This window comes from Rutilus rutilus (genome assembly GCF_951802725.1).
Source record: "Rutilus rutilus genome assembly, chromosome: 5".
Taxonomy (NCBI): Eukaryota; Metazoa; Chordata; class Actinopteri; order Cypriniformes; family Leuciscidae; genus Rutilus; species Rutilus rutilus.
In genome coordinates, this window is record NC_140213.1 from 31,071,286 (window position 1) to 31,142,337 (window position 71,052).

At 36.6% G+C, this 71,052-nt stretch overlaps 7 protein-coding genes across 9 annotated transcripts in view; 4 read left to right on the plus strand and 3 right to left on the minus strand.

Annotated features, from left to right (window-relative positions):
• Positions 1-5,523: 5,523 nt before the first annotated feature.
• zdhhc7 (zDHHC palmitoyltransferase 7) lies at positions 5,524-18,280 on the plus strand. Its single transcript, XM_084408575.1, has 8 exons — positions 5,524-5,700; positions 8,370-8,446; positions 12,330-12,626; positions 12,714-12,838; positions 14,617-14,713; positions 16,118-16,199; positions 16,371-16,501; positions 17,614-18,280. Exons 3-8 carry the CDS (start codon positions 12,336-12,338, stop codon positions 17,791-17,793), a joined length of 906 nt encoding a protein of 301 aa, XP_084264701.1. The 5' UTR covers positions 5,524-5,700; positions 8,370-8,446; positions 12,330-12,335; the 3' UTR covers positions 17,794-18,280.
• A 2,974-nt stretch (positions 18,281-21,254) lies between these two features.
• nip7 (NIP7 nucleolar pre-rRNA processing protein) lies at positions 21,255-25,460 on the minus strand. Its single transcript, XM_084408576.1, has 5 exons — positions 25,309-25,460; positions 24,779-24,865; positions 24,196-24,334; positions 22,152-22,292; positions 21,255-22,045 (listed from the first exon to the last, which is right to left on the minus strand). Exons 1-5 carry the CDS (start codon positions 25,362-25,364, stop codon positions 21,926-21,928), a joined length of 543 nt encoding a protein of 180 aa, XP_084264702.1. The 5' UTR covers positions 25,365-25,460; the 3' UTR covers positions 21,255-21,925.
• Positions 25,461-25,490: 30 nt separating this feature from the next.
• Positions 25,491-32,930, plus strand: cog8 (component of oligomeric golgi complex 8). The gene is made up of 5 exons (XM_084408573.1): positions 25,491-25,844; positions 26,656-26,863; positions 30,093-30,911; positions 31,448-31,616; positions 31,723-32,930. The coding sequence occupies exons 1-5, from the start codon at positions 25,516-25,518 to the stop codon at positions 32,121-32,123; spliced, it is 1,926 nt and encodes a 641-aa protein (XP_084264699.1). The 5' UTR covers positions 25,491-25,515; the 3' UTR covers positions 32,124-32,930.
• Positions 32,931-34,425: 1,495 nt separating this feature from the next.
• nob1 (NIN1 (RPN12) binding protein 1 homolog) lies at positions 34,426-42,848 on the minus strand. The gene is made up of 9 exons (XM_084408574.1): positions 42,721-42,848; positions 42,023-42,155; positions 41,766-41,899; positions 41,613-41,684; positions 39,355-39,495; positions 38,962-39,255; positions 35,213-35,310; positions 34,938-35,082; positions 34,426-34,778 (listed from the first exon to the last, which is right to left on the minus strand). Exons 1-9 carry the CDS (start codon positions 42,787-42,789, stop codon positions 34,512-34,514), a joined length of 1,353 nt encoding a protein of 450 aa, XP_084264700.1. The 5' UTR covers positions 42,790-42,848; the 3' UTR covers positions 34,426-34,511.
• On the plus strand, positions 42,835-60,388 carry wdr59 (WD repeat domain 59; the record flags this gene model as incomplete). 3 transcript variants are annotated; one of them, XM_084408570.1, is made up of 27 exons in its annotated part: positions 42,835-42,959; positions 43,561-43,610; positions 44,948-45,083; positions 45,227-45,312; positions 45,601-45,681; positions 45,760-45,797; positions 45,887-45,975; positions 46,613-46,729; positions 46,833-46,910; positions 48,385-48,541; positions 48,639-48,718; positions 48,797-48,929; positions 49,596-49,720; positions 49,837-50,001; positions 50,087-50,188; positions 50,290-50,434; positions 50,526-50,595; positions 50,727-50,880; positions 51,988-52,044; positions 53,046-53,179; positions 53,351-53,432; positions 54,269-54,381; positions 54,491-54,641; positions 54,876-54,954; positions 56,007-56,130; positions 57,049-57,191; positions 59,504-60,361. In XM_084408570.1, exons 1-27 carry the CDS (start codon positions 42,906-42,908, stop codon positions 59,737-59,739), a joined length of 2,979 nt encoding a protein of 992 aa, XP_084264696.1. In that variant the 5' UTR covers positions 42,835-42,905. The 3 variants fall into 3 exon arrangements, with proteins under 3 accessions (XP_084264696.1, XP_084264697.1, XP_084264698.1); XM_084408571.1 differs by lacking the exon at positions 51,988-52,044 and having other exon boundaries at positions 59,504-60,388; XM_084408572.1 differs by lacking the exons at positions 50,727-50,880; positions 51,988-52,044; positions 53,046-53,179; ... (5 more) ...; positions 57,049-57,191; positions 59,504-60,361 and having other exon boundaries at positions 50,526-50,599.
• A 2,565-nt stretch (positions 60,389-62,953) lies between these two features.
• arf5 (ADP-ribosylation factor 5) lies at positions 62,954-68,803 on the minus strand. Its single transcript, XM_084409399.1, has 6 exons — positions 68,518-68,803; positions 68,153-68,233; positions 67,193-67,302; positions 66,968-67,039; positions 64,179-64,304; positions 62,954-64,092 (listed from the first exon to the last, which is right to left on the minus strand). Exons 1-6 carry the CDS (start codon positions 68,582-68,584, stop codon positions 64,006-64,008), a joined length of 543 nt encoding a protein of 180 aa, XP_084265525.1. The 5' UTR covers positions 68,585-68,803; the 3' UTR covers positions 62,954-64,005.
• A 1,871-nt stretch (positions 68,804-70,674) lies between these two features.
• Positions 70,675-71,052, plus strand: part of LOC311291182 (transmembrane protein 116) — a 7,416-nt gene continuing 7,038 nt past the window's right edge. Inside the window, exon 1 of the mRNA XM_084410079.1 lies at positions 70,675-70,811. Coding sequence (XP_084266205.1) covers positions 70,773-70,811 — 39 coding nt within the window. The 5' untranslated portion in view covers positions 70,675-70,772. The remainder of the gene's footprint in view (positions 70,812-71,052) is intronic.

The following is a 71,052-nucleotide window of genomic DNA, read 5'->3' on the forward strand; positions in this document are numbered from 1 at the left end:
TGCGTTTTGAGAAGGCTGTGTCATGCGCGAGACGCGAGCGCAACAGTTGAACACGGCTAGTGCGTTCACACTGAAAAACAATGGAAAAGTAGTGGAATGGAAAAAACACATTCTGTATGAACAGCCCCTAATGCCAAAGAATGCTTTAATCAAGACATCTATATTTAATTATAAAACGGATAGTTCTGGTCCTTGATTCTGATTGGTTGAGCATTACATTAGTATTACTGCGCAACTGCAGTTTCTGATTCTTTGTTGCTGCATGTGTTGCTTGGCAACCTCTTTGGAACTACATTGCTTGGCGGAGGATTAAATGTGTTATAACGTTATATTTTTTGTTGCTGGTGTTTATTTTATGAATTAAATAAATATTGGAATGAATATTTTTATGTAGTAACCATTTTATAAAAGGCGCTCGGCTCCGCGTCATGCCCAACAATGCCCCTTAGCTGTTCTAAATTCACTGTAAATCACGGCTCTGCGGGGCTTATAGCTTTATTTTTTCACCAACCTCTGAGTGAACATGCATTAAATGAGTGTCAAATGAGTTCTGAGATGCTGGTCCTCAACAAGTGTCACGTCACTCACTCCATGCGAGATCGGCTTTTGCCTTTTGATATATTAATTTATTTTAGAGTCATAAAAATATATTCAACAACATATAAAAATTAAATAATCTTTAGAGTAATTTTATAAAGTTCTTAAAAAACATGTTGAAAAACAAAAAGTTATTTAAAGTCATGTCATCTTAAATGCCAATGTAGTGAAACAGCTGTCATCAGGGGGTGCTGCAGCACCCTCAGCAACCCTAGTTCCCGCGGCCATGGTCGTGTGTGTTCTCTCCAGCCACCTGCACGTTACAGAATAACGGACATTCAAACTGAGTATATTTATAAGAAAAAATGATGGACTCACCAGTGTTGCGTCTCCTACTCTTCGAGAGGAGCTATTTTAGCTGGATGCTCCGGAACAGCCACAGTGTTCGTCCCAGAACCAGAGCAGGCTACCATCAGAGCCATGGAGTCTATGTGCGCTGCTCAGTCCATCCCAGAGCCAGGAACGTACCTCTGCCTTATAGATCTGTGGTCTGCGAATCCAGTTTCCTCCCGAGTCTTTGCCTTCCACGCCGGTTCCGCCCGGTGATCTGGATCCTCCAGTGTTCCAGCCCAACTGTCTGGTCCAATTCCGCCGCTGATTATGTCCAGTCCCCTGGATCCGTTGGCACCGCTGGTGTTGTCCAGCTCCTCGGCTCTGCCCCCGCCGCTAGCTCCATATGTCTCGTCAGCTCCACCTCAGGCTTCCCGGCTGCACCTCAAGCCCCCAGGCCCATGTCTCCACCTCGGCCTGTCAGCCCGACGGCTCCGTCCCGGCTCTGTGCTCCCTTGACTCCACGGTGGTCACTCCCTCCACCGTCATCCCGGTCTGCCGAGCCCCCGTCTCCGCCTCAGTCCCGCAAGCCAGCAGCTCCACCTTGAACTAGGGCTGTAGTCAAGACCACCTTTGTCGAGTCCAAGACAAGTCCAAGACCAGGACTAGTCGAGTCCAAGTCAAGACCGAGTCCAAAGAGGTTCGAGTCCGAGTCAAGACCGAGTCCAGGACAGGAAAAAAAAAGTCTGCTAAAAAAATATAGGCTAGCCTATAGAAATTAAATCATTATGTAATAATGAAATAATGAATAATTTTAATTTTATTTAAAATAATTGACTAATTCAAAGAACAACAAAAAAATAATAATTATATAGGCCTAAAGGAGCACACACATTCGTTTCGACTGTCTGATCAGCCTTACATTCTGTTCCTGTCAATCATACACGCGATGTCAACCAATTAAACTGCATGAGGGAAGGCCGAGCCAACTCACAGACACACACACACACACACAAGAGATCGGGCGGATGACGTGACGAAAAATAATATTTTAATTAAATTCGGGCGGGTGACGGCTGAAGCAATCAAATGAAAAAAGTTTGCCACTAAGCAAACCTGCAAGTTATGAGCTGGGTTATTTTATTTCGATATTAGCTATATTTTAAAACAGCCAGTCATTGGAGCCTACCACTCGTGGAATAGGCAAAGAAAGAAAGGTAAGAAAAAAAGTCGGAAAACTTTGCCCATTAATTAGATGTGCAAGGCAAGCAGGCTAGTTTTCGGGGTGTTATGGACAATTAAAAATGTGAATATTCACGTTGCACTAGCGGTGGACTTTCAGCGAGTTTATTTAAACATTTATTTTTTAAAGAGCCGTTTGTGAGTCAAAAGAGCCGGCTCTTTTCAGTGAGCTGAGTGAAACGAGCCGGCTCACGAAAAAGAGCCGAAATGCCCATAGTTATTAGGTGGCCAGTGTTTCACTTTCCCTCCAATAATATTTTGTTTTAATATCACGGCGACGTATGTGTGATTACTGGGAACATAATAAAGACACCTGGACTCGGTCGAGACCAAAAGCCATATTTGGCAAGACCAGTGGCCGAGACCGAGACAAGTCCGAGTCCGAATACTAGCGAGTCCGAGACCATAGAAAAGCGGTCTCGAGTCCAAGACCGGACTCGAGTACTAGCCCTACCTTGAACTTCCAGGCCGTGGATGTCACCCTGGTCCGTCGGCCTCTCTGCTCCACCGGATAGTCCATGCACCCTAGTTCCGCCTCCATCAGTTGGTCTCTGGGTTCTGACTGAGCATTCTGCCAAAGCTCCACCCTGGCTCTTACCACCATGGCGTCTATCTCCACCGACTTCTTCTCTTCCCTGCCCATCACCAGATCCACACTTTCCTCCAGAGCTCCCTTCCTCCTCAGGTGGACTCGTTACGACGTGAGGACACACCTTCCGGAAGGGAGGAGCCACTGTAACAGTTTCATTCTGTTTTGGTTTTGCTTGATCTGTTTTAGTTTACCTGTGTTACTGATCATTAGATAATTAGTTCACACCAGTTCTGTTTCACCCTGATTACGTGAGCCCTGTTTTCTCAGTTCCTTTGTCTGTTATTGTCGATGTAATCTCCTGAGTGTTCTGTTTGACTTAAAGGATTAGCTCACTTTCAAAAAAAATGTTGCTGATAATTTACTTACCCCGATGTCATCCAAGATATCCATGTCTTTCTTTCTTCAAACGATCGGTCATTTAAAAAAAAAAAAAAAATTATATGTATATACTTTTTAACCACAAATTCCCGTCTTGTACCATCTCTGAGATGCGCCACATATTACGGCATCATGTTGGAAAGGTCACGAAAAAATTAATTAAAATAATAATAAATTAAAACAAAGATGTCGGACTGATGGAATTTTTCGCCCTTCCCTACCTTTTTGAACCGGAGTACACAGACAAGATAGATGACGTGATGCGTGACCTTTCCAATGTGATGACGCAATGCGTGGCACATCTCAGAGATGGTAGACGACAAGCATTTGTGGTCAAAAAGTATATATATATATATATATATTTATTTATTTTTAGAAAATGACCGATCGTTTCGCTAGATAAGACCCTTATTTCTCGACTGGGATCGTGTAGACTAGAGACTTTGAAGCTGCATTGAGACGGACATTTGAACCTTCAAACCGTTGGTTGCCATTGAAGTCCATTCTGTGTAGAAAAATCCTGGAATGTTTTCCTCAAAAACCTTCATTTCTTTTCGACTGAAGAAAGAAAGACATGGATATCTTGGATGACATCGTGGGTGAGTAAATCATCAGCAAAACATTTTTGAAAGTGAACTAATCCTTTAAAGACTCTTTTTCTTTTATTCCTTCGTTGTGTGTGTTCTCTCCAGCCACAGCTGCTCATTTTTTTATTCAAATTTTTTATATTAGTTATAATATATATTATAATAAGTATTAAATAATAATACTTACGTATTATGTAATTATGTATTATGACCTGGACATGTTCTGGTCAGGTTTCATAAGATTCATTTTATATCTATATAAATATGTGAGTGATATTGCTAATATATCATCATCATATCATGGTGTGTTTTAGTTGGAGCATGTCTGTTTACACATGTCTATGAGCTGGATGAGCTTTGCTCTGATTTGAAATGCACTGTGGATCATGTGTTAAGCTCAGCTGTTGCTCATACATACACTGCCCGGGCTGTCAAACACAGCTTGAGCAGAGATGCAGTCTGGGAAATGGAGAGAGCTCCAGTTTGCACGCTTCAGCCTTTAATCTGCTTTAGGGTTCTGCCAGTGCGTGGCCATTTATTTTGATTTATTTATTTAGTGTTCAGCAGACTGCTGGAATTGGTGCGACAGAGGACAACTGCTGGGCCACACAATTTAGGGGTGGAACAGGAAATCAGTAAAATGGTTTTAAATGAACTCTTCAGAGAAGAACACTAGTGATTAGCCAAATGAAGCTTCACTTAAAAGTCGCCTTTTTTAAATTGTGACTTATTAACCAAACAATTTTACTCTTAAATTATTTCATTTGTTTCAATGATTTGTCAAAACTTACGTTTGTCTCGTCGATCATAATGCTGCTTCTGCTGCCTCTGTGCCTTGATATCACAGTCTATGCTTGATATCTAACTTACTGCTGACGTCACTCACAGTGAACTCAAATTCGAACAAAATTTGAAGAATTTGAACAAAAAAATTACTCAAATTCGGCAAATAAATTTTAATAGTAGGTTGTTGCTTCTTGAAAAAAAGGTTCGAGAGTCTGAAAAGCTGCTAAATCTAGCAACAAATTTGCTAGCTTGACATGGGTTTATGAGATGGAGGTCTGTGTCGCCACCAGGTGGTGAATCAAGGCAAATCACCCATAGGTCTTCTTGAGAATTGGCACAAGTTTTAGAGTACTGAAAAATGAGGGGGGAAATTGTGAATACTGTGTCAGAAGTTTATTTTATTAAAAATGTGTATCCAAAAATTTTAACATGATTCAAATTTGTAAAAAAATTAAAATAAAGTATTTTTCATTTTGGGGGAACATAAACATTTTGTCACAGGACCCGACCAACTATATTTAACTTTAAATATTGCTGGCCTTGTGACCAATTGCTTTTGTTCCTATTGTGTCCCCTGTGTTCCTATCTCTCTCTCTCTCTCTCTCTCTCTCTCTCTCTCTCTCTGTGTGTGTGTGTGGGTGTTTACAACATGTACTGGGCTTTAAAAATAATTCAAACAATAATATACTGCTGCTCCCAAACCAATATTTTGAACAATTTGCTCTGTATCAAATGATATGTAATTCTGAAATAATAATTCACCTTTTTATAAATTGTTAAGCACTGGTAGACTATGGTACAAAATATAGTTCATGTAGTCGAAAATGTCTCCTTGTCTTCATTGAATCCACATTACAGAACATTTGGCTCTCTGCACACTTGTCCCCTTTGATGCCCTTCTCTTAAAAATGAATCCTTGAATTGCCACTGTGGCAGAAAGTGAGCAGAGAGCACCTGAGACCTCCCTGGAGGTCCTTATTAAATTAGGATCTTCCCTGATCTCCGCAGCTCTTCGGATCCGCCGGTAGGGGTCAGAAGTGAGGCGACGTGTGTTCGGGCCTGTCACTCATCAGACAGCAGAAGCAGCAGAAATGATCGCACTGAACCCCGGAAGTGTATTTGACCCTCATCCTCATTTCTCACCCATGAAACCCTTTAAACAATCTGATAAATGAAATGATCTATTTATATGTGCTCATCGCTCATCTGAGAATCACAGCTGGTGAATAAAATCTCATTTTGGAGGTGGTAAGTGAAAAAAAAAACGCTCTGTGTTTCGTTAAAGAAAATAAATCATGATGATGTTTGTGTGGCTGCGATTTATCAGTCGGGTTTAAATGATTTAATGAGACTGTCCGAAAAATTAAAGACTTATAAAGCTAATATATTAGTTATAATAAAAGCATGTGGAAAATATACAACTCAAACGACATATTAGATCAAGGGTGTGACGGGAGATTAGTCTGAAAGAGATTTGTTGTTAGGATTGTTGCTATACTGGTTTATAAATTAACAACACCAACCACAACTAAACGTACAGTATATGCACACTGAATTTGTCTTTTTATTATTGGCAGCTGTCCGACACTAATATCTGAAATCAAAACACATTTCCTCATAACAGGCCAGTGACACTTTCAGTTGTTTCTGTGTGAATAAGAGAGAGTTTGTACGCTTGTGTATATAATATAATGTATATATATATGTATGTGTATATATTTAAATTATTAATAAATATACAGTATATTTATTAATAATTTAATGTGAAGTGCATATCTAAGTGCATATTTGTATTGTTGCAGCTGACTGAGGGAAAATGGTGGGTTTTATCAATGTTGAAATCAACCACAGCAGTAATCAAAGGCGATGAAAGTGAAACTTAGTTTTTTATACTTAAACTTTCATCTTTTCACATTAATTTGAAGGATTTAAAGGGATAGTATAGTGAAAAGTATGTCATAATTTACTCACCCTCATGACTTTTCCTATATGAAACACAAAAGCTAGTGAAAAAAGTATTATTTTTTTTAGTAAATCGTTAAATTAAATGTTATTCTATTTGAATCATTCGTTGCCTATTTACACAAGTACAGTTCTTTAAAATGTTTTCCCTCTGTGTCATTTGAGTTGTACATAACTAGATTCTTTTGACACTTAAATTCAGGACTAATTACATACATTTCATAACCCAGGATTAAGAGCAGTGTTTTCCTATTTACAAGAGTGAAACTTTTCTTAACCCTGTGTTAAAAGTCATAAAAAAAATGTAGTTTAGTTATGTTAACTTTACTATGGAGTTATTAAAATCAAAATTTAAATTGATTTATCCATAGTAAGAGATTTCCAAGAAATGGTAAAAATAAAAATTTGTATATTAATAGAAAATATCAGCAATAAACTGGTGAATATAGTTATGAGACACTTGAAATGGATGTCATTGGCTGTAAAATTCAGTCGGGCGTAATTTGTAACTGAGCCTGCTTTTGTAATCAAGAACCAACATGTTTTATTTTTAAGTCTGCTTTGATTTTGTTTCTGGCCCATAGATCTTTGATTTCTCATTCTGACTTAATTGTAGAAATTTTGACTGTGTGTATGTATATAAATATATGATTAATCGCATCCAATATGAAAGTTTGTGTTTACATGATATATGTGTGTGCACTGTGTATAATTATTTTGTATATAAATACACACACATGCATGTATATATTTAAGAAAAAAGTGTTATTTATATATATATATGCAACTATTTCTTATACATGCATGTGTGTGTATTTATATGTACAAAATAATTATACACAGTACACACACATCATGTACACACTTTTATTTTGGATGTGATTAACCGCAATTAATCATTAATTTTATTATATATAGGCCCATATATATATATATATATATATATATATATATATATATATATATATATATATATATATATATATATATATGGGTCATTGACGAATAAGGTTTTTAAAAGTGTAAAAAAATAGAATGGAGATATAACTATATTTGAAACCATTTTTTAGTTTACCTAGGTGTTAACAATAAGATTTTGTGGTTTGTACAATCAATTAACACTGTTTTTGGTCATTTTTTTTACAAGATGGAAAAAATTTGTCACCAAAAAAGTCATTCGGTTTAACCACTGATTTGAAAGTTAAAAACTGATTTGACATTGATGTTGAGTATATAGTGTGTACCACAGAAGAAATATTAAATAAAATTATCACTGATCTCATAAATGTAATCATTTATTGGACTACTCTAAACACTCCAACATATTCAAGTAAAACATTGCACAGGGAAAGGAGGAAAGGGGAAATGTAAAAAAAAAAAGAGCCTTATCTGCTTTATATTTGTATTATTGTAGTTCCTTTAGTTATTAAAAACAATATTATTCCATTTAAATATTTGCTATATCGGTTTTACCGAATGACCTTTTGACACTTCAAAATCTTTAAAATACCTTTATATGTAGTAAAATATAATTAAAACCTTTTGGATTCAGTAAAAGAGATCAAGTTGTACTACCTTACATACTTTGGATGTTAAATATTTTTTTATTATTATTATTATTAAGGCCTTTGGACAAAAAAATGACCCGTCACGTCATTGACCCATATATATATATATATATATATATATATATAGTTGAACCTGTGTGTTATATTAAGAATGGGGTTCAGATTAGGCTTTGTAAAATTTAGAGCTTTTGTTTAACAATGTATTTAAATGATAATTAGAGATGATGCAAATGAAGGCTAATTATGTGTGAAGTATTATGACCACACGCACGCACACACACACACAGCTCTGTCTGCATTGCCTCGCTTACTGACTCACTTTACTTTCTTGCTGTGAGCATATTCACTTATAGCATGATTTTCTGTATGTGTGTGTGTCCTCTACAGGTTCCAGACTGTAGATGCCTTTGAGTTCAAGCCCAACAGGGTTCGAGAGGATGTCATTGTGAGGGACGCTCTGCGTGGTGAGTACTTGCTAAGAAAAGCATCATTTGAACAAACCCCTCGCCCTAATAAACTTTTGTAACTTATCCCGCACTGTCAGAGAAACAAATACATGCAGGTGAGCATCTACTGTAAAGAATATCTTGATCAGTTCATGCAGTTTGTTTTTCAGTCCCTTTTGTCCTTCTTTAGAACGAGTGTACATTGTCCTTGTCAGTTTTTGGCGCTGACCATACACATCTCTCTTTTAGGCTGTTGGCCTTTTGTTTTTGTAAGCAATTTGCATCTCAAAAGTATTTATGTAAATGAGATGCTAAGTTTCAGCCCATGTCCAAGGCTGAAACTCTTGCCATTTTTCTTTAACAAAAGATGTTAGATTGGCAGCGATATTCCAGTGATACTAGGGTTGAAAATGGTTAACAGCCCCAGCTCTATAAGAGAGCCTTTTTTTTAAGCTTGCACACTCCCGAGCCTTTTACACACTGACATTTTTATTACAGAACACTACGAAAATGAGGTTTCTTAGGTTTTCACTTTCACTTTGTGTCTGATCTTGCTGTTGGATTTGGGGAATTTAAAATATTTAGTGGGTTATTATATTATTTAGATAGATGCTCATGCTTGATTGTAGCCTGGCAAGCCGGACCTACATCAAGATGTTAAATAAAGCTGAATAAAATCAATTTTGCTGTCGCTAGGGTGCGTCTAGATTTCTTGGCTAGCTTGATTGGCATCGGTAAGTTTTTCTGCTCATCAAGGCTGTATTTATTTGATCAGAAATACAGTAAAACAGTAATATTGTGAAATATTATTACAATTTAATTGTTTTCTTTTGTGATTTCTTTTCTTCTCTTTTTAAAACCATTGGGTCTGTGTTGAACCCTCCACAATCCACTTCTATTGAATTTTCACCTGGTATTTTTTGTCAGTTTGAGCCAGTTTCAATGCTATCTCTTACAAAGATTATCAATCAAATTAAACCCTCCACATCCCCTACGGACCCTGTCCCTCCAGACTTTTTTTAAGGATGTGTGGGAAACGATTGGCTCTCATGTTGAGGAAATTATAAATAGTAGCCTGTCTTCTGGAGTTGTGCCTGTATTTTGTAAAAAAGCAGTGATTGAGCCACTGATTAAGAAAGCTGGACTTGAGTCCACAAATGTTTCAAATTATCGCCCTATTTCAAAGCTTCCTTTTTTATCGAAAATTTTGGAAAAATTTGTATTTTTGGAGGCACATGGCATCTTAGATACTTTTCAGTCAGGTTTTTAAGTATTTCATAGCACTGAGTCTGCACTTTTAAAGGTTTTTAATGACCTGTTTTTAATGACAGATTCTGGTGATTCAGCCATTTTAGTGCTTTTAGATCTCACTGCTGCTTTCGACACAGCTGACCACAAAATTCTTTTATCTCGTCTGGAAAGCTGTGTGGGAGTCACGGGGACTGCACTACAGTGGTTCCAGTCATATCTTTCAGGGAGATGCTTTTTTGTTAAAATGGGGGACTCTACTTCATCAACTGCGCCTTTTAACTGTGGGGTCCCCCAGGGATCAATTCTTGGTCCTATTCTTTTTGCATTGTACCTCCTTTCCACTTGGAATAGTTTTTACAAAGCATGGCATCTCCTATCATCTTTATGCTGATGATTGTCAAATTTATATGCCAATGAGAAAGCATGAAGGCAGCCCCTTGACACCCCTACTTGAATGTTTAAATGACGTCAAAGCGTGGTTGGCCCAAAAAAATGTAAAACTAAATGAGAGTAAAACAGAGATTATGCAGTTTGGCCCCACTAACCCCATGATAGATTTGGGCCCCTTCAATGACTTTGTGCATCGTTTTGTAACTAACCTTGGGGTAAAAATTGACAGTGATTTTAAACTAAACAAACAAATAAATGCAGTAGTGAAATCTAGTTTTTAACATCTTCGTCTTTTAGCCAAAGTTAAACCGTTTTTGTCTTTTAACAGTTTTGAACAAGCTACTCGTGCTTTTATTTCTTCTCGTTTAGACTACTGTAATGCAATTTATATCGGTATAAATCAAAACGCACTTTCACGCTTACAGTTAGTCCAAAATTAACAGGAACCAAAAAACGCGCTCATATAACTCCAATTCTTGCCTCATTGCACTGGCTTCCTGTTCGTTTTAGATTTTATTGTTTGTTTTTAAAGCTGTGAATGGACTGGCCCCAACATATATCTCGGACCTCATCCAAATTTATACGCCAGCGCGGACACTGAGGTCAGAGGGCCAGCTCCAGCTTGCGGTCCCCAAGTCAAGACTTAAAACTCGGGGAGGACAGGGCCTTTTCTGTGGTTGGACCTAAACTCCGGAACGCTCTGCCCCTCCATGTCCGAACTTCCCCTACAGTTGAGTGTTTTAAGGCTCGTCTAAAGACTAATTTTTATTCTTTGGCTTTTAACTCCGCGTGAGTTGTGTGGTCCTCTGTGGTGTTTATTCTTTTTATCTTTTATATATTTTAAAAACTGATGTTCTTATTTTGTTTTAATAATTTTATATTAATTGTTTTGTATGTTCTGAGTCTTCTGTGCAGCACTTTGGAAACTTTGTGTTTGTAAAATGTGCTATAGAAATAAAGTGGATTGGATTGGATAAAAAAAAAAAAAAAAAAAAAAAATTATTCCTGTGATACAAAGCTGAATTTTCAGCATCATTACTCCAGTCTTCAGTGTCACAATATCCTCCAGAAATCATTTTAATAGGGTAATTTCAGGATTGTTTGATGAATAGAAAATACAAAAGAACAGCATTTATTTGAAATGTACATTTTGAACCATTATACATGCTTTTACTGTCACTTTTGATCAATTTAATGCATCCTTGCTGAATAAAAGTATTGATTTCTTTAAAAAAAATGAAAAACGTTTGAACATTAGCTTACCTGTTCGTGTTTAATTTCTATGGACAGGTTTTGTGAAATCGCAATTCGTTATTACAATTTAGATATAACAGCAAAAACTACTAGCCTAATTAATGTAAATTGAATAAGTTATAAATTCAATAGAAAAAAGATACACATGAAATAAACTTGCTTTTCAGGTTTTTAGGTAGTTCTAACAGTAGATTTCAGGCACTGAATTTGAATAAAGTAATCAAATGTAAAATAACACTGTATACATTTTCTTTGTCCTTTGTTGTTGTTTTATTAACATTAAAAACACAGCAGCAGGTTTATAAGGTTCTGTCCCTTTAAGACCAAATGCATGGATTAAATACTTTTTTTTTTCTTTTTTTTTTACATAACTTCGTATGTGTGCATTACTTGCATATATGATTTAGTTTTAATCCAAATGACGCATGTGTGCTGAGTGAACAATCAGCAATCAAAAGCATGCAACATCTCTCTCTCTCTCTCTCTCTCTCTCTCTCTCTCTCTCTCTCTCTCTATCTCTCTCTCTCTTTCTCGTGCGACTGTGCCGCTGCGCACTTAATCCAAGTGTTTCGCTTATCAGCTCATGCACACCAGCTGTATAGGCTTTAATATTTAATTTGTTTACATTTACTTGATGTATCTTTCCCTGATATATCCATTCTGCTCCCTGTTTGCTCTGTATCGGTGTTTCTTAGTCATTGCTTCAATACCAACAACAGATACCACTCAACATGTACAGTACAGTACATGTTGAGTGGTATCTGTTGTTGGTATTGGAGCAATATAATGAGAACGAGTATGAGTACACGAGCACAGTTTTGGGCCCGATACTGATATCGGTATCGGTGCATCCCTAGTATTGTATCTGGTCATGCATTACCTTGGTTTTGCTTGTGCAATGCACATGTTGTATATGCTTCTCTTTTGTCTCTACTGTACCACTATAGATAAGCGTGTGAATCAGTGTTATGTCTGGCTCACCCTTTCTCTCTCTCTCTCTTTGCAGGAGAGAATGCAGTCTTCAGGACACCGGTTGAGGGATGTGGAGCAGCACCAGCCCCTGCTCAGCGGAGGGGAGGAGGAAGTGGTGGCGGCCGACCGCGTCTGGTTCATCCAGGACAGCTGCGGGATGGTGTGCGCCTTCATGACCTGGTTTCTGGTTATGTACGCCCAATTTGTGGTGAACTTTGTCATGTTGCTCCCCTCCAAAAGCTTCTGGTTCTCTCTCATCAACGGCGTGGCATTTAACTTTCTGGCTGTGTTAGCGCTGACATCGCACCTGCGAACCATGCTGTCAGATCCAGTAAGAAAGGACCGTCATTTTAATTAAATGTGGTAATGAACTTTTTGTGATGGATGTTATTGATGGGAAGTGTATTGTGTTTATCAGGGAGCTGTTCCCAAAGGTAACGCCACTAAAGAATACATGGAGAGTCTGCAGCTGAAGCCAGGAGAAGTCATCTACAAGTGTCCAAAATGCTGCAGCATTAAACCAGAGAGAGCACACCACTGCAGGTAAGACCAACATCAGATAAATGAGACTTTGCTAACTGTACGTGGCCACATTTGTAGCATTTTCCCCCCGTGGAAGTCCTCAGACCGGGTTTCTTGCACTAAAAACAGTTAATTTGTGTCCATTTTACTCCCTCTTTTAACACCTTTTGCACAAATTTTGCTATTGTACCTTTTTGTAGTTGCATTTAAATGACTTGTGTTGTGATTGGCTGATGCTTTTTGCATTTGGAATGATGCTGCTAAATACAGCATAGGCCCTGATATGTAAACGTGGGTTGTCATATCTTTACATGGTCACAGTTTTGATGTCATAACTTATACTAGGGCTGGTCATTGACACAGATTCTCCATTCGATTCAGTATCGATTAGTTGGGGCCTATCAGGTACAATACAGGGGAAATTTATAAAAATAGGAAAAAATATCTCAACTAAAGCTGTAAACTATACAGGGAACCCCTGTTGGTACATCACTATAATATTATAGGTTTAAATTAACAGATTTATATGCAACTTACGTTTTAAATTACATATAAGGACATTTTTATAATAATTAGGGCTGTCAAACGATTAATCGCGATTAATCGCATCCAAAATAAAAGTTTGTGTTTACATAATATATGTGTGTGTACGGTGTATAATTATTTTCTATATATAAATACACACACATGCATATATATATTTAAGAAAAATTTGTTATTTATATATAAAATATGTATATATAATATAAATTATATATAATATAAATATACACAGTATATACATGCAAATATTTCTTAAATATATACATGCATGTGTGTGTATTTATATATAGAAAATAATTATACACCGTACACACACATATATTATGTAAACACAAACTTTTATTTTGGATGCGATTAATCGCAATTAATCGTTTGACAGCCCTAATAATAATACATTTTCGATGACAATTATGTTTCTACTCTACTGTTTTTTTTTTTTTTATATATATATATATAAACATTTTAAATGGTGGCTATCATACAAAACATAACAGATTTATTCAAGATACGTTAAATATTGAAGAACATGTGAAGTAAAAATATAATGAATATGCAGTATAGTGCAAATATTTAGCAAAATGCTCCTCTAGAGTTCGGTTTTATAGCTGGATATTGAATGGCTTTTCTGGGGTAAATGTAACATATTACATGACATTGTCTACAAGCTGTTTGATTCGGAGTTGGAAACACTGTTATAATTACATTATACAGAGACATGATACGGATTTTGCGAAGTTGTACTGCCTCTTTCAACATATCTAATGACATTATTTTGGGCTGTAACTAGTAATAAAGCGAATGAGATGATCTTTTCTACGCTACAAATTTTTGTGCATTTATCAACTGAAAACCGTCTGAAAGATCGATTCTTGTGATTTAAGAATCGATATCAACTCTTTAAAATAAGAAACGAATAAAACAGGACAAGCAATATTTTTAACCCAGCCCTAACTTACACTTTCTTTGATGTATAGAAAAGAACAGCATTTATTTGAAACCGAAATCATTTGTAACATTATAAATACTGTCTACTGTCATTTTTGATCAATTTAATGCATAATTTCTTCTTCTTTTTTTAATCTAATAGTGTATTGTGGACTGGGAGGGATCTGTCAATCAAAAAATTTATATTTTACATTTATGTATCTCTTTGTAATCAAGTCATTTTTATTTAACGCCAAGTTTCAGTGACTGCTGAATGTTTAGCATCTTCTTTTAAAACCGGTCTGTGCTCTTCACCTTGTTCTGTTTGTTAGTATCTGCAAGAGATGCATCAGGAAGATGGATCACCACTGTCCTTGGGTCAACAACTGTGTGGGCGAGAACAATCAGCGATTCTTTGTCCTCTTCACTGTAAGTGTGTTTAAGACTGCTGTGGTTTCAATTACGTTTTGTTTTGTTTTTTATGGAAGAATTGCTGACAAAATCATCCAATTGAAAACATCTGATTGCGTGAGCTGTGACCACAAAATTGTCTGAGTTCTATATCAATGCTACAATTATTTGGTTATCAATTGATCTTTAACTACTTTTAGTTACTTTTCTTGACAACTGAAAAAAAAATCCAATGGGGAGAGGCTAAATAACTGTACTGGTGGAAAGAAATGTGATCATTACTACTAGTAAATTATTGAATTAGTTGTTTATTATTATTGTAAGGTACTTTTAAACTGCATATTGCGTTATTGCCCTTAACCAATTATCTTTTTTCTGGTTACAGGCATCAGTGTACGTCAATATTTTGAGGTTTTCATCTTAAGAAACCAGCATTTTAAAGCATGGCAACATTTAAATGATCATGAAACCTGCTGCACGTCAATGAAAACGACAATAGCACTCGTTATGATTATTATTATTAAGGGAAAAGTGTGTTTTTTTTCGGAGCTATTTCATTCTTAAAGTTTAAAAAGCAAAACTAAAAAGTTAAACCAACGTAATGAAAAGTGATATATATATATAATACAGAGTGGTGATTGGCTGCTATGTCTATATCATCAGTTTCTCCATATTATTCATGAGAATAGACGCTGTATTACGCATGAGATATCATTACAGCAGAGAATCCAAATGTGACGATACAGGTTCGTCGCTGTTCATTCACCTCTGCCTGTTCAGCTTTGCTTGTGCTTGTGTATATGTATGTGTAAGTGTATGTTTCCTCAGTACAATACCACAAAAGTGTTGTTTGCATTTTCCCTGCGATGAGGTCAGAACTAGAGTTTGACTACCAACACACGGGAAATATGACTGTTACAATATTAAAATTTTTTACAACATGTGGAGCGGATCGCTGCGATGAGTTTAACAGCACTGAACGCGGATCATAGTTCATATCCGGACCGGAGCATTTCAAGTTTTTATAGACCAATTTTGCATACTCTCCTGCTCCAGACATGACCAGCGCACATATTTCACCATGTTTTCAAATGAAATCTATATAGAAGACAATAATGTAGACCAGAAATTCAAAGAAGAATGGGCAAAAAATAACTGCCTTTATTTTTTATCCCCCCAACTGTTGTTTGTTTGTTTTCTCTGCTCATATTTTGATATTTATTTCTCTAAATATCGAGTGTGTTGAAGGTCAGAGTTTTAATGTTTTTTTCTCTAATTCCCTCCCTCTAAACTCCCACTTTTCCACAGCTTCACACACCCATTTTCTTGAGTCTTTTTCAAAGCTGAGGTGTGAACATCCAGGCTGTGACACTTAAATGTGTAAATAATATTTGACTTTAATGTGTTTTTCTTTCTCCCCAGATGTACATAGCCTCCATTTCATTGCATGCACTGTGTCTCAGCGGTTTCCATTTCTTGACCTGTGTCAGAGTCCAGTGGAATGGTGGGTAATACACATTTTAGATTTGCACTCCATTACTGGAGGACAGATGATATTATGTTATATAAAGTCCTATTGTTCTTTTATTTCTCAGACAAAGCATTTAAAACTGTGATTTCCAGCATTAGTTTTGACAGCATCATCTCATCTGTGTTTTTCTTCTCTGTTCTGTAGAGTGTAGTGATTTCTCCCCACCTGTGGCGGTCTTGCTGCTGATTTTCCTGTGTCTGGAAGCGCTGCTGTTTCTCACCTTCACTGCTGTCATGTTCGGCACTCAGATTCACTCCATCTGTAATGATGAGACGGTAAGTAGACTTACACAAACCTGCTGAAGTCCTCTCACCCAGTTACTACTATTACTTCTGATGGAACTGAACTTCAGCCAAATTTGATCTATTATTTATTGCAGTTTATTGTAATTGGGAATAAAACAAAATAAACCTGCTTATTACACTGCATATATTTAAATGCAAAAAAAAAATATATATATATATATATACACACACACACACACACACACACACACACACACACACACACACACACACACACACACACACACACACACACACACACACACACACACACACACACACACACATACACATATACATACATCTCTCTCTCTCTCTCGCTCTCTCTCTCTCTCTCTCTCTCTCTCTCTCTCTCCCGGTCAAAAGTAACATTAAGAAACATTAAGGTTTTTTATGTTTTTTTTAAAGTAGTCTCTTTCAAAAATCATTCTAATATAATTTCTTATTATTATCAATGTAAAAAACAGTTCTAGCGGCTTAAGTTTGGGGTACGTTTTTTTTTTTAAGAAGAAAAAAAAGAAATTAACTTTTATTTAGCAAATGCACATTAAATTGATCAACAAAAAAAGACAGTAAAGACATGTATAAAAATGTATAAAGTTTCCACAAAAATATTAGGCAACACAACTGTGTTTTACATTAATAATAAGAAGAAATGTTTCTTGAACACCAAATCCACATATTAGAATGATTTCTGAAGGATCATGTGACCCTGAAGACTGGAGTAATGATGCTGAAAATGCAGCTTTGCATCACAGGGATAAATTACATTTGAAAATATATTACAACAGAAATCAGTTCATTTAAATTGTAATAATATTTCACACAGTATTACTGTTTTTACTGTATTTTTAATCAAATAAATGCAGCATTGGTGAGATTAAGAGACTACTTTCAAAAACATAAAAAAAAAAAAACATAATGTTTCCAAACTTTTGACCAGTACTGTATAACAAATTGTAACAAAGCAGTGAAAGTAAGATTTCTTCATGTAATGCAACATTATTTCTCAAATCACAATTCAAATTCACTGTATTTGAGTTTTGTAATAATGTGCTGACAGTATTAGCCTTAGCTTTACATATCTCGTTTGACGCTGACAGGAAATCGAGCGGTTGAAGAACGAAAAGCCCACGTGGGAGCGGCGGGTGCGATGGGAGGGGATGAAGGCTGTTTTCGGTGGCCCGCCCTCTCTGCTCTGGTTCAACCCTTTCGCTGGACTCCGCCTCCAGCGCCTGCTGATGGTTCGTGCCCGGAAGGGCGGGGCTGAGTTCTCAGTTTGAGTGAAGAATGCTGTCTATGAAGGCATGTCCATCTGCCTTCATGCCTATTACCCCCCCCCCCCCCCCCCCCACCCCCTCACATAGGACATAGGAGTCCTTCTTTAATGCTGATGCAGGTTTGGAGGTACTACAGTGAAAACTGTCAAATAACTGATGTCGCCCCTGGAACAATGAGGCTACGTCTCGATACAGCCTGTCTGTGTCCACACATTATTACCTCGTTAGGCGGATCATACTTGTTATGCTCATATTTTCTTCATGAACATTCACACTCATGGGTTTTTGACTATTTTTGTTGTTTGGAAATTGATGGAACGGTCGGAGGTTGTCAGTATCCGTAATCCAGCCTGAAGAAACTACATCTTGTGATTAAGTAGAGCTACCGCGTGACAAACATAATGGCTAACATGCAATGGTTAGATCGTAAACCAAACGAATTTCACAAAAACTGTCAAGAAATGTCCGTGTTCATATCACCCCAAAATCGAAAGGAAAAAATAAGAAATTATAATGTACCATTTTTCATGAAGATAAAGAAGGCCGTTAAGAAATCTCATTTGCATTATTGTAATTTGAAAAATAGATGATCTATTATTTAAAATGTAAAGTATTTATATATCATAATATTATTTGTTGTACTGAATTTAATTTATGCTGATTTTAATGTAATTCATGAAATAATGACAATGAGATTTTCTTTCATACTACATTAATAATGTCAAAATGCACAAATAAATGGCAAATAAACCAGGCTTTAATTTCTTTATGTGAAGTATCATTTATAGATTTCTTTTTTTCTTTTGATGTTAGTGTGGAATATGAGCAGGACATTTCCGTTTCCTGAGATTTACTGTCTTAGGTGTTAAGTGCTTGCGGCTGGTTTAGTCACCTTAAACACAATAACCTAAATGATGATAATCGTCTCGTCTCCATGTATTGTAGAGATAATAATAGCCTCTTTCCGTAGTCTTGAAATAATAATGGCAATCCCACAAAGAACTTGAAAGGTCGATGTGACAATATATAATTCTTACATTGACCTTAAGCTGCTCTGTGAGACAAATAAAGACAAATCACATTATGGCACACATAATTAAACGATGTATGAGCCAGGAACTCTAATTAACGTGTAGATTACAAATTTAAATGAGGTGAGGTGACATTGTAGTGAGACTTTGCGATCTCAAACAAATATGCTGCACAATTCACAGAGGCTGACTATCACTTTGTGTTTTACACTTGTTGCTTCGTGGTTTCATTGTCTTCTTCACTTTTATGCTTTTGCCTTTAGCTTAGAGAATCGTTTCATGGTGACCACTAAGTTTTCCTTTTGGAAAATATTTTTATCATACAAAGCTGGAACTCGTTTGGCACGGTCGGCACAAGGCTTTGATTTTCAAGGGAATCTCGCGAAATCTGTCAAGATCATCTTCGTGTCATATTTGACTCTCAAATGAAAAGATAAAAACAAGAAATTATATTTTGCATAAAGACAGTCAAATCTACTTCAGGCCCTTCCCCGTACATTCTTAATGTAATACAATTTTGTTTTTATGTTTTATCATTTATCTCTTACTAATAATTAATTATATTATTTACACTTAAGTGTTTACATCATACTATTTTTTATTGTACTCCAGTTCATTTAAGCTGTTTTATTTCTTTGCTCTATAATGAGAATAATGTCACAATGCATTAATCCTTATTATCCTAAACATAGACTTTTTCTTCATGTAATATATCATTTCCTATTTTTTTCTTTGGATTTTGAAGGGAAATATGTCCTGGATTTGTTCTTGACTGCCATTGTGAGATTTGCCCTACTGTATTATTAGAAAATGTATTGCTTTTATTTTAAAAAACATATTCAAAATATATAAAAATAACGGCAGTACATGAGAATTATATCGCAGCACTAAAAGGCCAGTTTAGATGGGTCTAGATAGATTTTTTTTATTTTGTAAGAGACTTTGAAATCCACTCCATATTTACCAAGCAGAAGAGATGCATATATGTGTTAACAGTCTTGGATATTATGTTTACAATACTGGCTCTTCTCAAGCATTGATTTGAATATGTGATGATGCTTTGGTTCTGTTTCGCAGCCATTCAACAAGTCCAGTGTAGAATATGAGGCCAACTGCATTTTTATCACAGATGACTAAAGAAAAGGATATGGAAAACTGAGCCAGTCTGACAATTGATTCTTTCATATCCATTCTAGATCAATGAATACAACAAAACTACCAAGACTTTGCCATTACAGTGTAATTCCAGCATTTTATTTGTTACAAACAGTAATGAGTTTTGTGTGCCAATTTGATGCATCATTTATGGATTGAATTTCATATGAGAATGAAACGTCCTTTTACACTTTCCCTTCTCATTATTATTATTATGAAGATAACTGAACCATCAGACGGTTCATGCAGTGGAACTCAGATTGGACTGAATGGCTCGGTGTCATTTATTTTAAAGAAACAAAGTCTAATAGTTATTAATTTTCTGTAAAGGGAATATGTACTATATGCAAGCCCTGAAGATCATGTTTTGAAATTGATATGAGATTTGCCTTTTATCAGCACATAACTAAGAATGTATCTCATGCTTTTTATACCTTGTTTTAATTGGGTGGAAAAGGGACAGTTATTTTCTTTGCATTAGAATAATTAGTTTTACATTCTGTACTATAATTATTACTGCAACAGTATTTGCCTGACCTCAACTCTATTTTTTAAACATGCTTAGACTTGTAATTCTAGATATTACTTGACTGTAAAAGCTGAGGGATGTTTGCTCTTAAATGACCTTCGTTAACCTCAGATAGCATTTATAGGGTTTAAACTATCGCATATGTTGTCGGACCTTTGGAAATTGATTGGTCATTGAACAGTGATATTGGTCATATCAACAAATTCTAGAAATTTTCTCTCCAACTTTCACCTTTTCCCCACATGAGATCTTTATAGTGCTGCGGATTTCCCTGAAACGGGTCATTATAGGCCAAAATGTCTCAAATATTCAAGCTAATTTTAACTGTCTGAACTTGGAACGTTGGAAACCGGGTTTTCGGCCACAAAGCAAAGATTATGAAATTATGTCTGTAATAAATGGTGTAAACAAATATTGTTCTGATACTTTCAAGTGTCATAAAGTTATGTTCTTATGTAAAGTTCTTTTACATAATAAAGTCATTAGATTTAAAAGCTATTAAAGTCTAAAGTGCGAATCTCTGTGAAATTTTTTTTTTCAATGTTTTTGCTCACCAAGGCTGCATGTATTTGATCAAAAATACAGTAAAATATTAACATTGTAAAATATAATTTAAAATAACTTTTCTATGTGAATCATTCCTCCAGTCTTCAGTCACATGATCCTTCAGAAAGCATTCTAATATTGCTGCTCAAGAAACATTTCTAATTTTTTCAGTGTTGACAACAGTTATGCTGATTAATATTTTTGATGAAACCGTGATATATTCTTTTCATGATTCATGATTTTTTCTTCTATTTTTGTAACAATGTTAATCTTTAACACCACTTTTGATCAATTTAATGCATTCTTGCTGAATAAAAGTTTTAATTTCTTTGAAAAAAGAACTGTCAGGGGTCACAATATAAGGGTTTTCTTAGGAAAAACATTTGTGTTCTTCCAGTTGCACTACTTTAATGTTTCCACTGTCATAGAAAACCTGGATAATAGCTCAACTTCATTATCAGTATTTCATTGGCAAGAAATTTCTTTTTGAAATCGTTTTGCTGTAATAAAAACGTCTGAAAAAATATGTATTGGTCAAAATGGTAGCCAGTCTAATTTCACTGTCAATGTTGCTTGTAACTAAATTCTTCTTGAAAACGTTTGTTGTAACTTGGTTTGGTTTTGTATCCCGTTTTAATAAATCAGAAGAAAATAATTCATAAATGCACAAACTTACAGTAACTAGGCAAAAACTTTTTTTGATACAGAAATGGTCAATGAAAATCACATGCAATTTGTTTACACGTTGAAAGCTGTGCAAAAGACTGTCCAACATAGTTGATTTGATTGAAGTTGTGAAAGTTTGCCAAACTTGTGACATCCAATAGCCAGAATGTAATGAACTGTCCACGAGTACTGCGGTCATTATATGCTCTTATGTCAGCGTGTCTTCACTTCTGATGTACTCTCCAATATCAGCCTGATGGAAAACCACAATGGACATGGGGTCGACCTTCCGGCACTCCTGTGTGGTCTTCGCTGCGACCCCAAAGCCCTGAAATGAGACCAAGACAGTGAGTGCATACAAAGGTCACTGAATACTTTTCTTAAGATGACAACAGTTGTTTCATCTTGAGGATTTTCAAACAAAAATGTCTCACCAGCGGTACATCAGACATTGAATACACCACCACTCCTTGGTACTGCGACGTGTTTTCTGTGATTCTCCCCAGACCGGATTTCATGATGTGATTTCCATACAGGAACGACTGCTCTGATCCAGGCTTCACCCACACCTTAAACTACAGAGGCATGCATGAAGCAATATGAACCAGGATTATTATCGTTAACTAAAACTATTAAACATTACTGTTAAAGGTATAGCGGAGGATTTTCTTTTTCCGGGTGGATCATCAAGACTATTGGTCCTCCTAAGTGTCAATCATTCTGGTGATATGTTTACGTAAGGCCGTCGTACGTGCTCGTGCACACGATTCACACGATGGCGTGCGCTCAAAACACAGGTTGGGCTTCCCACTGATTCTACTCGACAGGTAAAGTTTGGCATGCTATTTGGAGAAATCCATTTAAAATCACTGCTAGTAAAAGTTAATGTAAGCTATGATTAGCTCGTGCATGCTCTCTCGTGCACACGTTTAATAGGCGTTCCCTCTCGGGAGCAGGTAGAGTGTTGCGCATGTGCATTTTTTCAAAAAGTGGAGAGGGCGGTTCTTTTCTAAAATTCGGGAAAATCCTCCACTATACCTTTAATTTAAATAAAGCTGAAATAAAATAAAATATAAAAATATCCGTTGAAAACCTTGGTAACACTTTACAATAAAGTTGTTCCAAACCTGAATGAGTTTCTCTCTTCTGTTGAACACAAAAGAAGATATTTTAAATAATGTTGATAACCAGACAGTTGACGGCACCCATTTACTTCCATAGTATTTTTTTTTCCTACTACGGAAGTCAATGGGTGCTGTCAACTGTCTGGTTATCAACATTATTTAAAATATCTTCTTTTGTGTTCAACAGAAGAGAGAAACTCATACACCCTCGACAACTTGAGTGTGAGTAAATGATGACAGAATTTTCCTTTTAGGGTGAACTATCCCTTTAATAAATGCAATGTTGCCTTGGTAATAAACTTAAAGGGATAGTTCACCCAAAAATGAAAATGCTGTCATCATTTACTCACCCTCATGTTGTTCCAAACCTGTATTATTTCCTTTCTTCTGCTGAACACAAAAGAAGATATTTTAAAGAAGGTTGGTAATTAAACAGTTGCTGGTCCCCATTGACTTCCATAGTATATATTTTTTTTCTACTATGGAAGTCAACGGGGTCCATCAGTCGTTTGGTTACCGACTTTCTTCAAAATATCTTCTTTTGTGTTCAGCAGAAGAAAGAAAGTCATACAGGTTTGGAACAACATGAGGGTGAGTAAATGAGGACAGCATTTTCATTTTTGGGTGAACTATCCCTTTAAGGTTTGAGTTGAAGCACTAAAATTATTACCTGGAAATAAATAAAACGTAAAAACTAAGGAGCTGTTTACACAACACCACTTTCAACTACAAATTTTAAACTTGTTATGTGTTTTCAAGAACGTTTTGGGGGCCTGAAAACGCAAACTTTTGAAAATGGGTTTCAAAGTGCAAGTTTTTGACAACAGTACCGTTATCGTCTCTGTGTAAACTACAAAAACGTCATGCGCATGTTTATTATGTGTTCAGTCTATAGACGCATAGTGTTACTTTACAACTACTGGCCTGACATGCATAATACAGCGTTTTAAGTTGTTTTCGGGAATCAGTATGAACGGGATCATCTTGACAACGTTGTTTGCAAAAAACGCGAAGTAAAATCTTTTCCATTTTTAGTACATAGTTGTTGTTTAAACGTACCCTAAAACTAAAATAAACCAAAATAGCAGTTTAAAAAAAACCCTGATAAAATGACAAAAGCCCATAATGAAATTACTACAAATTAAACTAAAATTAACATGAGAACTAATCATATAAAAATAATAGCTAATTCAAAATATTAATACAACTAAAATAACATTAGTGCTTAGATGAAGCTTCAAAGCAACTTCATAGTAATAACGAGGATAATAACAGTGTTATTAATAATGTAATGTTGTATTAAGTAATAATGTAATGTAATGTTACAAAATACATAATCAGAATGAATATTTACCTTAGCATATGGTGCGAGGAAATCGAGAGCTGTGATGTGCAGACGGAACTTCAGCGTCTTTGTGAACTTCCCAAAACACGTGCCAACTGATACCAGTTTATCTCGGGAGATATTTGTAGCCAACTTCAGGATTTTTTCACTAGAACGGAGAAGATGTCAATAAAGATTACTACTCAATCACATTCATATTTACATTATTGCTACAATAAAGACCCCAGGAGTGTAAAACTGGACTTCTGTGGTTTTTATTCAAGTTAAGTCATACAGATTGTTTCAAGGCAGCTTCACAGTAATAAACGGGAAAATAGCAAACTTCATCAAATGAGAAATTCAAATTCTGCTATAAAGCAGTTCTACAAAGACAAAGTGACACTATTCAGCTCAAGTCAGTTGTAACTGTACACTTGAAGGTTGATGACATAAAATTATTGCAGCAATATGCATTTAAAAACACTGATGATTACTGGTCTTGCCCAAAGCAAACTGTCTTTTTAAAAAGGAATTGGAAATTTCACTAGGACATTTTTTATGGCGATCACATTTAAATTCACATTTAACAGATAATAGACATTGACAACCTTACCTCATATAATATACTCGATCATTGTGAAGTCTGAAACAGTAAGTCCCATCAGGCCGATCAATAAGAAGTTTGATGTTCTCCCCAATGCTAGAAACACAAACAAATTGGGAATACTTTATTTAATTTTTAACATTTTAATTTAATATTTAATTCAAAAACTTAAAGTCTAATTTAAAATAGTTTGGGGCTCTATGGGGCAGCATAGACAACATTTCAAAAATAATGATATTAATAAAATAAAAGCAGTAAATAATATAATCATATCAATGTAAAACACTGCAAAACATAATACAAATAACAGTAAAAAAAAACAACAGAACATAAACAATAGACCCATCAAATAAAATCCTCACAACAACGATATTTCCTAATACATATATGATTAAGTAAATAAACGAAACATCTAAAAGTGTAGAATATTGTACCATGTGTGGGTTTTTTTTTTACACATGACATGATCACACAATCTGGCTACACTTTTGTCAATAGATCCCTGCTCTAAATGAATCTTAACGAAACATGTCACTTACTATTTAGAGAGTTTCTCAAACATTGTTTTTGTCTCTTCGTCTGTTAAAGGACGCATGATGAAGTGGATAAAAGAAGCTAAAAAAAACCTCCTGCTCCTACAGACACTACGCAAAAGCCACGTGGGTTCTGTCCGTCGCACCGTTATGACGTCGTGTCTTTTAAATAAAGTTTTTTTGTTGACTTTTGAATCAACAACACTTCCCATCATGGCTACCGTAGACGTGGAGGATGAGAGTATCCTGGTCTCGGTCTTTAAAGACAGCTTTTCTGAGAACTGGAGAGAGAATCCGGACTTCGCGGCGTATCTGTCGCAGTTGTGCTCGTGCGGTGTGGATGAGTTAACCCGGGAGCCGGAGCGTCTGTCTGAAGAGCGGGCTCAGATCCTGCAGCAGACCCGTGAGCTGGCCTTCACCAACTACAAGACGTTCATCAGGACCGCGGACTGCACACAGCACATCTACACTGACTTCAGCACTGTGGAGAACTGTCTCTCGAAACTCTTGCACAAACTGCCCAGCTTTACTGAGAGATGCAGGTCTGTACTTTACTCTCGCTGTCAGGATGATTGACAGACTGCCAGATTTGTTAGATATACTGATGTCTATCTATCTATCTGTCTGTCTGTCTGTCTATCTATCTGTCTGTCTGTCTATCTATCTGTCTATATATCTGTCTGTCTATCTATCTATCTATCTATCTATCTATCTATCTATCTATCTATCTATCTATCTATCTGTCTATCTATCTATCGATCTATCTGTCTGTCTATCTGTCTATCTATCTATCTATATATATCTCTCTCTCTCTATGAAATTCCATTGAATAGAAAGATCTGGTAACTGTGATAATTTGTATTTATTATTTAACAAACATACACATTTAAACCTAATATTTTAAATATAACAATGTACTACTACTTTTAAATAGTCACAAAACATGTCCATATTTGATCTATTTTCATATTAATGTACACTACTACCATTCAAAAGTTTTGGGGCCTGTAAGATTTTAATATTTTTTTATATGATTTTAATATCTTATGCTCACCAAGACAGCATTTGATAAAAAAATTGTGAAATATTATTTTTAAAATGTCACTTTTGATCAAATGAATGCATCGTTGCTGTATAAAAGCTATTTTGAACGGTAGTTTACTTGCACGTTAAGCTTTAAATAAATGTACATCAATAACTCGACGTTATCATTTGATGTTTATATTATTTCTAGATTAGTCCCATGAGAAAAAAAAAATGCAATACAACAGCAGGAGGCAAACGCATTAGAGTACACTATAAAACAGAAATGCTTGCTGTAACTGGTTTCTGTTTTCTCTTATTTATTTGCAGAGGTTTTATTAAGGAGGCTGAGGAGATCAGCATCAGCAGGCGTATGAACAGCCTGACACTGAATCGACACACTGAGATCTTGGAGATTCTGGAGATCCCTCAGCTGATGGACACCTGCGTTCGTAACGGATACTACGAGGAGGCGCTGGAGCTGGCCGCTTATGTGAAGAGACTGGAGAAAAAGCATTCATCGCTTCCTGTCATTCAGGTACATGTGATACTGTACTGCACCATTAACTGAAGACGTTTCTTCGATCTTCACTTTATTTTCTGGAAAATAAGTTGCACCTGACAATAAACAAACATTATGAACACTATCATGTATTTTAGTTCTGCTCATTCCACAACAAATCCTTTTAATTGAATGGTGTTCAGAACAGCATAGTATAAACCAACATAAATTATAGTTGAATTCATTATAAACAACATCTATTATTATTCTGTTGTGCTCACTTCGTCTCTCATTCTGCACAAATCTAAATGTGTGTGCTTTACACATGTTTTACGTGCTTGAAGTTAAAGTCAGAATGAAACGGAAGTTGCTAAAGTCTTTTATCTCTTATTGTGATGTACGGAAAGTATTCAGACCCCCTTAAATTTTTCACTCTTTGTTATATTGTAGCCATTTGCTAAAATCATTTAAGTTAATTTTTTTGTCCTCATTATTGTACAGCACCCCATATTGACAGAAAAACACAGAATTGTTGACATTTTTGCACATTTATTAAAAAAGAAAAACTGAAATATCACATGGTCCTAAGTATTCAGACCCTTTGCTGTGACACTCATATATTTAACTCAGGTGCTGTCCATTTCTTCTGATCATCCTTGAGATGGTTCTACACCTTCATTTGAGTCCAGCTGTGTTTGATTATACTGATTGGACTTGATTAGGAAAGCCACACACCTGTCTATATAAGACCTTACAGCTCACAGTGCATGTCAGAGCAAATGAGAATCATGAGGTCAAAGGAACTGCCTGAAGAGCTCAGAGACAGAATTGTGGCAAGGCACAGATCTGGCCAAGGTTACAAAAAAAATTCTGCTGCACTTAAGGTTCCTAAGAGCACAGTGTCCTCCATAATCCTTAAATGGAAGACGTTTGGGACGACCAGAACCCTTCCTAGAGCTGGCCGTCCGGCCAAACTGAGCTATCGGGGGAGAAGAGCCTTGGTGAGAGAGGTAAAGAAGAACCCAAAGATCACTGTGGCTGAGCTCCAGAGATGCAGTCGGGAGATGGGAGAAAGTTGTAGTAAGTCAACCATCACTGCAGCCATCCACCAGTCGGGGCTTTATGGCAGAGTGGCCCGACGGAAGCCTCTCCTCAGTGCAAGACACATGAAAGCACACCTGAAGGACTCCAAGATGGTGATAAATAAGATTCTCTGGTCTGATGAGACCAAGATAGAACTTTTTGGTTCTAAGCGGTATGTGTGGAGAAAACCAGGCACCGCTCATCACCTGTCCAAATCCAGGTGTGAAAAACTTGTTGCATCTTTCCCAAAAAGACTCATGGCTGTATTAGATCAAAAGGGTGCTTCTACTAAATACTGAGCAAAGGGTCTGAATACTTAGGACCATGTGATATTTCAGTTTTTCTTTTTTAATAAATGTGCAAAAATGTCAACAATTCTGTGTTTTTCTGTCAATATGGGGTGCTGTGTGTACAATGAGGAAAAAAAAAGAATTTAAATGATTTTAGCAAATGGCTGCAATATAACAAAGAGTGAAAAATTTAAGGGGGTCTGAATACTTTCCGTACCTACTGTATATCTGAGTGAAATGTAGGGCAGATTTTGTTTATTGGGAATTCATTGGCTCGTTAGATGGATGTGGTTTGCTATTGGTCGATCTCATGTGAGTGACAGGTTGTCCCGCCTTTGTGCCAGTAAACACGTCATCAGAGAAGAGATGTCACTGCAAGAGGGAGGGGAGGTTATTTTGATTAAAGATTAAGATGCATATGAATAAAAAAAACTGATAATGATGTACACGGGTCAATTATTCATCATAAATAACGCAATATTCCATTAAAAATAAGAATTATCCATTTTGATTTAAAGGTGCACTGTGTAAAATTTAGGAGGATCTGTTGACAGAAATGCAATATCATATACATAACTTTGTTTTCAGTGGTGTATAAAGACCTACTTAATGAACCGTTATGTTTTTATTACCTTAGAATGAGCCATTTCTATCTACATACACCGCGGGTCTTTTACATTGATATGCGCCGACATGTTTCTACAGTAGCCCTAAACGAACAAATGCGTTTTGTCACTGTTGTTCTTCGTGCAAAGAAGCTAGCTAAAATCAGCGAATAAAACTGACACATTGATGAACAAGTAACAATAATATTCGCAATAACATATTGTTTTACTGAATAATTAAGTAAACTTAATTTCTTCATTTATCTTTGTAAAGAAACCTCATTGCTTAACTGGCTACTTTCTGCTTTCTCAGACGACGACATCTTTTCCTGACGGCCACCATAACTTCTGTTGGTTGCAATTCGTCCCCCACCACTAGATGCCGCTAAAAATTACACAGTGCACCTTTAAAGGAACACGCCAACTTTTTGGGACTTTAGCTTATTCACCTTATCCCCCAGAGTTAGATAAGTCCATACATACCTTTTTCATCTCCGTGCGTGCTGTAACTCTGTCTGACGCACCCACCGCTAGCCTAGCTTAGCACAAAGACTGGAGGTAAATGGCTCCAGCTAGCATACTGCTCCCAATAAGTGACAAAATAACGCCAACATTTTCCTATTTACATGTTGTGATTTGTATAGTCACAGCGTGGAAAAATAACAAAGTCACATGAGACAGCCATCTTCTAACCGTATACATACTGGGAACTATATTCTCAGAAGGCGATCACTCCGCAGAAGTAGCAGTGCTTCGCCTTCTGAGAATATAGTTCCCAGTATGTATACGGTTAGAAGATGACTGTGACTCATGTGTTATTCGTACACGCTGTGACTATACAAATCACAACATGTAAATAGGAAAATTATTTTGTCACTTATTGGGAGCAGTATGCTAGCTGGAGCTGTTTACCTCCAGTCTTTGTGCTAAGCTAGGCTAGCGGTGGGTGCGTCAGAGTTACGGCACGCACGGAGATGAAAAAGGTATGTATGGACTTATCTAACTCTGGGGGATACGGTGAATAAGCTAAAGTCCCAAAAAGTCGGCGTGTTCCTTTAATGGTGACTTTAATTGCATTAGAAAAGTTGTTTTTGAATACAAGTCGCAGCAAGTTTCAGATGATAAAAAAGTGACTTAAATTCCTGAGAATACGGTATACTGTTGTGCTGTTATTTTTCTAAGCGTTTCTGTCTGTTTTGAAAGTACTAACACTTACGGTTTTCAGCTGGTGGACTGTAAAAACAACATAAATATTTATATTAAATAATATTCCTGTTTGTCTTTTAGGGAATTGTGCACGAGGTTCGATTGTCAGCTCAACTCATGCTGAACCAACTTCTTCAACAGCTGCGGAGCAATTCACAGCTCCCGGTTTGTCTGCGCGTGATCGGCTACTTGCGCAGAATGGACGTTTTTACCGAAGCCGAGCTGCGCGTCAAATTCCTGCAAGCCCGTGGGAGTTGGCTGCGATCCATTCTCACCGCAATCCCAGATGAAGACCCGTACTTCCACATTACAAAGACCATCGAAACCTGCCGCGTGCATCTCTTCGATATTATCACCCAGTATCGTGCCATCTTCTCCGACGAGGATCCGTTGCTGCCGCCCGGAGATCAAGCTTTGAATGAGAGCGCCATCTTTCACGGCTGGGTGGTGCAGCAGGCGGCCCAGTTTTTGGAGACCCTCGATCGGGACCTCCAGCGTGGGGTGGGAAGCCGCTTGGATTCTCTACTTGGCCAGTGCATGTACTTCGGCCTTTCATTTAGCCGGGTCGGGGCGGATTTCCGTGGCCAACTCGCTCCCATATTTCAGCAGGTTGCCATGGACACGTTCCGGAAAGCTATTCAGGAAGCGGCGGACAAGTTCCAAGAGGATATGAACTCCTACACGCTGATTTCTTACCCGTCGATACTTGGAAGCACCATTCCGCCAGCGGTCCCGAGCACCCAGCCGGGCACTCTTCAGCCCCCCATGGCCTTGCTGGATTTCCCACCTCTGGCCTGCTTCCTCAATAATGTCCTGACAGCCTTCAATGACCTAAGACTGTGCTGCCCTATTGGACTCGCACAGGAAGTTAGCAGATGCGTTGAGGAAGCCCTTATCAAGGTACACAGGGACATGTGGGATGTAAATTATTATACCACAAAATAAGCAATTTAAATATAGAAGTCTCTTCTGTTCACCAAGGCTGAATTTATTTGATCAAAAATACAGTGTAGATGGTAATCTGGTGAAATATCATCACAATTTAAAATGGCTTCTTTCTATTTGAAATTGATTCATTTTTATTTTAAGATGTAATTTATTCCTGTGATGGCAAAGCTGAATTTTCAGCATCATTACTCCAGTCTTCAGTGTCACATGATCCTTCAGAAATAATTATAATATGCTGATTTGCTCCTCAAGAAGTGTTTCTTATTATTATCAATGTTGAAAACAGTCGAACTGCTTAATTTTTTTGATTATTTTTCAGGATTCTTTGAAATATTTACTTGAAATATAAACATCTTTTGTTACTTTATGAATGTCTTTACTGTCAATTTTGATCAATTTAATTTAATAAGACATATTTGCTTTCTTGTACAACTATTCTCCTGTTTTGACGTAAATCCGATCTAACAGCGTTACTCGTTTCTTATCAGGTGACCAAGCTGATCCTGGTTTTCCATCGAGCCGAGGAATCTGCCTTCAGTAGCCGTGAACGGGAGTTATTCGTTCAGTTCTGCTGTGCATTTGCTGAGGACATGGTGCCTTTCTTAAACCGATGTCTTCAAGTTCTCTTTCCTCCAGCCCAGCTTTCACTCATTCTAGGTAAATATCCACGGGATAAAATCAAGCACCAGCCAACATTTTTCTCACATTACAAAAATATAAAACATGATGTTGACTTAACATGTATTTTGTATTTGTATTGTAGGCGTCCCTCCAACCCAGGTTTATAAGTATGGCAGTCTAGGCTGCATCAGTGTGAACACGGTTCTGGAGCCGCTGGAGTTTGTTCTGCCCCAGAAGGAGCCTGTGACCGCTGTCATGGATCTCTGCACTGATCTGAGCAGCCTGACCACAGCCGAATCCGATCCCTCGACTGCAGTCAAACCCGGAACAACTCTAGAAGAAAAGCCTGTCTTTTCAGAACAAGAAAAGCCTGTGTCAGCATCTGATCCTCGTCTTTCTCAAAAAGAGAACATTTCTGCTGAAGCGGTCACTACAGAGCAAAACGACCCGACCCCAGAGCCCGAACTGACCTTTGATGTGCAAGACTTACCAGATGATTCATCCACAACAGTTAGTAATGTTGAGGAGATGCTGTCGGAATAAAAAGCAACAATTGCTGTATATTGTGTGATGAGTGTTAGGCGTCCCAAAAAATTAAGCTTGGTTTTGATAGCAGATAACCGTCTGGACATACATACACCAGGGTGTGGTTTGCAATTTTATTGGCAACTTTATTTTGGTGAAGGTAATAATGTAATATATTATGTAATTAAATATAATATTTAAATTGAGGAAATATGTCTATTGAATCTCAAGTTTTTTTTACTTAACAGTGGTCCCAAAAAGTATTTTGACACTTAAGTCGCACTTAAAATGTCTGAATGTCATTGCATTGTAATAAATGCCTTTTGCTTTGATGGTTTTATTTGAAAAAAATGATAGCGCAAGCACTTTTGACATGAAATACCGTTCAAAATGAAGACGAAATGAATTGTGTAATTTTCTGTTTATTTGTGGTAAGTGGAACATTCTCTGCTTTCTGCCAAGACATGTTTGAATTTGATAATTTGAGACTTCACACACCCATGTGTGATTAGTTGACTAACATCATTGCAAAAAAAACATAATTATCTGTGAATAACTATATATATAGTATATCTGTGAATAACTATAATGTATATATATATAAATATATATATAAAAACTAGTTATCTGTGAAAGGCTTGTGCACTATTTGCCTACAGATGCAACATTAAGTTTAACTTAAGTGTTCAAAAACATTTTGGGTCTGATGTATGTGCTTGTAATTTACTCGGTTGACCTCTTTTGTATGTTTTTTGTTTACCGGGGTGTTTGGGGGGGAAAGGTTTATTAAAATAAAAAGATTCAGCCGTTTCTGATATTTGGATATTCATTAGAACAAAGCGAAGGTGTTTTGTTTTTTTTTTTACCCCACCAAATCCCAATGAAACAGCAGTTTACATTGAATTGCTGTTTGTCTTTGCAAAGAATTGGACTTTTGAACTGAAGTCCAAGAACTGAAGCAAGTTATTAATGGCCGGTTTCACAGACAAGGCTTAAGCCTAGTCCCAGACTTAAATGTATCTTTGAGCTGTTTTAACTGAAAGCAACTTGCATTGACATGCCTTAAAATATATCAGTCTCATTATATATTCATTATATCAAATATATTTTGTCTCAAGATGCACACCAGTAATGTTTATTTCTAAGGCATGTTTATAAAAATAACTTAATGTCCTGATTGAACAAAGGCCTAATCCTGGCCCTGTCTGTGAAACCAGGCCTAAAAATCAGCACATTTCCACATCACAATTTGGTAATAAGGTCTGTTATTTTTTGGTAATTACAATAAGGTCTTGTTTGTTAACATTAGTTAATCCATTAGCTAACATAAACTAACAATTATCAATATATTAATAAGAATCAATCTGTTCATGTGTTCAGTGCATTAAGTAACATTAACAAGTAAAACTGGATTTTAAAAATGTGTTCGTAAATGTTTAAATTACTATTGATGTTCATTGTTAGTTCATGTTAAGTAATACAGCTAACTAATGTTAACAAATGAAACCTTATTGTAAAGTGTTACCCACAATTTCAACTGGTTTGAAGGTAGAATCTGGAAAATATTCTGTAACAGTAAAACTTAAAGTCCCCCTGTGGTGAAAATCAAGTTTTTAATGTAGTTTATATGTCTATGTGATGTTTTTAATATGATTTAAGACAAACCATGTGCAAATTCATGTTAACACCATTTCTGAGTATTTTCTCCTTAAAACCGCAGTGAACCAAAGACAGTCTCAAAAACGCGGTTTGAAATCTCTGGTGTTTCTGACATCACAAACTACCATGTAACCAATCCCGTCAACGTAGGGGCGGGCTTTAGCATATCATTAACTGCTGCGAAGCAAGCGAGTCTCAAGAGTACATTTAGCAATATAGCAGGTGGATTATGTATATTATGATGAGCTATATGCCTTTCTCCACTGACGTTCTAAGTTGTTTAAAGCATTTCTAAGGATGCTGATGAGATTGCGAACAGGAACATAGTTTGTGTAACATTAGTAACACATTACTAACTGCTAGATAAAGTCAAGCAAAATTCACTCTTCCACTTCTTTCTAATCAGTTTCTGGTTCAAACATATTTCTCTTACCATTGTGCAGCGTTTACTACAGTAAAGTTGACCGAGTGGATCAGGTATTCTGAGCTGGTGTGAGTGAGTGAGTGGAGGCAGAGAATAATTTGCATATTCATGGATCCACTTATACTAAATGAAGCAAGGGTGTAGATTTTTTTCATTTTGGTGATAAAAGGGATAAAAGTATTAACTACAGGGGGACTTTAAGGTTAAGAGAAAGATGAAACTGAGGATTCAGATAAATCAATATAAAACATTTTAATTAATTTTTTCTGAATTCAACGTTTCAGGCTTTCAGTCCAGATTCTGCAGGTAGTGTGAGAACACAATCACTTCTTAACAAATTTTTTGCGTGCTGCATTTGGATTTGTCCGTCGTCTTCCTCCTCCGGTCTGGGTGTCCCGCAGGTGCAAGCTTGCTGACTTGCTGTAGACATCGTGCTCAGAGAACGGCGAGCTGCCGGCCAGGTAATCTGGGTCAAACGCATCAGTCTTCTGCCGCGCTTTTTTAGACAGCCTCTGCTGGGGGAAACGCTGATCTTCCACCAGGTGCGGGTTGCTGGCGTGTTTTCCTCCTTGAGGCAAAGGTAAAGAGTGCTGCAGAGGACCGGAGAAGAGACAAACCATACGTACATGTCATTAACATTAATTTATATGATACTACTAATAATACAAAAACGATGAACCAAATTAACATGATTTCTAATGCATTTAGCTTATAAACAACATTGAATTTATTATCAAAACATTACTCACTCTCTTCCCCTTTGGATTCAGCACTTTGGGATTCCTGGAAAAATGCATCTGCATGGTGGTGTCCTCATTCACTGTGACAGCAACCTTCTTCAAGGTGTCGTGCCCACAATTTGGACAGAAAGATTTGTTCATATTTGTTGTTGTCCTGAAAAAAATAAAAATAAAAAAAGTATATGTAATTACAGTATCCATGTTACACACATCACATATTATTATAAATGTGTAATTAATGCTGCTACAAAATGGTTATTTTCCGAGGTGAATCCACTACTCACTTGAAGCAGGCATGACAGCGCAAAATGTAATTCCTGGTATTTTTAATGAGCATGCCATTAACAGACAGCACATGCAGCCCAATCTGAATCAGAACATTCTGTAAGGAAAACAAGATGATTTTGTTGTGACAAAATAATAGACATAACTTGTATAAAATAGATTGAATACATTTCTATCGTTACATATTTTTTTTTAAGTTGTCCGTATTACAGTGTAATGTAATTATACATTTAAGTAAGTAATATTAATTAACTATGGCCCGGTTTCACAGACAGGGCTTAGATTAATTCAGGATTAGGCCTTAGTTCAATTAGGACATTTGATTAGTGTGCATCTTGAGACAAAACAATAGCACTGACAGATATGTCAGTGCAAGTTTATTTCAGTTAAAGAAGCTCAAACATGCATTTTAGTCTGGGACTAGGTTTAAGCCTTGTCTGACAAAACCAGGGGTATACTTACTATAGGGTTAAGATTAAGGTTTGGTATAGGTTTAGCTGTATAACATATATTTATTACTTTAGTAACTAAATGTAACAGGGACAACGTAAAATAACATGTTACCTTTTCTACTTTTAAATAATACATTTAGCTGTACAACAAATCACTTTAAACCTTTTATAACAACTCCAAAATTGACCACATTGGCTTAAAGTATGTGCATGATTAGTCAGTACACATTGTTATGATGAAAAATAAGGATAACACTTTTACAATAAGGTCCCATAAGTTAATGCTTTAAATAACATTAAAGGCAGGGTAGGTAGAAATGGTCTAAAAATTTTATTTTTCAAATTTGTTTAAACTTTATGTACATATCAATACATAATTAAAATGTAAGTACTCTGAAAAAGAAAGTATCAAAATCGAGTGTCTGTAGACCTCTCACGACTGTTTTAAAGACATCTCATTATTTCCATTCACTCCACCCCCTCATTTCTGTGCTTCTTCCAAAGCCACGCCCCCAAAACACATGAACGCGCGACTCCGACCGCTGAGCTAGAGGACGCATTATTTACCTGAGACAAGCGGAGGGGAAGGGGCATTTTTTTGCCTGGTTTGCCTTCACTAACTGCATATGCCGGTACTGTAAATTTAGATTGCTCTTTCTCTGCCATTGTTTTGGTATTCCTAGGTTCAGTGCCTTCTTCTTCTTCTTCGATAGATTTTATTGGCAGCTTGCAAACATAGTGCATTACCGCCATCTACTGGACGGAGGTGTGATCAGGTTCCGTGCCTCTCGCACTCCTCAAATCAAACGGTCGCGCGCAAGTGGGCAGGTGCTGTGTGGCAAAAGGGTGGTTGCCATGGTTGCGAGAGAGTGACAGTCGCCTAAGCCAATCCTTTGATTCGTCCCCGAATCGAAATAATGAGCTGTGTTTAATACAGATTAAACGGTCTAGAGTCACTTGATTTTTATACTCTTTTTTTTCAGAGTTCTTACATTTTAATTATGTATTGATATATATAGAAAGTTTTAACAAATTTGGATCTTTAATTTTTAATAAATCCTACCTACCCTGCCTTTAAGAGTAATGCATTTGTTACAGTATTTATTAATCTGTTGACATTAGTTAAAAAACACAACTGTTGACTGTTGGATCATGTTGTCTCAGGTCAGGTTTGCTCATTAGGGATAGTTCACCCAAAAATGAAAATTGGCCCATGATTTACTCACCCTCAAGTCATTCTAGGTGTATATGACATTCTTCTTTCAGACGAAAACAATCAGTTATATTAAAGGGGTCATATTATGCGTTTTCTTGTTTTCCTTTTTCTTTAGTGTGTCGTGTAGCTGTTAGTGCCAGTATAAGATCTGCAGAGTTACAAAGCTCAAAGTGTCAAACCTAAAGAGATATTCTTTATAAAAGTTAAGGCTCAGCCACACCTTCCTAAAACGCTTCGTTCAAACACGCCCCCGTATGTGGGGGCAGAGTTTCATAACACCACCCAAATGTATACGCAAAGAAAGAAGGCGTAACTTTTATTCTCGCTGTGTTATTGTAGCCGCCATGTCATGTTTTTCGTTGCGAAAGCCAAACTACTTAGTTTGGCCTTCCAAAAAAGGACAATCAGAAAACAGTAGGGCAATTCCATCTTTGCAGATACAGTCTGGTGCTTCTGACTCACAGACAAGTAAGTATGTTTTCATATTTTAAGAATTTGCTACTGACTATTCAAACGCGAGTTTTGAGCAGTATAGAGTAACGCTTGTATGTCGTTTCTACAATCTCAAATGCAGACATGGTTTTATGTTTACACAGTGTTCTCTCCCCCGTAGCGCGTCTAGACGCGTAAAAAGACAGTAAAGTCATTATAATCAGTAATTGTGTCCCCAATTAAATAAAACCTCACCAATCTGATCTGGCCCACCAAGATCTGGCCCAGTTGCGCTGGCAAAGCTGATCGATCAGCTTGGTCATCTGCATTTTCCGGATCCGATTCGGGCTCGAATTGATAAGGTAGTGTTTCACCTGTCATTATTGCTTTGGGAGTTGATGTTCCAAATATGGTAAGGGGCGTCACATTTCCATCACACGCTTAAGGTTTTTGGGCCAATCACAATGTACTGAAGCGCTGGCCAATCAGAGCACATCGCGCTTTTCAAGAACGATGAGCTTTGTAAAAATCAGTGTGTTTCAGAGAGGCGGGGCATAGAGGAGCAACAATAATGTACAGTATGTGTAAAATAATGACTTTTTTTAACATAACCACATTGCATTAAACCAAATACACAAAATAATGTTCTTTTTAGAACCATCATCTGAGTCCATTAAAGTGCATCCATCCATGATAAAAGTGCTCCACACAGCTCCAGGGGGTTAATAAAGGCCTTCTGAAGTGAAGCGATGTGTTATTGTAAGTAAAATATTCATATTTAAAACTTTATCGACTAAAACAACTAGCTTCTGGCAGACGGACATACGCAAGTCGACTTACGCCAAAAGAGTGACACTTGACGATGTATGATGTAAAATTCTCGTTTTAGACTTCTAATTTGTGACTGGTGTTTTGTTTTGCTCTATCCTCTGTACTTCCGCGTTCATCATTACGTTGTACGTCAAGTTCAAGGGTTACTCTTTCGCTGTAAATTGATGTGTACGGCCGTCTGCCGGAAGCTTGTTATTTTAGTCGATAAAGTTTTAAATATGGATATTTTTCTTACACGAAAAATCACACATCGCTTCACTTCAGAAGGCCGTTATTAACCCCACCAGGGCCGCGTGGAGCACTTTTATGATGGATAGATGCACTTTTATCATGGATGGATGCATTTTGATGGACTTCAAAAAATATAGAGCCATTCACTGCCATTATAAAGCTTGGCCCCAGACATTTTTTAATATAACTCTGATTGTATTCATCTGAAAGTAGAATGTCATATACACCTAGGATGACTTGAGGGTGAGTAAATCAGGGGCTAATTTTCATTTTTGGGTGAACTATCCCTTTAAATTATAAACAGATACAACTTTTGCTTTTAATAGTGTTAAATGTTGAAATTAGCATTAACTAAGATTAAGCTGCAGAAGTGTTTTCATCGTTAGATTATTTTCCAACTATAGTAGTTAATGTTAACAAATGGAACCTTATTGTAAAGAATGCTTGTTTTCATTATCTAGTAACTTTCTTAGCTTTTTATCTGCTGATGTAAACAAGGCCCATGGTTGGGAAAATATAATATTATAAAATTTGTGAAAAAGTTTTAAATTATTATTTCCAATGTCTAATGAATGACCACAAATACCTGCATGGCAAAGTCAGTGGTCATGCAGCCCACTTTTACATCTGCTGAGGGTACCCAGTTACCAGCATCCATCTGGACTCGCTTTATGTTGCTGGGAGTAATCCAACCGCCACCATCCTCATCTTCTTCCTCCTCCTCCTCCTCCGCATCATAATCATCATCATTGCTTTGTTCTCCTTCTTCCTCATGTTGGTCTCCTTTAGTCCCATCGTGTTCTTCAGATTCAGCTGCGCGACAGTCAGCGGACAGATCAACAGACTCTAGTTTGTTTGTAACTGTGATTGCGTCAGCCGCCTACGGAGAAGGAAAGAAAGAAGGAAAATACTTAAGTTCAAAATATTTAATTGTGTAACGTGATTGTGGCAGTGGTTTAGATGTTGTCTGTTTCCTCACCAGCATTTCCAGTATATCAGCCTCAATGCTGGGCAGAGGATTCCTCCAAAAATGAAAGCTGTTGAATTGTGAACTATCAGGGTCTCGTGGCTCATAAGCAGTAGGTGATCTTTGGACAACTGTTCCTGGTTTACCTGATGACTTTTTTGGAAAAAAAGCTTAAATTAATAGGTGGATAGGCGTCCCCAATTTTAGGTAGATCTGCATTATTAATACACATTGTCAACCAGTGAGGCATTTCACCGGTTTTCTTTTTTTTGTTTCTGAACCAGCCATAGGCAGCAATGTCATTGCAACATCAGCGCTTCCGGGTTCTATATCAGAACCAGGTGGGTAATCCAGCATCCAGAAAGCGTACCATCCCCGGGGGCCGCCATTGGCTAACAAGCCATCAACTGCTGTTAGCATTCCATTGACTCCCATTCATTTTGGCGTCACTTTGACAGCGAATAACTTTACATCTGAGGCGTTTAAAGACTCTATTTGTCCATTGTTTATTTCTAAAGAAACACGACAATGTATAAAAGGCTCCATTACCTTTTATCTTACGTTATGGCCCCGTAGAAGCAGTTTTTGTAAAAACAGGCTAACGATTGCGTCATACCCACACGACTCTCTGGAAATTACCGTATAGACAGGAAGAGAAGCTCGCAGTCAATCGGGGGGACGTGGAGGCATAAAGTCCGATAAAGTCAAGGGAGAAGCCCATAGAGTCATAAAGTTGCTCCTGCTCCTAGCTCATGGACAGCTCCTACTCACACTCTCCGTCTCTGCAAGATTCGGAAGGGAATGATTCAGATTTCTCTTGGCACAGCTACTAGAAGACTTACAACTGTCAGACAGGTTGCTCACGTCACATCTACGTCGTCAAGCTCAGTTTGAGTCTGCGCAGTACGCTCAGCCATCAGGAAGTGAGGGCTTCTAATTTGCTTCACTTCTCTCCGTTGAAATCTATGGGGTCGCTGTGTCCATTTCTTTTACTGTCTATGGTCAGAACGCCGGCTCATTATTGGCTAGCTCCTGTGTCAGCATTACACGCACGTGAACAGTGAACAGCGCCGGCCAATAATGAGCCGGCTTTCTGACGTATGCTACACGATCAACGTAGCGTTTACTACGTGATCAACATAGCAGACTGCCATGGAGAGAAGAGATTGTTGAATGAAGTGGTTATTTCTGTTTGGTTTTATTGCGCACAAAAAGTATTCTCGTCACTTCATAAGATTAAGGTTGAAGCACTGTATTCACATGGACTATTTCAACGATGTCTTTACTACCCTTCTGGGGCCTTGAAAGTTGCAATAACGTTGCTGCCTATGGCTGGTTCAGAAACCTCTCAGATTTCATCAAAAATATCTGAAAATATTTTTTGAAAAGGGCGTGTAAAGCTGTGGAAAAGTGTTGGGGGCAACCTATTTTAAAAAATATAACCCTTTGACAACAAGCTCACAAAAATATTATCATTAGAGACTACTAAACAACTATCATGAACAAATCAAATACGTTTTGATCAATTATTTTTAGAAATATCAACAAATCAGCATTATAACTTTGCAGAGTTACTGATCTATATGAAAAACGAGGAAGAACATTACGTTTTTTATTTCAAATTAATATTTACATTAAGTTTACAAGCACTACAAATCACACATCAGAACAGAAAAGAAAGAATAAAGGCAGTTACTTTTTCATCTATTCTTTTTAAAAATGTTGATTTACATCATTGTATTTCGTGCATCAGAATAATTAATCGTGTCATTGCGCTGATGCCACTGTATGAGTGTCCTTATTTACACATATGTATATTTCATTTGAAGAAAACATGTGCGCATATACTCGATGCTGGTTCCTGTTTGGAGCACTACAGTATATTAAAAACGTCTATACAAACTTGAAACATGCCTGCTCCGGTCTGGATATGAACTGTAATCCGCATTGCTAAACTCATCGCACTGTTCCGTGCAGAAACCACTCTCATGCGTGTTCTGTGTGTTGTTGCATATTAAATGTTGTTGCAATCATATTTTCCATGTGTTGGTAGTCAAACTCCACCTCTGTTTATGACATTGGAAAATGAAAAAATAACCAATTTTCCCATAATAATAAACACGAGTGCTATCGTTGTTTTCATTTATATGCAACCTGTACATACTGTATCTGTTAACATCTCAAAAAAATGTGTTTTAGGGTTTAAGCCTGGGAAATTCATTTCAATGACATTATTCAAATATAGATTGCATTTGCAAGTAATGGCTTACTTTTGATGGTAAATGGAAACCAGCAATGCCAACAGGAGTCTCTGGATGTCTTTGTGTACTGCAAATTTCAACCTGAAAAACGAATAGAACAGTGTCTTAAACCAGAACAAATGTGAATGCATGTGAATTAAAATCTGAATTAAACATCAGTACCTTTTTCTCAGGTTCTTTCTTCAAATGGTCAGTTCCTACATTCTCAGTTTCCAGTTGATAAGTCAGAGCCAAGACCTTGATGTCTGTTGCTGAAAGACTGGGATAGTCTCCTGTCTTTTTAGCAAATTCTGTCACTGTGATATAAAGTAAATAAAAAAATAATATGCATAAGTCACCAACCATAACACATCTTCAGCAGCACCCAAATAAAGACTTTTAAAGTAAGATGCATCAACAATGGTAAAAATTGTCATTACCAAATCTTATGTACTCTGGAAATGGTTCTTTGAAATTGAGCTTGTATGGCAAAAAAGCCAAGCTCCTTTTAGTTGGTTTATCCCGAATTTCATCAACAACATCCTTCGAGGTATAAATGTTCCTTCCAATTTCCTAAAACAAAGTAAAACACAAACAAACATGTGACAAGGGATAAAATGCATGCTTTCATTTTGGGTCTGGTATGCATTATACATGCAGGAGCACATACACATACACAAACAAACAAACAAACAAACAAACAAACAAACAAACAAACAAACAAAAAGTAACATATAAACAAATTATGTGAATACACTGTATCAGTTATAAACTTATTGTATTAATTAGTTGTCCAACCGGGAGGTGTCAGGCTGTCAGCATTCTCCATGGTGCTGAATGCTTGAATTTATTGATGCGCCATGGCAAATTGTACTCCCAAAACATTTTAAAATACACTAATGTACTACTGTGGAACACTGTGGAAAAACGTCGCATTACCATGATATTTTCTAGTCTGTCACAATCGTGCCTACATACAATGCGTCAATTATTTATTCTAAATGATAGTAAATTACACATACTCTGCACCAGCACGCACATATCAGTTTCGTCATTTATCCGGTGTCAAACTGACATTTCTGGACAGCAGTATTAAAATCGTTAAAAAGAGAAGCCAACTTTATCAACAATAACTCACGTGCAGAGAAGCCCTTTTAATAAAAGCGCCAGCATCTGCCACAACATGCTCCACCATGATCGCCTCCATCTTGACAGTATGGGTATGGGGGAAGAAGCGTGCGCAGCTTCGGACGTGAACTCTCGCGAGAAGACACTATTGTCCCGTTAGTTTTACGTAATTTGTTGACGTTCTGGTGGGTGAAGATGGCGGCCCGCTGGAGTAGTGAGAATGTGGTGGTGGAGTTTCGAGATGCACAGGTACACAGTCACTACACCTGCACGCATGCATTAAGTGCGTTAGAAGTGTAGCTTTCGTAAGCATCAGAGCAATAAACATGCACAGCTGTCATGTCAATCCCGAGCGACGTATTTAAAACTTAGAATTGAATGACAATCTTCGTTTATTAAGATGTGATGCTATTACAAACTTATCATGGTAAACATTGCACTTTCAGTTATTATTATTATTATTAATTACAATTATTACAATAAACGTGTTGTCAAAAAAGATTGTACTAGTCATTAGTAGTAGTAATGAGTTCCCAGCAGGTGTTTAGTCATTTTATAGAGATCCAACATAAGTTACATACATTGAGAATTACAGTGCAGAGTATTTCGATATATAAGTTACACATATGAATGTCTGAATGTCATTAGAATTAACATTTGATATAAACTATAAAACTAAGTGTCATGTTTTTTTTTTTTCATTATGTTTACAAAAAACACTGCAATAGTGTTTGGACTAGACAATAACAAATACATTTAGAGGGGTAAAAAGACAAATGTATACAAAATCTATGCAGCCTCTTTTTTTGCAGTTTATGTGTTGTGTCATGACAGACTTTTCTGTTTTCAGGCTACTGCTATGTCGGTGGACTGTCTCGGCCAGCATGCTGTTCTTTCAGGGTGTGTAGCGTTGGCTATAATGTCACATCATCATGTGGAATTATGAACGCACCCTTATGCATCAGCAGTAGCATAGTTTTATATGCTGCATCTACATCCCTTATCTATTGAAGCCAGTTTCTGCCACATAAAAATATAAATCATAATTATAATATAAAATATTATTATAATATCGAAATTATGACTTAAAAAATAGTAATTATGACATACTAAGTGATAATCATCACATAAAAAGTATATCACTATGTCATAATTATAAAGTGTACGTCTTAATTTTAACTTTTAATCTCATAATAATGACTTTATGTCATAATTATGACTTTTTATTTTATAATTATAATTTACACAAGCATTTCTTTCTTATGTGGCAGAAACGGGCTTCCCATCTTTGTTGGGGGGGTCTGTTGTTCGTGCTCACTGGCAGTAGTAGAGTGGCCCCCAGGCCTAGAGAATAATGTGTATCTACAATAATTGTATTGAATGGCCTAAAATATGGTATTAGTATTATTATTATAATTACAGTACTGCCACTACTACTACCCCTACTATTATTATCATGAATATGAGTGTTACCACTACTACCACTACTATTGCTACTACTATTATTATTTTTGTTCTAATTATTATTATTATTATTAATAGTAGTATGAATACTACTTTTACTACAAACTCTGTCACAATTATTATGATCTCTTAAAATTGCCTCTATCTATATCACTAAAATATCTCATTGCTTAAACTTACCAATGTACCTGCATACTTCACTATATTGATATTTATATTTAGTTGTTTTCTTTTCTTTTCTTTCTCTCCTTTTTTTTTTTTTGGGTGTTATGTATGTTCCTCTCTCTTCTGTATGTGTATATATGACATTGATCTTTTACCTTGTATAAGCTACAATGTTTTAACTTGCAATAATAAAAAAAAAAGAAAAAAAAAGAAACGGGCTTCCATAATTTTCTATGGAAGCCCATTTCCACCACATAAGAAAAAAAATTATGACATAAAAAGTCAAGATTATGACTTAAAAAGTCATAATTATTATGACAAAAAGTCAAAATTATGACAACTTTTTATCTCATAATTTTGACTTTTTATGACTTAGTATGTCACAATTTCTACTTTTTATCTAATTATTTTGTATTTTTATCTCATAATTATGACTTTTTATGGCATAATTATAATTTACACAAGCCTATTTTTATCTTATGTGGCAGAAATATGTTTCCGTACTTGTCATATCTCTATTTTTAAGTTTGTAAATGCCTTTCTACATGCATTGTTATACCACACCGTATTTACTTTTTTCACGTGTGATTTTTTTTTTTTTTAATAAGGAGGCGATTCTTATATGTTGTAAATCTGGAGACGCCGTCCGAAGCTCCACGCAAAATCAGCCGCCAGAGCAAATGGGACGTTGGGACAGTTCAGTGGAATCCGCACAAAACCGAGGCCCATTTATTTGCTGCATCTGTACGTGAAGTAGTTATTATATCTATTGCCGATTAATGATTAATGTGCAGTCATATTTATTGTTTCACATGTCTACTGAGTATTTATTTTATGATTGTTTTTTTTTAATATTGTAAATATACATTTTCCTTATCTTCGCAAAGAGTAATCAGCGAGTTGACCTGTACGTTTGGCGTGATGGATCCGGTGAAGCACATACGTCTTTGCAAGGCCATACACGTGTTATAAGGTAATACAGATCACGTCATGCTGAAATGCTACTTATTCAAACAATGACGAGACAATGCATGATCAAAAAAAGTGCATACCATATCTTTATATACTCGCCAAATGTAAACTATACTATAGCTATAAACAGTTATCATCATGAATCTGTAAATCTGCTTTTAAACACTGTTTATTGAGAGTTGATCCCACTTGAGTATGTATATAATACATTCTAATAACAAATAATACATGAATATAAGTTTTTTTATGTGGTTTTATGTTTAAACCAAGACTTTTTGCACTGTGTCAGTGATTTAGACTGGTCGTGGTTTGATCCAGAGTTGCTTGTCACGAGTTCTGTGGACACATACATTTACATATGGGACACAAGGTGAGCGCGAAGAAAGAACACATGATCAAGAGTTTGTGGAACATTCCATGTTTTACGCTTTTCTTTCTTGATTTCTAGGGACACGCGAAAACCAACCGTGGCCCTTTCTGCCGTGGGTGAGTGCAAAGACTCAGTAGGTCCATATATAATTTATTAGTCAATACTTTTATTTATTCTTTTGACTTGCTCTTCCTCTATGTTTTAGCCGGAGCTTCTCAGGTGAAGTGGAACAGACGGAATCACTATTGTTTGGCATCAAGTCATGATGGTGATGTCAGAATCTGGGACAAGAGGGTGATTATGTCATTCTGTTACTTTTATCAATTCTGTGTCATTTATCAATCAGATCTTTGTTTGATTGTCAATCTGTTTACTTACCATTTAAAAGTTTGGGGACAGGAATTTGTTACAAATGTTACCAAAAACTTCTATATATATATAAAAAAAAAAAAAGCTGTTATTTTGACCTTTCTATTCATCGAAGAATCCTGAAAATAAAAGTATCACAGTTTCCAAAAAATATTAATAAGCACAACTGTTTTCAACATTGATAATAATAAGAAATGTATCTTTAGCAGTAAATCAGTATATTAGAATGATTTCTGAATGATCATGTGAGACTAAAGACTGGAGAAATGATACTTAAAATTCGGCTTTGTCATCACAGGAATAAATTACATTTTAAAATATATTCAAATACTACTGTTTTTTTATATATATATAAATGCATATTTGGTGAGCATAAGGATCTTTTTTCAACAATATATAAAAATTCCCTATCCCAAAGTTTTGAATGGTAAACTGAAATCTCATTGTTCCCACATCCTGCACAAATAGCTGTATAAAAAAAAAAAATTTTGATCAATTGAGAAATTAGTATTTAAAAGCTTATCTGTTGCAGATGTTGTTTTTGACTGATTGACTGTTTCAGAAACCCAACACTGCAGTGGAGTACGTAGCCGCCCACCTGTCAAAGATTCATGGTCTGGACTGGCACCCTGATAATGAGTACATCCTGGCTACTTCCAGTCAGGACAACTCTGTTCGGGTGATTATTATCACAATTATTGATCATATTGTTCACATTCTATTGTGTTTGCTGCAGTTTAACTTATACCTGATTCTGTGTCTATACTGATTTACCCCTAAAGTTCTGGGATTACAGACAACCCCGGAAGTACCTTGATATCTTGTCATGTCAGGTGCCTGTGTGGAAGGCCAGATACACGGTACAATACACATCATTATTTTAAACGTGAAGTTTAAGTAAAATAATGTTTTTATCTATTTAAATTGTCGAGTAAAAATATTTCTTGTCACAATTTTTAACCAAATTTGTTGATGTTGTGACAATTACACCACCGTTTAAAAGTTATAAATAATGAATAATTAAGATTTTGCGATGTTTTTGAAAAAAGTTTCTTATACTCACAATGACTGCATTTATTTGATCAAATATGTGACCCTGAACCACGAAACCAGTCTTATGGGTCAATTTGTTTAAACTGAGATTTATACAAGCTTTCCATTGATGTATGGTTTGTTAGGAAACAACAATTTGTTGTCCATCTCTGTTGGCGATTTTGCTTCATCCATTCACAAAAATACATTTTTGATATATTTAAGGTAGGAAATTTACAAAATATCTTCATGGATCATGATCTTTACTTAATATCCTAATGATTTTTGGCATAAAAGAAAAATCGATCATTTTGACCCATACAATGTTTTGTTGTCTATTTCCACAAATATACCCATGCGACTTATGACTGGTTTTGTGGTCTAGGGTCGTATATATAGTAGAAACAGTAATATTGTGAAATATTATTCCAATTTAAAATAATTGTTTTCTTTTAATATATATATTTTCAAATGTAATTTATTCCTGTGATGCAAAGCTGAATTTTCAGCATCATTACTCCAGTCTTCAGTGTCACATGATCCTTCAGAAATCATTCTCATATGCTGATTTACTGCTCAAGAAACATTTCTTATTATTATCAGTTTTGAAAAAAGTTGTGCTGCTTATTTTTGTGGAAACTGTGATACACTACCAAGCAAGGATGCATTAAATTGATTAAAAGTGACAGTAAAGACATTTATAATGTTACTTAAGTTTTATTTCTAATGAATGTTGTTCTGTTGAGCTTTCTATTCATTCAAGAATCCTGAAAAAAATACACAAACATTGATAATAATAAGAACCATTAATTATTATTAAACTAGGGATGGGCATTTTTCAAAAATATTGTATTCGAATATTCGGGTTCAAAAAGATTTAATATTTGAATATTCGTTTATTTAAATGTCATTTAACGAGAAAGACGTTATTTTTAAGTTTAAGTTATTTTTTTATAGTTTTTGTCACCATTTCTGAACAAGGCAATATACACAACAAGCTTACTATATATCTTAAGGTTTTCTTTTAGTTGAAAACATTAAACAATATGTGTAAACAAAAAAATATAAAGAACAAAAGAATAAGAAGTGTTGTTATGTGTTGTTGTTGTATTGTTTGTTGAGCCTTTGTCTAAAGACAATTTTCTACCCCTGTGGGGATAGACAATAAAGTTTTGAATTGAATTAATTATTCAAAAGTTTTGATTGATTGTGAACTTTTTTCCCTTATTCTCGCACCAATGAAATGTAATGTATAATGAATTTTCATGTTGTAAAGTACTCACTACATCCTCTTCCATTCAGCCCTTCTCTAACGGACTGGTTACGGTGATGGTTCCTCAGCTACGGCGAGAGAACAGCCTCCTCCTGTGGAGCACGCTGGAACTGAATAGTCCCGTTCACGCGTTCGTGGGCCATGATGATGTCGTGCTTGAGTTTCAGTGGAGGCCGCAGAAAGAAGGTGAGAGGAGCAACCAGCAGATGGTGATAATTCTGCTTATGACTTTGACTTTAGGAACGGACTATCATTGTCTTGCACCATCCATTCTGTATTTTAGGTTCCAAAGACTGCCAGCTGGTCACATGGTCCAGAGATCAAACCCTGAGGATATGGAGAGTAGATCCTCAACTCCAGAAGGTGATGCTCATGAAGTCAATCCTTTCTCTATGGCTGGTGGCTTTATGTTTGAGACTGATGGTGTCATGCGCTCTGTAGCTGTGCTGTGCCAACGACATCATGGACGAGTTGATGGAGGGCTTGACTCTCACCACAGAGACGGAGAAAACTCTGAGGTCCCAAGACTCCGAACCTCCACTGAGTCCAGGATTCACAGCTGACAACTCACAAGGTGAAAAAGACAGACTCTGATAGTGATTTGATTCATTATGGGTAATTTATTTAATTATCCCAGTTCAATTCATAATTATTTTCAAAAATATCCTGAGTACATGAATGTAATTATGAGCACTGTCTGTACGCCTGTTTTACCATTTTATATTTAACATACAGTATACATTGTATTCTGGTTATTTACATCACTTATATTCTATTTTGTTGTGTGGCTGAATAGAATAGAATAGAATTATAATAAAGAAATAAAATAGACAGAAATCTTCACAGAAAGTAGATTAGTAATTAATTATTAGTAAGTAATTAACAAACCGTTATTTAAATATTACTGTTTATACTGTATTTTTTATCAAATAAATGCAGCCTTAGTGAGCATAAAAGTCTAAAGCATTCAAAAATCATATCAACACTGAACTTTTGAACGGTATTGTGTAGAATGAAACATAAAAGATGCACAAAAGTAAATTGTGGATTAACTAATATTGAAAAACATTTTTTTATAAGAAAGGATGCATTGAATATCTTTGTCATTTTTATTGATTACTAAATCTCTTTATTCATGTTTTGGAATTTTACCTTAAACCGGTTTATGGTGATGTGAAAAATGGTAGATGTTCCAGTCAGATCCTAGTTTTAATAAATGTAAATTGCTGTCTGTCCACAGATCAGTTTGACGGCCCTCAGTCCGGTCTGTCATCCAGTGGTAAGAATGATGTACCAGGTTTGCCTCAGACTCTGCAGCAGGAGTTTTCTCTAGTCAACTTACAGATTCGCAATGTCAATGTGGAGGTCAGTCATTGTAACTCTGATATTTGGAATGTCATGTTGCAGAATTATGATAAATAAGGTGCAATTATAACAGTTATATATAAATAGATGAGAAATTAACATTATTGTTCTTGTAGATGGATGCCGTCAACCGCAGTTGCTTTGTGTCGGCCGACTGCGGAGCCAACCGAGTCCGTCTCGTTGTAAAGTTCCCTGCCCAATATCCCAACAATGCAGCTCCTTCTTTCCAATTTGTCTCTCCGACAAACATCTCATCTTCCATGAAGACCAAGATACAGAAGGTTGAAACTGACACCCATCAAGCTTGTCTTAGCTTTTAGTCAATGTTTTGAACAATGTCGTGTTGAAGCAGCAACTCTTTTATAGATCCTGACTGATACGTCACTTCAGAAGGTGAAGAGAAACCAGAACTGCTTAGAGCCGTGTGTTAGACAGCTGGTATCCTGCTTAGAGTCAGATGGAGTCATGGTGAGTGAATTTTCTTGATGGATTGTTCAAATGATCACCAGCAAAATCATGATAGATTTTTCAAATCCCTGTTTCTCCTTTGTCTCCAATCCGATGTCCAGGAGGATGGTACAAACCCCTACGTGCTCACAAACCCGGTGACTCCTGCTCTTCCTGCTTTCCCTCGAGTAAGCAACACTTACGGCTCATACCAGGACTCCAACATCCCCTTTCCCCGGACCTCGGGGGCTCGCTTCTGTGGGACAGGTGGGTTGCAAAAACAACAGACCTTTTCCTTTTTCCTTTTCCTATTTTATATATTAATATATATATTATTTTATAATAATTTTCCCATTAGGTTCCTTGGTTTATTTCACACGGCCAACAACTATGCATCGTATGGCCCCTCAGACTGAACCTACTCCCAGGTGAATATTCAATCCTGTTTGCTTGTTTTATCTGAAACATGATGTTATATTATTATTTGATTGCAATGGAAGACAGGTTAGCATGTGTAAGATGACTATGATCATAAGATGAAGTCTTTGTTTATGTGCAGGTCACTGTCGGCTCTCTCGGCGTATCACAGCGGGGTGCTGACGCCCATGAAAATGCGAACGGAGTCTCAGACCACCCTGAGGCTGTACAGCGGGAGCCCAACACGCACAGACAAAGATCAAGTGTCCATATCGTCCTTCTACTACAAAGAACGGGTGAGACTCGTCACACAGGACTGAAATTAGCTTGTCTTGGAAATTTTGTTTTAGCTCAACAAGGCTCACTTTTTCAGCAGCTTTGATCAGGTGGTTAAGGTTTGTATGGTTAGCAATAGCAGTTTATTTATTTTATATTTTATTCTATTTTATTTTTGTTTCATTTCATGAAGTCTACTAAAAGTGAAATGGACGTATGTTTGCCTGTCTGAAGAAATGTTAAAATGTGTTTTGCTTTGGATATTTTCACTACCATAACCAGGGTTTGAAATTAACACCCGCCAACTGTGGCGGGTAACGCTGTCAAATCACTGGCCAATTTGACGTGTTACTATGTTTACTCACTTTGCTGGGGAAGTTCGTGTAGCCAAATCTGCGCAGTTTTAGCGCAAACACTCAACTCGTGAGTCATCATGATATATTAAATGTAGCGTATTGCGCAGAATCTTGAACATGCCCATCACTACGCAACAAATAACGGCTCGCTTGTTCATTTGCATTGAAGCAATAGCGAATATTTGAAGCATTTGGTTAACAGGAAAGACATTGTTATTTTCCAACATTCTACATTTTTTTGATTTTGCATTGTACTGTATTGATCTGTCCACCTAAAACACATTTTTGGTGATGAGGATGAAAGAGGAAAGGAGGAGATGGCTGGATGACAGTATTTTGTTTTAATAAGAAATTAATGTATGAAATCCAAATTTTTGATTATTTTTTCACCTTGTTATATATATATATAAGCTGTGACATAGATAATATGGTTCATTTCATTTCTTTTCTTTTCTATTTTTGGCTAGTAGAAGTTCTGAATGGCCAGTAACTTAAACATTTAGTAGCCAAATTGGCCGGTGAGTGAGAAAGTTAATTTCAAACCCTGACCGTAACCTGACTATTTAACTCCATAACATGTTTTTCTTCTTCTTCTTTTTTAAAGTTCTGAGTATTCTTGCTTTTCATCCCCTCCTTCCAACTGCTTGATCCACCGGTTTAAAAGCACCATTTTCACAGTTCACTGTTGTTTTCTGTGCTGTCTCTCTCCTGTTGAGTTTTGGTGGCATGTATCCCTCACTCATGTTGATGTGGTCTGTTTTATCCAATCAGAAGCCCCCTCTGTCTACTCCCCGCCGCTGGTCTGTCCAGACTATTCATGACTGTCCGGTATTGACAACCGCCCCTCCCTACCACTTATTCTCTCTCTCATCTACTTCTTGCTCTAATGCCAAATGGCTTTTTTGCTGTCATGCATTTCATGTATGGCACTTCACAGCTTACCATTTTGCGCTATATTTGGTGTTACAGATCATAAAAAATGAAAGATCATGCCCTTTTTTACTCTTTCTCTTTTTTGATGCTGCATGTGACACTGTAACCCATCAGTTTGTAACATAAAAAGCAGCAATTTTACAGCCAAAAAGGGAGAAAAAAAAACACATTTAATTGTCAGGGATGACTTTAGTTACTAACTAACTAACTAAATAAACACATTTGCACCCGGTTTCACAGATAAGACTTAAGCCTAATGTATTATCTAGCTGTTTTACCTGAAAGCAACATGTACTGATATATCTTAAAATACATCAGTGTCATTGTTCTCTCTCAATATGAACACCAAAAAAAACTTGTTTCATATTATAAAAGCTACTTAAATTTCCTAATTGAACTAAGGCCTAATCCTGGCTTAATCTAAACCCTGTATGTGAAACCGGGCCTCAGTGTGTTATTTTAATGCTTTAAAGTTTAATTATATCATTTAATTTCATGACCGCTACTAAATATGTACGTCTGGTATATATTCTCCATTTATCCAGGGCAAATAACCCTAATGATATTTCAAATTTTAAATCTAACTGCTATGTTGATCTTTACAGTTTTTAAAAAAATGATTATAAAATATTTTTCTTTAGTATGTTTAACACATGAATAATTAAAAATATATATATTTAATTTAATTTATTATATTAATTCTAATTATAACATAACATACATAAATAATAATAAATATATAATGATTTATAATGTTGTTTCCAATGGGATTTTCTCTTACCGTCCACCCTGCATATTTAAGACTTTAATTTTTGGATTTCTTCAGTTAATCTAAAGTATTTCATAATAATAAGCAGTGATTGATCGTGTTGTTTGTCATCAACATCGGTGTTCAGAAATCCCGCCGCTGGAAAGGCAAGCGAGAAGGAGGAGACTACAGCAGCAGACCCATCAAACTGTCTGGCAAAGTCATCATCCAGGAAATCTCATGTCTGCTTCCTGTGCACAAAACCCTCGGGGAGACATACGTGTATGTTCTGTTTTCTTAGATAGCAAAGCATTCCAGGTCAATCATATTCTGATGATATCTCTCTTGTTAGGAACAGCCATAAATTACAGCATCAACTGGCAATACCGTGACATTCTTTTTGCTCAAATGTTGTCTTGATCCGTGGCATTTTTTTTCTTTTTTTCCCTTTAGGCTAAATGTTAATGACATACAGGACACGTGCCAGAAGAATGGGGTGGCAGCCTTAGCAGTGGGCCGCAGGGATTTAGCAAAGGTATATGATATACACTAACTAGGAATAATTATGCTTTTTTAATGTTTCTGAAAGTTCATAGCTCTTTTTTTTAAATACAATAAACATACACATTTTATAAATAGATACAGTAATGTTATCAAATATTACAGATTATTACAGATTGTAAAATGTTATTTATTCCTGTGATTTGCTGCTCAAGAAACATTTCTTAATAATAAAAACTTAAGATTTTTGTGAAAACTGTAATACACTACCATTTAAAAGTTTTATATTTGTATTCAGCAATGACACATTAAATTGATCAAAAGTGACAGTAAAGACATTAATAATGTTACAAAAAATCTAATGAATGCTGTTCTTTTGTATTTTCTATTCATCAAAGAATCCTGAAATGAATGTATCATGATTTTCACAAAAATATTAAGCAGCACAACAGTTAATAATAAATGTTTCTTGAGCAGCAAATCAGCATATTAGAATGATTTCTAAAGGATCATGTGACACTGAATACTGGTGTAATAATGCTAAAAATTCAGCTTTGCATCACAGGAATAAATGACATTTATTATTCAAAATATATTCAAATAGAAAAGTATTATTTTAAATGGTAATAATATTTCAAAAAGATTACTGTATTTTTGATCAAATAAATGCAGCCTTGGTGATCTTTCGATTTCTTTCTTGATAAAACATTTAAATAAAATAAAATATAAAAATACAATAAGTGTGTTGCAACATACCGAAGGAAGAAACAATATCTATAAAGTGTTATAAACAATAATTGCAATATGTCCAAAAAGGAGCAGGATGAAGCAGAAGCTTAAAAACATGAAAACAAGTCCGTCTTCTTTAAGGTATGGGCACTTGCCTCAGCAGCCACAAATGTTGACCTTAGTCCTGACCCTGACCCTGACGCTGGAACTCCCTGGGCCAAACATCCATTTGGGCGACACCTGCTGGAGACATTGTGAGTTGCAGCTTGTAAACTGGTGACACCAGCATTTATGCATTATATAGAGCTATAATTTATGAATGTGTCCTCGATTTCACATGAGCTTTGTTTCTTTCCTCCACAGGCTTGAACACTACAGTCAGATGAGTGATGTTCAGAGTCTGGCCATGTTGTGTAGTGTGTTCAGAGGTCATGCCAGTCCTCAGGAATATTTCACTCTATACGGACATCCGCAACCACGACCGGCGATCTTCACGGCTTACCACTCCCGCTATGTACGTTTGTAAACCGAATTTATCAATGCAGGAATTCTGTGCTAATTTGACTTTTGAGAGAAAGTTACACAGTGTCTTTCAGTTAAAATTAGGATGAGTTGTGTATTTCTTTCTAAAATGTGTGAAATATTTAATTTAATATTCTTGTATACCAAAGAGGTTGTTTTCAGCGTGATGTATGTGTAGCGCATCTTTGATAATTCCTTTGAATTTGTAATATTAATGCTCCTTTAGCCCAGTATCACCTCCAGTTCTGTGACTTCCGGATCGTGTTCAAGTACCTCAGACTCTGCAGTCACTCCGTGGAACATGGGTGAGAGATCATGGGTTTATTCATAGAGGTTACATTTTTACATGTTCTGTGTTTATGGAAGAAGTAAAATCTAGATCATGTGTAGTTCCATAACACTGATTTTTCACTGTTTTGTCACACAACTGTGCATTTAACTATTCAGAGTTGACTGTTCTTGGTTTAATGCTTATTGATTGAATGAAAAGTTTATGATATAAGAAAAATCGCATCAATCATGTAACTAAACGTTGGTCAACATTTATCAATATATATATATATATATAGTTATATGCACAATATATATATATATATTAGTTAGTAAGGATGATGATAATAACAGTAATAATTTATATATATATATATATATATATATATATATATATATATATATATATATATATACACATACATAAATATATATATAAAATATTGTAATGATGATGATAATAGATAAATAAAATTATTTGGTGCACAATTAACAGAATTAATAATACATTTTAGATGACTATTATTAGTATTAATAATAACAATAATTATTATTACTAGGTGTGTCGTCAAAAAACAATAAGAATTTGTCAGATTATTATTATTATTAGTAGTAGTTGTAGTAGTATTGTTGTCGTTCTCTGATTTAAATAATAATGATAATTGTTATTATTATAATAATAACAATAATTATTATTTGTGGTATAAGTATTTTTAATATAACAATAATAATATGTAATATATTAATACTATTTATTTACCGAGTTCCTATAAATAACTAAAATTGCATACATAATTAATGGCCATAGTAATGCCCAGTCTGTTACACATTCATATTTATCATACAAAACTCAATTTCTGAACTATTTTCAATTGTATCAAAATCCAGATTAGTTGTTTATGTTTGTTTTTCTTCTCCAGTTACATTTGTGCCTTCAGCTAATTTTTAGATTTTGAATAATTCAAATGAATTGTACCAAAATAATTTTTTTAAAGTTTTAGTTCTGAATTGTAATGGAATTATTTAGAACAAACATGTACATACTTCTGATCATTGTTGTGAATTTTATTTTGTAAATTTTTTTCAGTTGGACGTGAATCAGAACATGCTCCTCCCTGGGGAGAGTCGTCCCCAGATGACTATCGCTATTCAAACCAGATATACACGGACCCCCGAGAGCGAGAAAAAGAGCAACACGACATGAACAAAAGGTAAACGTCCTGTTCGACCAATGACACTGTGACACGCATCACATTATTGGCTTCACACTAGCCTGGCTAACGTCAGACCTCGTCTCATTGAGACGTGGTCTGGGAACCACATGTTCATTTTCTCGTATTTGAGGCGTGGTTTACGAATGCCCAGAGCCGTTTATTGGGCGCTACGAATGTCTATCAAATGCGCCTGTATGTAGCTCATAGCCAATCGTTTCAATTATACCAGATGACGTATTAGAGCAACAGAAATTCAACGAGGAAGAAGACGATGGGTCAGAGATTTATGTGTACACGATGGCGTTCAGCGACTAAACTACTTAGAACACTATCTAAGGCTGCATCGAAAGGTAACTTCGCGTCTGCTGCCATGTTGGATCCATAGATATAAACAAACTGCTTCGGTGTGTCGCATAGACGTCGTCATCGTCTTGCTGCTCCCTCCCCGTTCGAGACAGGTCTGACTGCAGAACCGCAGAACCATATGTCATAGCAGTGTGAGGACGACAGCGCCAGCCTAACAGTCTGATGCCGGAAACGCATACCATACATATCCACCTTACATATACCATACCTAAACCTACCCATCTCCACCCCCTGACCCCTAAACCCACCCCTAAACCTACCCATCTCCACCCCTTAGATGCTTTTACCCCGCCCACTTCCGGCATCAGACTGTTAGGCTGGCGCTGTCATCCTCACACTGCTATGACGTATGGTTCTGCGGTTCTGCAGTTGGTTAATATTGCCCCGTTCTGTGATTGGTTCCCTTTTTGAGGGGAAAATCTGGTCCATGGTGTCCAGGCTGCCTAGCAGCGTGAATAAAATCGCGCTGCGCGCAAGGCAGCATGGGAAAACCCAGGCTAGCTTCACACGTTCAAAACGTGACTTTAAAGAGTTCCTTCTGATCCACAGATTATTAGACCCCTCCAACTCCTGGCAGTTTGACGATTTCAAGAAGTGTTACGGTGAGATCCTGCACCGTTGGGGCATGAAGGACAAGAGGGCAGAGGTGCTCAAATTTGTTTCCTGCCCTCCAGAGCCACACAAAGGCATAGGTAAGTTACAGGAATGGCTTCTGGGTCATACAGTACTATCAGACTAGCACAGGAAATGATTTCATCTCATCCCTCAGTTTGTTAAAACAAGCAAAAAGTGTGTTTACCCTAATGCATTTACAACGAAGGTCCAGAGGTTTTAGAAGCAGAAATGTGCAGCTTAATAAGGCGCTTATAATAATTTTTCAGATAAAAATGTTTGTTTTTTGAGCTGTAAAGTTGTTTAAATCATCCATTTGGTGGTGGTACTACTGTTCTAGACAGTTACAGTGCTATGCATAAGTTTAGACACCCATGCTAAATTTGACTAAAAAGAGGAATAAAAAATCATCTTTTGGAAATTGAACTTAATGCCTTAATTTAAAAAATGAGGAAAAATCCAACCTTTAAGGACACCAATTTTCTTTGTGAATGAATAATGTATCGTAAATAAATCAATGTTCTTCTTTAAAATACAGGGTGCATAAGTTTGGACACCCCTATGTTAAATTCCCATAGAGGCAGGCAGATTTTTTTTTTTAAAGGCCAGTTACTTCATGGATCCAGGATACTATGCATCCTGATGAAGTTCCCTTGGCCTTTGGAATTAAAATAGCCCCACATCATCACATACCCTTCACCATACCTAGAGATTGGCATGGAGTACTTTCCATAAGATCATCTCTCAATGCAAATCAAACCAGCTATTAGGCTAACTGAAATAAAACCATGCCAATCTCTAGGTATGGTGAAGGCTATGTGATGATGTGGGGCTATTTTAATTCCAAAGGCCAAGGGAACTTTATCAGGATGCATAGTATCCTGGATCCATGAAGTAACTGGCCTTTTAAAATAAAAATCTGCCTGCCTCTATGGGAATTTAACATAGGGGTGTCCAAACTTATGCACCCTGTATTTTAAGGAAGAACATTTATTTATTTACGATACATTATTCATTCACAAAGAAAATTGGTGTCCTTAAAGGTTGGATTTTTCCTAATTTTTTTAATTAAGGCATTAAGATCAATTTCCAAAAGATGATTTTTTAGTCCTCTTTTTAGTCAAATTTAGCATGGGTGTCTAAACTTATGCATAGCACTGTATATATAAACTTCATGTTATTTGTTACCAACGTAATTCCTTGGAGTATGTATTTCCTTACTTATACAGTCTCTTTCTTATGGAAGCATGTCTCTGCCGTGGAAAAAAAATTGAAAGTTAATTGGGTTTAAGTGCAACCAACTTCCGTATTATAGAGCTGTTTTACGCAAAGATGAGCATAACCAACGTCTATCGCATATGCAGATTAATATCTCAATATTTAGACATTTAACTCAACTAAAATGGTAACAATAAAAAGAACTTGCTAGTTTAGCTGATTACCTCAAAAGTCCATAGATTTTGCTGTCAGTTCTGCCATTAACACTTTCTCTAACAAGCGGATGCAATGAGACCCGGATTCCTGTTTGGACATGTAACTTTTGGCATAAAGCCTATTGCGACTTTTTAATCTCACAATTCTTTTTTTCTCGCAGTTGAAAGTTTATATCTCACCATTCTGACTTTTTTTTCTCAGAATTGCGACTTTATATCTCAAATTTTGACCCATATAGGCCTAACTCAATTGCAAGTTAATTCAGATTTTTTTAAAAAAAAGTCAGAAATGCAAGAAAAAAAAGTCAAAATCGCAATTTTGGCTTTTTTCTCAGTTGAAATTGTGAGTTATAAAGTCAGAATTGTGAGATAAAAAAAATTGCAGTTACCTTTTTTATTCTTTATTCCATGGCCGAAACAAGCTTCCATACTTTCTGGTATTCAAGTTACCATGTTTACTAGTTTTGCACAGGCATGACAGTTCAAAAAAATATTAATTTTGTTTTTTTAAAGAAGTTAATACTTTTATTCAGCAAGGATGCATTAAATTGATCAAAAGTGACAGTAAAGACGTTTATAATGTTACGGAAGATTGCTGTACTTTTGCTTGCCACTTTCAATTAATCAAAGAATCCTAAAAAAAAAAAAGATCAGTTTCCACAAAAACATTGAGCAGCACAACTGTTTTCAACTTTGATAATCATAAGAAATGTTTGAGTATATATGAATGATTTCTAAAGGATCATGTCACAAGAATAAATTACATTTTAGAATAAAAAAAAAGTTACTTTAAATAATAATATTTCACAATATTACTGTGTTATTGTATTTGATCATATAAATGCAGCCTTGATGAGCATGAAACAAACATCAAAAAATCTTACTGACCAGAAACTAATTGATGAGTCCAAACTATTTTCTGATAATCAAACCCAGAGTTTCTTTGCTCTCATACGTAGAGTTCGGCGTTTACTGCTGCCACTGTCGTAGTCAGGCCCGCGGCACCCAGTGCGCCGTCTGCAAACGCTTCACCTTCCAGTGCGCCATCTGTCACGTGGCCGTACGCGGATCCTCCAACTTCTGCCTGAGCTGTGGCCACGGAGGACACACCAGCCACATGATGGACTGGTTCCGCTCTCAAGAGGTCTGTCCCACCGGCTGCGGCTGCCACTGCCTCTTGCAAAGCACTTTTTGAACATCGAAAAGACTTCATCATGATGTGCCTCAAAGACTTTTGGTACTGTAGGAACTCCTTGGAGGAGAGATGTTGAATAAGAGAAAACTGATTATCCCTGCGACTGTTCAAGGGTAAAATGATGTTCTAATGAGGAGCCGCAAATGTCAGCCTTATAGTAGGTCAAACCAGCCTAGTTAAATTGTTATACAGTGCTATTTTTTGCACTTTTATACCTGTTGATTTGAGTAGAGCATATAAGCTCTATAAGGTGCCAAGGAAACATTTGCTGAAAGGGAAAAGGGAAAAGTTGCTGATTTTTATGGTTATGAATCAAAAATATTTGATCGCTCTTTTCAGTTGAAACAAATGTTTTTCCTTTCAAAGGAGAATTGTTGTATGCTTTTGATGGAACATCTAACATGTACAGTATGTGTGCCATACATTAATAAATTTGACAATACAGTGATCATTGCTTCACATGCCACTTGATTTGTTGTAGTAATGTTGCTGGAAACATTTCTTTAACTCTCTTTTGTGAAGCGTATTCATGAAAGTGTATTAAAGGATTTAACTGTCATCACTACCTCATAAATAAATACCTTTTAAAATACATTTTTAAAAACTGAAATAAAGCAAGATTGTGACAAACTTCTGAAGTTCTGTACTCAATGTCTGTATTAATTGTGGTCATCCTTAACAGCAGTGTTGACATAGCTTATTACCTGCAAATGTGCCACAGTGTGTGTGTGTTTATGGAGCTGGACAAGCTCAGTGGAACAGTGGAGATAATAGGCTTGTTTGAGATGAGCAAAATCCGCGCAGAACCGATCACCGGTGATCAGCGCGAGATGCATGCCGCTTAGAAATGTGTCCGAGTGCGGTCCGCCTTGCTCTGATGTCATGCTTTTGACGTATGCCAAAAAACTCTCGCGAGCGCAACGCAGACGTGTCGAATCTGCTGTCGAGCGCAGTTGCTCTCCACTGACTGCGCTGATCAAAAGCACAATGGGAAACGACTTGCTGAAGACACAACTTAATGATCATTGGCTTAAACAACCGTGATGTATTGTTCTCTTTAAAAAAAAAAAAAAAAGATTATAAAACTCTGATATCATGTTTTATATACGTTATGTGTGAATATTCCCAAACTATCTGACAGTGCGATCTCTATGGGTTATGCATTGTAATTTTTATTTAAAAAGAAAACACATGTCTGTATTAAAGAAAAAAAAGATTGATAAACATGTATTTGGAATGGAATTAAATAAGTACTTTGGGTGTCTTGTTCATTATATTTATTTTCATATAAAAGCAACAGAACTTAAATTACATCCAGTTTTTTAGCAACACAGCTCTCGTGCAGTAGCCTGACTACGCCAGACTTCGTACTTCCGCTCAATTTCATTTCGCTTCTGTACTCAGTCTGAGACCGCGTCATAGCTTTCCGTTTTCCTCCGGCCTGAAAACAGCCGGCCAATCAACGAACAGAGGGCGGGCTGAGAGCCGTGACGTAGACACTGATTGTACCGTGGATGCGTAGATTTACTTCACATAATCTGCAAAAGTCGTATACTATAAAAATTACACGCGTTTCGTTTAAAGACTTTTGTCCCCGTTCGCCTTCCATAGTGAATTAGGTTTCATGCATGTGAAATTGTCTATGCGAAATGTGAATCATGTTTTTTGCGTGAATTATATTTGAGACTAATCTGCTTCCATAAGAGGGTTGTGGTTTAAAAATAAACATTCTGACATAAACATTCTGTCAGCTAAACATTAAAGGTATAGTGGAGGATTTTCTTTTTCCGGGTGGATCATCAAGACTATTGGTCCTCCTAGTTGTCAATCATTCTGGTGATATGTTTACGTAAGGCCGTCGTACGTGCTCGTCCCTAGGTAGTTTTCGCTTTCTGCGGTTTCAGCCATTCATTGAAGCTCGCCGTTCTCACCAGGTTTTTTCAAAATGTCTGAGGGTCGCAAGAGAAAAAGTGTCTACAAATTGTATGACAAGAAGAGAAAGGCCTCTGAAGAAAGAAACAAGACCAGAGTGTTTTTTGGGAGAATATTTCACACGCTGGCGTGCGCTAAAAGCACAGGTTGGGCTTCCCACTGATGCCTCAGTCGCAAAGTTTCTACTCGACAGGTAAAGTTTGGCACGCTATTTGGAGAAATCCATTTAAAATCACTGCTAGTAAACGTTAATGTAAGCTATGATTAGAGATGCTAGCCCTGGCACAAGTCACGCACTAGGCTCGTGCATGCTCTCTCGTGCACACGTTTAATAGGCGTTCCCTCTCGGGAGCAGGTAGAGTGTTGCGCATGTGCATTTTTTCAAAAAGTGGACAGGGCGGTTCTTTTCTAAAAGTCAGCTACACTATTTACTTCTGAATATTATATTTTATTCACAGCCATCATTTGTAATAGCCTATTCACAAACTGTTTGCTCAACCGTAGCGTTTTTCGGAGTTCACTGTGTAGCCTGCTCCCTGAATCGTCACGCTTATTCATTTGTGGAGGTTAACTGAATCTGTAAGTCAGCTACGCTGTTTATTTCTGAATATTATATTTTATTCTAGTGCGCTTAACGTTATCGCTACTGTGTAATAGTAGCCTGTGCTATTCACCAACTAAACATATCCTATTCAATGCGTTCAGTCTCTTTCACGGCCATCATTTGTAATAGCCTATTCACAAACTGTTTGCTCAAGCGTAGCGTTTTCTCAGAGTTCACTGTGTAGCCTGCTCCCTCAATCGTGTAGCAATTTTCCATATTTATTGCATGTCATTATGTCAGTATCAGTATTTGCTTTCTACCATGCACAAATAAAAATGTCACTGAACTTTTACTGTGTAATTGTAACAATGAGCACTTAAACACACCGTACCAACAATTACTAAAAACACACAAAAACTGACTAGTTGCACTAGTTACATGAATTTGAAGAAAGTCATGCAAGTAAACCATCTTCATATTACGGTACCAGATTTTTTACAGTGATTAAAAATTAGGTTAAACAACCAGCTTGATCAGCTGTTAATCTTGAAAATAATAGAAAATCTATCGGTTTAATCCATCTCAAATGAGATAACCAGCATAAAGCTGTGCAATAATGCAGCCTATAGCAATGGTCTTTAAGAATAGAAAGTCCCTTTGAAAGGCTGAAAGGTCAGTAACCAGAGTATATCAATGAAAAAATTTAATAAAATAAATCACCAGCATACAATGTTTCCATTCAGTTTTTATCAGATCTTTATTTTCTCACAGGTGTGGACCTTGTGGCACAGTTCAAGCAAGAGTAGGGAATTTGCCGCAATAGGGAAGTGTGTAAGATCAGAAAATCCTGCTCAGGAAAAGGGAACCTTATTGGTTTACTGGAGTGTCCCATACAAAATTCTCACCGAATGCACCTTGATCATTGATATTAAAGGTGCCAGCATACATACATACATCTGTTTGATGCGAAAAGAAAAGAAACATGGAGCAGATTGAAGAAACGATTCATCCCTGTCCAATCCACCATGCCCATCCCACCTCAGAAAAAAACCAAGCAAGGTACTATGAGCTGTTCAAATGCTTTCAACTAAAACATTTACTTACATATTGTTCAATGGAGGTATTTTACATCAAAGGCGGTTAGAGATCATTGGGCTAATCAATTATGGATGACTCCATATTGCTGTCAATACTTCATGTACCATTTTGCTCCAAACATCTCAAAAGCTTGGTTTGGTGGCTAAGTCCCTGAAACTAGACTAAGGAGGCTTTTGCACCAAAAGTTAATGTGTAGCTTTTACAAAACCACCTGGAATAAAATTAACTGCCATGAAATGGAATGTTCATGGAGCTGCGAGTCCCACGACTCGCCTGTCGGGTTAGGCAGCACTGCAACAGAGACTTTGGAGTGAGCGTCAATGCACAAAGACTGGCATTTGCTCGCTCTTAAGCTACAACTACTCCAAACTTGCATGATAGGGATGCCTCAACTTGGAATTCCACCTAAACTTCCTCTCTGTTGTGCCATAATGCTCTCACAGTTATCAAGTAAACGTGCAATTTAAGCATTATTTTACAGTCCTGAAAAACAATCAGATTTGTAAGGGGGAAAAAAAAATTAAAAGAACATTAGTAGGAATACAGCATAGAAAAAGACAGATAAGATAGATTAGACATGATGCTGAACACTTGATAGCTCCTCCACACACACTCACACACGCGCGCACACACACAAGTTCTTCAGGACAGAGTCTATCAACTGACACCCTCTGTCTTTCTAAAATTCACTATCAGCGTTTGGAGAGCTCATTTGATAACCAGTCCAGTCCTTCATAGAGTCCGGTGCCTTGTGTAGCGCAGGTCGCTTGAACGTACCACTGTGGAAAACAGACAACGGACAATAAAAATGCAGTCACTGCTTAAACAAGTGGATGTTTGGAGTCAGTCAAGTAAGTGTGCGTACCGTTCTGCTGCGTAGACTCTGCAGCCCAAGTTTGTCTGTGAGTTCACTGACAGCCATGGCGTTGGGCAGATCCTGTTTGTTTGCAAAAACCAGCAGCACAGCGTCCCTCAGTTCATCTTCCTGCAACTGTATAAATGAAGAAAGTGAGCATGATGAGGCTGATCAAACAATGTCAATAAATCAACACATTTATACATTACAGAGCTCAACAATAAGAATGGAGTCACGGGCCACCTGGCAAATTAGCGAATACTGCACATTAAAAACCTAGTAATTTTGAAATAAAAAAAAATAAAATACTTTTCCTGATATTTAAAATAAAATATTAAAGCCTCTAACAGCTACATCTCTTCTATAGCCGCTTTCCGACCGGAGGAACCTTTTCACAGTTCCTAGAACTATTGTCTAAAGCAGTGGTTCTCAATTCCAGTCCTCGTGACCCACTGCTCTGCACATTTTGTATGTCTCTCTTATCTGACACACTCAGTTCAGTTCATGGAGTCTCTCCTACCGAGCTGATGATCTGGTTCAGGTGTGTTAAATAAGGGAGACATACAAAATGTGCAGAGCAGCGGGTCCCAAGGACTGGAATTGAGAACCACTGGTCTAAAGTACCCGGATGTCGGCGTGTTCGCACCGCAGGAACTAGGAACGATTTCAGTTCTAGGAACTCCATTTGGAGGAACTAATTTAGGTCCTACTTCAGAGTAGGGTCTAAACCAGCACTATAGGAACTACCCGTGACGTTAGTGTACGCTGATTGGCACACGGAACACCAGCACCCGCCATTTTTAAAACAGCTAGAATGTAAACACACAGATTATAGCCTATATATTTACTCCAGAAACTAACTATACAAACATGGAAAACAGTGATAGATGGGTCTCTAAACCTTTATGCTGAAGAGAAAATCCAACGCAACTTTGAGGGGACCAAGTCAAACATGATTATGTTTATCTGCCCAGCTAGCAACACTGGACATCAACCACACGGCATAGGCTAATAACCTTTTTTTCATAGAACTGTTATAGAGAGTAGACAGTATATCTAATAACATATTAAACAGTACTGTTAGACAGATCGCTAACTAATAAACACAGAGAATGCGAGCATTGTTTGCTCTGGCGTTCTCAGCGCCGCCAAAATAAAGGTCCGTCGCGCCGTCAAAATAAAAGTCACCGTGCTTGCGTCACTCCTTTACCCCTCCTACCAGTTCCTATGGCCACTTGACCAGTGCGAACGCAAACAGCAAAACTGAGTTTGGGGGAGAGTAGTTCTTAGAACTGTTTAGAAGTGGACAGTTCCTAGAACTAAGTTCCTGTAACTACTTGGTCGGAAAGCGGCTTATGATTACGTGTTTCCTGGCGCGACAACCGGTCACTCACATGAAATCACAGCAATAGCAAACTACAGTCATCCAGCGGTCCAATCAATTCACAATGGAAAACACCCCCCGCCCTTTCTTGTTAGAAAAGCCGTTTCACTTGGATACATCTCACAACTTAATATTCAACAACAGCTTATGGGCCATACTATGGAAGTCAATGGGGTCCATCAAATGTTTGGTTACAAACATCCTTCAAAACATCTTCTTTTGTGTTCAGCCGAAGAAAGAAAGGTTTGGAACAACTTGAGGGTGAGTAAATGACAATTAAAAATTTTGGGGTAAACTATCGCTTTAAGCTGGACAATGACACTATTTTCTTCTAGAGCTGCTCTACTGCCGAAACAAACCTTGTTGCATTATGTTCCTGTAATCACTGTAAAGCTGCTTTGAAACAATCCGTATTGTAAAAAGCGCTATATAAAGGTGACTTGATAATAGGGAAGAAAATGCAGTATTATTCCCACAAATTTAATGGCATTGTGTGTGTGTTAACAAATGGCAAAGTTCCTAACAAACATAACACATGGACTTTGTCATGACACTTTGGTAAGAACGCGTCGGCCAAGAACACAAATGCACATGTAAATACAAATACATTGTGTAACGTGATCTCAGTTCAGGTCACTGAAAAAGTGACAGGTTCTTGAGCGTGATCCAAGACATTAGATATAGAATGACGGTTCACTCCTATTATGAATGGGAGAAACTGCAACCTGCAATATCTTCTGAGTGAAAGAGCCAATCGTTGATTAGTAAAGTCACTGCAGCTCCCGTTAGAAGCTCCGGTTCCCATTGAAGCTTGAGACTACTGAGACTAGACTTTAACGCTATTTGATCATAAGCAACAACATTTATGGGACAGTTTGTGTCAGATTTTGTTGCGGATTTGAAATGTGTTATTTAGTTGTGAACATAAAGGTGAGATTTCATGATTCCCCCATTGAAATAGATAGGACTTGGGTTTGCGTCCAAAATCGCATACTCTCGAGTAGGTACTAAGTAATTACTTCACAACCACTAAAAAAAAAGTGTTCTATATAGTATGAATGTAATCTGGAAGTATTACATTGATTCGCCATTCTGTCATTATCATATGACAGTTGCATCGCTTTAATGCCATTCACAAATCCTCTCCCGTGAGCTCATGGGATAGTAAAGTCTCCATCATATGCACTTCATAAACTCGCCGGAATGAGTACTGTGAATTCTGTCACATACTGTTTTTCACTTACTGTATAGTAGGGAAGTATGCGATTTCGGATGCAGCCCTGGTCTTGGATGCTCGAAATAACTGCCCGGAGGCATTGCAGATATGGCCGCCGAGTGAACAGACTTTCCTTGAAATGGACTTTGGTGTGATACAGATTTGATGTAATATCTGAAGGTTAAGTGGAATGCTTACCATTTTAGAAAGCTCTTCTGCGGATTCTGCTACTCTTTCTCTGTCATTGCTGTCCACAACAAAGATCAGACCCTGAGGACAACATAATTAACAGTTTGGGCTCAACAGCTAAAATAATGATCCTTAAAACACTTCAAATGAATAACATTCACAAAAGCATCTCAACCACATAGAAAGAGACTTCAGATCAGGATGCTGCTGAAGGGGCCTGTATAAAAATCATACCTGTGTGTTCTGAAAATAGTGTCTCCAGAGAGGACGAATCTTGTCCTGACCGCCGACATCCCACACAGTGAAGCAGATGTTCTTGTATTCAACAGTTTCTACATTAAAACCTGTCCATCAGCAGAAAACAAATACAGTTCAACAACAACTTACTCAAGGCACATCATAATATCAAAAATATTTGATTGGTTTTGATCAGTGATAGGCAAATACATCAGCCATGGCGATTCACTAGCTGATATTTGGCTATTAAAGAGATTATTGCCAATGACAGCACCTACATTTTGACCCTTCGTTCCTCGAGTACTGAAGCTCGCTCAGAAACAGTGAGAGTGACTTTGCAACACAGTCCATATTTTTGAATAATTTCTGTAAAAGCTTGTGATAATGTGGCAGACAGCAACAGTTACTAAGGTAGGATTGGTCAGTAATGTTTTTAAGGTGGAGCTTAGTGAAGAGTAAGTTAACAGCAGGAGCCATCACACCTTTTGGCAGCTCAAAGACCAACTGAAAGCATTGCCAATGAATACAATATTTTATCATATTTTGTATTTTCGATTATTTTAATGAATTTTGAGAAAAAATAAAACCACTTAATTTCAGTCATTTATATTAATTGTATATGCTGTCAATAAATTGGATTATGCATAAATTAGTAATATATAGGCAATTGGACCCATCTAGATATCTGCACCAATAAAAACAATTATAAAAGCTTTTAATAATGTCACTGTCAGACAAAATATTACTTTAAGAGCAAATTCTCCCTGAAAACACTTGGTTAAAACCCACACTGTAGTTGTAAAGGCAATGGCTGTGACATTACAGATATTGATCAACAAAATGAACAGAATCTTAAAAACTGATTCACATGTATAAGATTTAATCATGAGCTGCTTCTGTTTTAATTGAAAAATGTAACATTGTGAAAGAGTGATAGTCATGTCAGTGTAATCTCACCTATAGTGGGGATGGTTGTGACAATTTCTCCCAGCTTTAACTTGTAAAGGATTGTGGTTTTACCTGCGGCGTCCAAACCCACTGAAATTTATGTTTTAAAAAAAAAAAAACGTTAGCTGTCAATTTCATTACAGTGGTGTGATTTTATCTATTCATTCAAGCTCTAGGCTATCTGAAGCTAGCAAGCTAACATTAGCCTCTGCCCAAGAAATATGACATTGGTTCTTGAATTTCAATGAGGAAATGACTCAAATCATCTTTTATTTAATCTTACACCCACATACTATCTATATAGTCTTCGAATTGAATATTTACCACACAAATACATCAGAAACACAGAAGTGTAATGTACTTGAAACACTCACCCATCAGTATTCTCATCTGTTTCTTGCCGAAAAGTCTCCCAAACAGCGATGAGATGGTCAGACCCATGATGATTTAAAAGAAGAGCTTAAACCCTATCAACAAGCGAACCAATAAAGAAAATGTAATAACGTATTTTAATGAATATTCTGTCTCTTTGTGCTCAGTGTCTCGCGGTCGCTTGACGCGTTGCCACGTAAGAAAGGAGCCACCGTGGAAGTCTTGGCGTCACTTCCTGCTGCAATCGCATTCTGGGCAGTGATGTCATAATTATTCATAACTTCCGATATGTTCTGAAACGCCCACGTGCTTTTTATTCTGTCTGATGATAGCGATAACATACAAACTAGATGTGCATTATTCTCTCTTACTGTAAAAAATAAAATAAAAAAACCCATAATTAGGGGCACTGGACAACCTTATTTTTTTATATTTTTTATCTTATTTTAAGATACTTGTTTTGTTTGTTATTTATTAATTAAATCAAAAACCAAGACTAAATGAAGAACAACAATCCCCGTATATATATATATAGCCTAGCCTATATATATAAATTATTATTAACCCTTTCATGCATGAATTATGATAACCTCAGTCAGAATTTTTTTCCTGTGTTTTTATTGCTCTTAGGGCATGACTACTCAGATGCTCCCTCCAGTGTACCAGTCAGAGTATGTCAATTTACCATTATTAACTGATCATTCTGATTATGTTCAAGATGGACACATTTCTAGCATAGCCCTCCTCTGAGAAAACCTAGAGATACGTTTTTTTCAGTCTCATCTGAAATAAGCAGGTTTGGGGATTGCAACATTGCGCAATAACGTGCATTACGAAATCAGATTACTTTTTGATCTAACAATTAAAGTAATGCATTACAAGTCACATACATTATGTAATCACATCACTTTTTTTGATGTCAATGAAAATTATATTCTAATAATACAAATACATTTATTTACAGTCAAAGAAAAGTCACTGCAGATTAAGTATTTTCAAAAACAATATTCACAGTATAAGTATGAATTGTAGCTGAAATATAGCCATTGATGCATGAGGTCCATTATAGTGGACAGATGATTAATAAGATTTTTCTCCCAATCTAAAATCAAAACTTGGAAAATGTAACTGTGATAGGATTCATTCGATATTTTTTTTTACCTACAAGAGTCTCCTAGGATAGAAGTAATGGGTGGATATTCCGGAGCAATTTGGCATTTCTGACTGACCATTGGCCATCTTGGTTTGGAGGGGGGAAATCGAAACACAACGGCTTGTCACTTGCAACTATGCCATCAAAACCCGTGCAAATTCAAGAAAATGCTTTTTTAATAGCTGTCCACTGTAGCGATCACTATGCATGAAAGGGTTAATATTATTATTATTAAATCAATTGAAAAATATGCATATTTTCCATTTGTATTGTTATTTCTATGATTCATTATGGTTAAGTTGGTTGTTGTTTTTTACATTGATTCATTAAATGTTATATTAACTCCCCATCACCCAGTATTTTTAAATTATTTCGAAATCTTTATAGCCAACTATCGTTAGCCTCATAGCATAATTGCCCAAGTCATTTTTTTTTAAATATTACTTAGGCAATTATGCTATGAGGCTAACGCTATGCTATGCCATAGCCAAAACACTTCAGTTTTTTTTTTTTTTTTTTTTTTTTTTCATTGAACTGATTTTGTTGCACGTGACATTTTGACCAGTAGAGGTCACTGCTTGCTAATTTTAGTGGTGAGGGTCCGAGTAAGATATCAGTACAGAACACAAACACAAAAGAAACACAGTTTACAGATTAGAAGTTCAACACACATATAGCCTATGCATTATTAATGTTTAGGCCTATATTAGCCATTTGAAAGTGTTTCCAAAGATGTTAATAGTTGTAGGCCTATATATGTGTAGGCTGTTTGATAGATATCTAATCATTTAAGGAGCTTGACTTTTATGTTTTATCACCATGATAACACAGACCACACAACACCTACCTGTGGCACACGCTCTGTAATGTAAAACACATGAGGTTTAATCCGCAAAAACATAGGCATGAAAGCAATGAGAGGAGCGCAGCCGCACAGGTGAGACTGTAGATGTCACATGATCAGAGGTTCAACGTCCAGGTGAGACGGCGGGAGTCAGTCAGACAGACAGACAGACAGACAACGGCTGTACTGTACATGTACATGACAGGATACACAGAACAACAACGAGCTGGCATGTAGTTCATGGAATTCATCTCTTTATCATGAAGTCAAGAGTTGGATTATCAGATGAAGAAGAAACGGTAAATTAATCACACTTGAAGTCTACGAGAATACAACTTAATGTGGAAAAAACAGCATACTGTATGTCATTATTTGACACTATACAATTTGCTTTAAAATATTTAAACCAAAAACAGACAGTTGGCTACATTGATATATGCTACTATGATGACTGTTAAACTTTCGATTTGATTACGTAGGCTTATTTATTATTAAAAAATACATGATAGGCTACATATTCTTATTCTTTGTGTTTTGTCT

What these genes read in the sequence shown, in the direction of transcription:
- zdhhc7 (XM_084408575.1), top strand. Translation starts at nt 12,336, where the DNA reads ATGCAGTCTTCAGGACACCGGTTGAGGGATGTGGAGCAGCACCAGCCC. An exon ending in GAACCATGCTGTCAGATCCA is followed by an intron (nt 12,627 to 12,713) that starts GTAAGAAAGGAC and finishes TGTGTTTATCAG; the next exon opens with GGAGCTGTTCCCAAAGGTAA. An exon ending in GATTCTTTGTCCTCTTCACT is followed by an intron (nt 14,714 to 16,117) that starts GTAAGTGTGTTT and finishes CTTTCTCCCCAG; the next exon opens with ATGTACATAGCCTCCATTTC.
- nip7 (XM_084408576.1), bottom strand. Translation starts at nt 25,364, where the DNA reads ATGCGTCCTTTAACAGACGAAGAGACAAAAACAATGTTTGAGAAACTC. An exon ending in TTTGAGAAACTCTCTAAATA is followed by an intron (nt 24,866 to 25,308) that starts GTAAGTGACATG and finishes TTGTGTTTCTAG; the next exon opens with CATTGGGGAGAACATCAAAC. An exon ending in TCCTCGCACCATATGCTAAG is followed by an intron (nt 22,293 to 24,195) that starts GTAAATATTCAT and finishes ATGCCTCTGTAG; the next exon opens with TTTAAGGTGTGGGTGAAGCC.
- cog8 (XM_084408573.1), top strand. Translation starts at nt 25,516, where the DNA reads ATGGCTACCGTAGACGTGGAGGATGAGAGTATCCTGGTCTCGGTCTTT. An exon ending in AGCTTTACTGAGAGATGCAG is followed by an intron (nt 25,845 to 26,655) that starts GTCTGTACTTTA and finishes ATTTATTTGCAG; the next exon opens with AGGTTTTATTAAGGAGGCTG. An exon ending in CCAGCTTTCACTCATTCTAG is followed by an intron (nt 31,617 to 31,722) that starts GTAAATATCCAC and finishes TTTGTATTGTAG; the next exon opens with GCGTCCCTCCAACCCAGGTT.
- nob1 (XM_084408574.1), bottom strand. Translation starts at nt 42,789, where the DNA reads ATGGAGGCGATCATGGTGGAGCATGTTGTGGCAGATGCTGGCGCTTTT. An exon ending in TCCAGAGTACATAAGATTTG is followed by an intron (nt 41,900 to 42,022) that starts GTAATGACAATT and finishes TTTATATCACAG; the next exon opens with TGACAGAATTTGCTAAAAAG. An exon ending in CCACTGACTTTGCCATGCAG is followed by an intron (nt 35,311 to 38,961) that starts GTATTTGTGGTC and finishes TTTTCCTTACAG; the next exon opens with AATGTTCTGATTCAGATTGG.
- arf5 (XM_084409399.1), bottom strand. Translation starts at nt 68,584, where the DNA reads ATGGGTCTGACCATCTCATCGCTGTTTGGGAGACTTTTCGGCAAGAAA. An exon ending in ACAGATGAGAATACTGATGG is followed by an intron (nt 68,234 to 68,517) that starts GTGAGTGTTTCA and finishes CATAAATTTCAG; the next exon opens with TGGGTTTGGACGCCGCAGGT. An exon ending in CAGAAGAGCTTTCTAAAATG is followed by an intron (nt 64,305 to 66,967) that starts GTAAGCATTCCA and finishes TCATTTATACAG; the next exon opens with TTGCAGGAAGATGAACTGAG.